General features: G+C 39.1%; 1 protein-coding gene across 1 annotated transcript; it reads left to right on the forward strand.

The window, feature by feature from the left end:
* The first annotated feature begins 19,933 nt into the window (after window positions 1-19,933).
* On the forward strand, window positions 19,934-27,797 carry LOC149141476 (KH domain-containing protein). Its single transcript, XM_089446415.1, has 7 exons — window positions 19,934-20,574; window positions 22,022-22,158; window positions 22,304-22,489; window positions 22,632-22,727; window positions 22,843-22,914; window positions 23,006-23,123; window positions 26,154-27,797. Exons 1-7 carry the CDS (start codon window positions 20,184-20,186, stop codon window positions 27,431-27,433), a joined length of 2,280 nt encoding a protein of 759 aa, XP_089302541.1. The 5' UTR covers window positions 19,934-20,183; the 3' UTR covers window positions 27,434-27,797.
* The last annotated feature ends 44,292 nt before the right edge of the window (window positions 27,798-72,089 follow it).

Here is a 72,089-nt window from a genome sequence, read left to right on the forward strand (position 1 = left end):
GACCTCTCCTAGCCTCCCCAACCTGTCCCACGCTTTCCTTCCTTCTCCATCCCATCTGCACAACCAAACCCTAGTTAGCACAAGATCACAATCATTCCACACACTTAAAGGAAAAATACAAAAACATATCTTTCATGATGCAAGTAGTTTAGATCCATGCATTTGCACTTATTAGAGGTAACAGCAGCATTGGTAGAAGTTTCATTCACATTTTTTGCATTGTAGAGGTTAGACTAGTTAAATTAGGGTTTCCTAGGTTTACATGCTTTGATTTGCTTTCAGTCCATTTTGTCAAGTAGAGTAGTTTTCCTTTGAGAATAGCTTTCGTCCATCAATTAGCAAGCTTCTTCTGAGAGCCTATAGAAGTTGGCTTGAGCCCTAGCGGACTTGTGCCAGCTGACCAAGTGACAGCTGCGACAAGAGCTAGTACTTGTGCATATAGCACCGTCGCTTCCAAGTTTGTACGAACTACCGGGTTGATAAAATGAGAGACAGGAAGCCCCAGGAGTTGTAGCATTATTGCTACAATACTGGAGCTCACCATCTTTTTGGCGCCGTTGCCGGGGAAGCGTCAGAGTATTAGTAATTGTTGCTTTTCTTCTACTTTCGTACTCTTACTTCTGCTCAGTAGTTTATTTCATTTCCATTCTGCAAAAGTAGCTTAGCATTTCCTGCTTTCCTAGATTAGCATTTCCTGCTTTCCTAGATTAGCATTTCCTGCTTTCATAGATTAGCATTTCCTGCTTTCCTAGATTAACATTTCTTGCTTTCCTAGATTAACTTTCCGATTCCGCAATTTCATTTGAGTAATATAGTTAGTTGTAGATCACTTTGTTCCAGTTTTGCAGGTACCAAAGAAAAAAAAACAAAAGCACTCAAAAAAGAAAAGTCCTTTCCATTTCATGCCTCGTAGGAACCGAGATAGATCAGGCAAATTCCTACCAAACACCCCCACCACATCACTGAGTCACCCTTCTCTCTTCTTTGGTGACAGTGACCCAGAGGAACCTATAGGTGAACATCCTGAGATATACCAAGACCCTATAGAAGAAGAAGAGTTAGAAACCACTCCATCTGAAGCCATGGCTGATAATAGGAGAGAAGATGAGAGAATAGAAGGAGCTTTCCCCATCCGAGAGACCAATGGAGATATGAAAATGAAAAACATTAGCCCCTCCGCCTTGCCTCACTTCCATGGACTGACCACTGAGGATCCTGATACCTTCTTGTTTGAGTTTGCTGTCCTTTGTAGAACCTATGACTATACTGAAGATGAGCAAAAGCTGAAGCTTTTCCCTTCCACTCTTAAGGATGCAGCACTACGCTGGTTCATGGGATTACCTGGGAATAGCATCGCTACTTGGGCTCAGATGCAGCAAGCCTTCAATACCAAGTATAGGGATTATTGTAGGTCCAAGGAAACCAAGGGAGAGATCTTTCGAATGACCATGGGGAATGATGAGTCTTTAGAGGATTATGAGGAGAGGTTCCAACTTAGCTATAAACGGGCCAGGTGCACACTTGACCCTGAATCCCTCAAGTTGGTTCTACTCCGAGGAGTCCCTGAAGATCTCTTAGACACCCTTCACATGTTAGCTGGGGGGGACATTTACCAACTGCCTTATGAGGACATCAAGACTGTGTTTCGAAATCATTCCAGGGCAGCTAGAAAACGAGGTAGAGGAAATCTCCTCTCCACTGGTGTCCCTTTCTCCAAACATGAGTTTACAAACCAATTAGAAGATCTTAAGAGTGAGGTGAGACAGACCATTGCCATGCAGCTGGACACATTCAGGATCCAGCAGAAGAAAGAAGAAGCTGAGAGAGCCTTGGCTGTCTTCTGTCCTAGGTGCACCAGAAGACACCCTAAGAACGAATGTCCATTGCATTCGGTTGAAGTGTGTTTCGTTTGTGAGGAGGACCACCCAACAAATCAGTGTCCAACCTTACCTGGGTTTAAAGCCATGTACCAAGGAACCGAAGCCCCCACTGAACCTCTCTACTTCATCAACCAAAGGAGGCCTCAAGGATCTAGACCTTATCAGCAGGGGATGCAAGGGGCATCTCAAGCCTATTACAACCCCAACCAGTCAACTCCTATGCCTTCCTGGGGTCCCCCTGCTCATCCTTCATGGTCCATGCCTCCTCCATGGTCTTATCCACCTCAGTACCCCACTCAACCTACTTCTCATCCATATCACTCACATACCCAGCCACAGCCTCAATGGAGTGCTCCTCAGTCGGGGTGGAGGCCCCAATACAACACTCCTCCTGCCATTTTGCCTCCACCACCAGTTCAACCTCAGCCTTTACCTCCTGCTCCTCCAAGGCAACCTCAGATGCCTGCTCAACCGAACCCGAACCCCAACAATAGACAGGCTCAGCAGGTATATACTGGGGAGACCTCATGCCCTACCTATGCTGTGGAGATCCAGGAGATCAATCTTAGATCTGGAAAGACTCTTCCAGATCGCCAACCTCCTCCCCCAGAGGATGAGGAAAACCATCAGGAGAGTGAACCAAAGCCTATTCCACCCTTTCCTGAGAGACTAACAGCCACCACACAACCTAACCCAGAAGAAGATGAGCTTTTGGGTGAGCTCAAGCAGTTGTGTGTAAAAATCCCACTTCTCCAAGCCATCAAGGATGTGCCAATATATAACAAGCTGGTTAAGGAGAAGTGTTTCAAACACCCAGGCAGACGGAAGAAAGATGCCTCAACTATCAATGTCATAGGACAGCTGTCTGACCTTATGCTAGGACAAGTCATCTGCCCAAAGTACCTAGATCCTGGAAGTCCTGTAGTAGATGTTCACATCAATGGCACCATTATCCCCCACACCTTGATTGATCTGGGGGCGGCCATCAATGTGATGACCAGGGATACCATGCTTAAACTCAATCTTCAGGGTTCCTTGAGGAAGACCTCGACAGTACTGCAATTAGCAGATCGCTCCACCGTGACTCCCGAAGGGATTGTGGAGGATGTCTTGGTCTCTATCGATTCTTGGGAATACCCTGCAGACTTCCTGGTTCTGCAACCAAAGGCCAAGCTTACTGGATATCCTCTCATCTTGGGAAGGCCTTGGTTAGCTACTGCAGATGCTTACATAAGTTGTCGGGCAGGAAACATGACCATCAAAAATGGTCCCATGTCCAAGCAGCTAGTCCTATACCCTCCTGCCCAACCTTCTTTAGAGCATGATTTACCACTCTGGTTGGAGGAAGGAGAGGAAGACGAGGTGTACTCTGCACCTCTGTGCACCCTAGATACCACTAGAAGAGACCCTCCTACCGAGGATGATTTGATTGAGACCCTGATCCAGAATCCACCTTCCAGTGCACTATCTTTAGAGAAGTTGGTGGAGGATGCCCAAGCTAGCACCTTAGTGGACCTTTGTACAACCAGCCCTGTCACTCCCAGAGTCAAAAGTGTGGAGTTCGGCCCTGAGAGAGCATTAAAGATCAGCTCCTCCCTATCTCCTTCCCAGGAGAAGGAGTTGTGTAGCCTATTGGCCAGCCACTTAGATGCTTTTGCTTGGAGCTATAAGGAGATGAAAGGAGTCCATCCCTCGGTCTGTACCCATCATATATACATCAAAGAGGATTGTAAACCAGTTAGGCAACCCCAGAGGAGAATGAATCCAGCCCTTAAGGACATTGTCAAGGAAGAGTTGCAGAAACTGTTGGATGCTGGATTCATCTACCCCATCTCAGATAGTGAATGGGTGTCCCCTCTGGTCTTGGTTCCCAAGAAAAATGGGAAATGGAGAATCTGTGTAGACTACCGAGAGCTGAACAAAGCTACCAAGAAAGACCATTTCCCTCTGCCTTTCATAGATCAAGTGTTGGATGGACTGGCAGGAAAGAAGTTCTTCTCTTTCCTGGATGGGTTTAGCGGGTACAACCAGATTCAAATCAGCCCGGAAGACCAAGATAAGACCACCTTCACTTGTCCTTGGGGTACCTTTGCCTACCGTGTCCTTCCCTTTGGGCTATGCAATGCTCCTGCTACCTTCCAGAGAGCTGTCTTGAGCATCTTCTCGGAGTTGGTCCATGATGCAGTAGAAATCTATATGGATGACTTTACTCCTTATGGGGCTAACTTCCAGGAAGCATTGTCCAACTTGGGAAAGGTCCTAACCAAGTGCATCGAGATGAACTTGTCCCTTAGCCCTGAAAAATGTGAATTCCTAATGACTGAAGGGACTGTGCTAGGCCATACCATCTCTCGCCAAGGGTTACAGGTGGATCCTAACAAAATCGCTCTAATCAAAAAGGTTCCACCTCCACAAAAGGTAAGGGATGTTAGGAGTTTCTTGGGATTAGCAGGATATTACCGAAGATTCATTAAAGATTTCAGCAAGCTAGCCTCGCCATTGTTCGGTCTGTTGGCAAAAGATGTGGAGTTTAATTGGACTGACGATTGTCAGAAGAGTTTGAATGAATTAAAAGACAAGTTAGTGTCAGCTCCAATCCTGAGAGGTCCAAACTGGGCCCTACCTTTCCACATCCACACTGATGCCTCGAACAAAGCCATAGGTGCAGCCTTAGGACAAGTTGAGCAAAAACTTCCATATGCCATTTACTTCGTTAGCAAAAACTTGTCCAAAGCAGAGCTGAATTACACTGTAACCGAGAAGGAATTCTTAGCTGTGGTCCATGCACTGAACAAGTTCCGACATTATATTACTGGTTACCAGACTTTTGTACATACTGACCATGCTGCTATTAGATATTTGATGAATAAACCAGATGTGAATGCTCGTATTATTAGATGGTTACTTTTATTGCAGCAGTTTGATCTAACCATTGTTGATAAACCAGGGAGAGAAAATGTTGTTGCTGACTTCTTGTCTAGATTGGATTTGTCTGCAGATGAAGATGGGACGGTGGATGACCAGATGCCTGATGAGCATCTGTTTGCTATCTCAGTACTCTCTCCATGGTTTGTTGATATAGCAAACTACCTTGTTTCAGCTCAGTTCCCTCCGCACCTCTCTTCAAAAGAAAAGAGCAAAATCATCAGAAAGAGTGCCTCATTTACATGGATTGGGGGCAATCTGTTCAAGCTTGGCCCCGATCAGATCTTAAGGCGTTGTGTAAGGGAGGAGGAAGTCTTTGACATCCTCCTCACCTGTCATGATGGGCCTTGTGGAGGACATTTTGCAGCAAAGAGAACTGCCTTCAAGATCCTGCAGGCAGGCTACTATTGGCCCACACTTCATCAAGATGTCAGAAGATATGTCAGCCAGTGTGACAAATGCCAAAGAATGGGGAAACCGACCCAAAGGGATGAGATGCCTCTCCAACCTCAAGTGGCTCTTGAACCATTTGAGAAGTGGGGCATGGACTTTGTGGGTCCAATCAATCCCTCTTCGAGGCAAAGATCCTACATCATTGTGTGCACTGACTACCTGACGAAGTGGGCAGAGACCAAAGCAATCAAAGCAGCAACAGAAGAAAAAGTGGCCGAGTTCCTAAGAGAGAACATCTTCTATAAGTTTGGCTATCCAAGAGAGCTGGTCACCGATCAAGGGAGCCAGTTCACCTCCCACCTGGTTGAAGATCTCCTAGCTCATCACAAGATCAAGCATAGAACTTCCACTCCCTATCATCCTCAAGCAAATGGGCAGGTGGAAGTCACCAATAGAGCATTAGAAGGGATCTTGACTAAAGTGGTGAGCAGCAGCAGAAAGGACTGGGCAGATCGCCTGGTTGAAGCCACATGGGCTTACAACACCACTTGGAAGACCACCACCGGCTTCACACCTTATGAGCTGGTCTATGGGAAGAAAGCTTTGCTGTCCATTGAGTTTGAGTATAACACTTTGAGGATGGCAGCTCAGCTGGATCTAGATCTCAGCCATGCACAACAAGAAAGGCTATTGCAGCTGAATGGACTGGATGAGCACCGCATGCAGGCCCTCCTTCACTCAGAAGTGGTTCAACTTCAGAGGAAGGTGTGGCATGACCAGCATCTCCATGACAAGCAATTTCAGCCGGGAGATTGGGCTTTGTTGTATGATTCCAGATACAAAGATTTCAAGGGGAAGCTGAGAACCAGATGGCTAGGGCCATATTCAGTGGAAAAATGTCATGACAATGGATCTGTTCTTATCCGGACCATTGATGAGGAAGCCATCCCCATGCTTGTCAACGGGCATCGATTGAAGATCTACAGGAGGCCTCCCTCCAGACAAGAGTTCATCAAAACTATGGAGAAAGCAGTATTGGTCATAGAGAAGGGTCCTGCCCCTGCTTTGGGCACACCCTGAAGAATCTAAAAAAAAAAAAAAAAAAAAAAAAAAAAAGAGAAAAAAATAATAAAGATCCTTGGGTGAAAACCTTCCTGAGGCGCCCAAGGCAGGTGGTAGGGGTGAAAACCTCATCTGAGGCGCCCCTGCTATCTTTCAAAAAAAAAAGAGAGAAAAAGAAATAAAGATCCTTGAGTGAAAACCTCTCTGAGGCGCTTAAGGCAGGTGGTAAGGGTGAAAACCTCATTGAGGCGCCCCTGCTATCTTTCAAAAAAATAAAAAAAAAAAAAAAAAAATCAATAAGCTATTATGTGAAATTTGCATGCAGATTGCAGGTGTTCTATGGAGGAGAGGAAGCCTCTCAAGTCAAAGTCAAAGGTCCTTCTCATGCAGCCAGGACACCTCACAAGCTCCTCCTCCAAGAATGCTTATGTTTTTCAAGGTATGTGCAATTTTATCATGGTTTGAATCTTCTACAGGAAACTGCTGTCTTTCTACAGGAAGGCACAGTTTTTTCTACAGGAAGGCGCAGATTCTCTACAGGAAAGTGCAGACTCTCTACAGGAAGGCCGAACTTTCTACAGGAAGCTCTGTGTCTACAGGAAACTTCCTGTAGGAGTTTTGGGCGGCCAGAATTCGTCGTAAAAGGAGATTTCGCGACCATGGCTTGGTTTGGATGCATGCAAGCCTCTGTTAAGCATCCTTGCACGTTGCTGTCACCATGCTCCACCACCTGTGTCGACATGCGGCCAAGTCCCTGCACAAACAAAGGAAATCGATGAGTTCTCGTGAGAAAGCCATTTCCAAATAGAAAAATGATGGGATCTCATACCACAGGCATCAAGAGCTCCGGGATCGTGATCAGAACCGCCATCGTGCAGCATGCACCCAAGGAGAAAGGACTGTTACGAGACCCCTCGCGGGGATCCTGTAACAGTTCAACCTGCTCAAGTGGATGCCATTCACAGCACCGTCATCTGAGATGAAACGCGGGCGCATGCAAGCAAATCCGTCCACTCCAGCGTTGGCATCCGGTTACCACGAGCTTCCGGGTCTGTGTACGCCGCATGCAGCAGGTAGATCCGCTCCCCGTCGTCCAAAAACCGAAAAATCGTGTGCAGCCGCACGCAGGTAAGTGTCTTCCCCTTCATTCCATCAAATCGCATGAATCTAACTTTGAATTTGTTTGCAAAGCGTAAAATTGAATGGTTGAGCGGCCGTATGGCCAGTCGACTGGCCACGTCGGCTAGTTAAAGTGTAATTGGGTGATTGGGTGGCGGACATGACAAAGAGAATGAACGGCATGCACGTGGGAGCACTCTCGTCAGAAGCATGAGTTTAACAGGAAAGGCGGCGGCAAATCTGAGGAAATGAATGCAGCAGTGAGTGAGAACGCAGGCGGAGGATGGATGACGTCGCCCAACGGTCCACGGGGACAGCTCATCCCCCGCGCCATGGATTGCGCCAGTTCAAAATCCAATCGGCTAAATCAACCGCACGCATTTATCATCCAACACTTCAACTCGGCTAAGCCATTCTGATTTCTTCTGCATTTTGATACGCCGAGTTGTTGGCTACCAGAACGCTGGTCAAGCACACAGTGAGCGCGGCCAACTACAGTCCTCCCCGAGAATTGCGTGTGGCTTCTACAGGAACGCAGTCCTACAGGAAGCAGTCTCTACAGGAACGCGGTTCTACAGGAAGAGGAATTCCTCACGTAAGAAAAGGTGGCAGAAAAAAGGTAACCCTGAAACTCCTTCCGCAATTGGCTTTCAAAGGTGGCAAGATCATTATTCACAGTCTGGTCATAAAAATATCGGATTGTTGTGCCTATACTATCGCTTCTACAGGATAGCAGTATCATTAGACTGTGTTTTGTGAATTGTATGCATGCTCTGCCTGGAATAGACCGAATCTCCTTTGCATTTGTCACCTTTAGTCAAAACCCCCGTGTCCATCATGCCGGGTGGGTTTATAAGACGAGAGCCCACTGATTCAAATACATTAAGGAGAAACCCGGCAGTGGTTGAGCTCTTCACCAGAGCACAATGGATGCCTTTTTGTGATAAGCTACAGGGCTACGATGATGAAGTAGCTGAGGAATTCTTGCAGGCTCTGCAGCCTAAGTCCCAGACACTGGCCACAGTAACCTTCAGAGGTCTAAGCCTCAAACTCACCCCAGAACACATCAGTCGGATCACAGAACTTCCTATGGGCCTGCCGTGGGACAAAGACGAGAGAAAGCTGAGTCAGCAAGCCAAGAAGGAGTTCTTCCCACCTAAGGAAGAATTCTCTGAGGATAAAAACGGGGTGAGGAGGACCAGCCTGTCACCACCATGGAACGAAGTCAGTTTGCACATTATGAAATATATTACTTGTGAAGGCCGTTACAACATCATATATGCATATCACTTCCGGCTGCTCAGTGAGCTAAGACATCGGCTTGATCTTCCCGCAGAGCAGAGACTGAGCATTCCTTACTTTTTACTGCAGTCCCTAATGGAGTGTGCTACAAAGCTAAGACAGGGCATCCCTGATCAGATAGCCCATCATGGGTTAATAAAACTGCTTGTGGAGGACGCATTGCACTCATATAAGGTACCCCTCTCATGGGAATCCTTTCGCAATCTGACCAAAGACGGGGATATTAAAATGCTGGTCGAAGAAACGGGTTCCTCTAGCAGTGAGGAACACGAAGCAGTGGCCGAAGAACAAAGGAAGGAGCATGAGGAAAAGAAAGGCCAAGAAAAAGGTGGCACACCTACCCCGTCAGCAAGGGAAAAGAGGATGAAGAGCAGAATGGACAAAGCAGAGGTGGCCCACGTCAGCCCAAGCACCTCAACAGCACCTACACCCAAAGCAAAAAGCAAAGTTCAAGCAGGCAAGCAAGCGGAAGTGAAGACCCCTGTGTCTACAGGGAAGCAAAAATAGGCTTCTACAGGAAGCCCGACAACACAAACTCAGGCTTCTACAGGAAGCCCAAAAATCATTGAAAAGCAGGCTTCTACAGGAAGCCCAAAAGCAAAGACCAAGGCTTCTACAGGAAGCCCGAAAATCGTTGGAGAACAGGCTTCTACAGGAAGCCCGAAAATCGTTGGAGAAAAGGCTTCTACAGGAAGCCCGAAAGTGCAACCACAGGCTTCCACAGGAAGCCCGAAATCTGAAAAGGAGGGACCCTCTACAAGGAGCTCTGAGAGAGCAAAACGCAAAAAAGAGAGGGCTGGCATTCTCGAAAAGAAGGCTGCAGCGGCGCTGGCTGCCCTCAGTACACCTCCGAAACCGAAGGAGAAAAGAGAGAGGGAGACCCCTCTACAATTTGAAGCCAGGAGAAGCAAGAGGATGACCACGGGCAAGCCACAGCCTCCACCCAGCAGCCAAACCACTTCAGGGGACATCCCTACTTCACCCAGTGCAAGAACCCCTTCTAAAACATCAGCCACCCCCGAAAAGGGGAGCCCAAAAATAACTTCCTGGACACGAAGGATAGGCCAGTCGCCTTCCGAAGCCAGGCTCAAGGAAATAGGAAAGGGGAAGGAAGCATCACCTTCGTCACCACCAGGGGCAGCAAAGGCAGGGCCGCCAAAAACGAGAAACGAAGAAGCGCCACCCTCGGCAGAGAAGGCAACACCACCAAAATCAGGGAAGGAAAAGCATGCTCCGGGCTCTAGTTCTCGGCCAAAGACGAGGAGCCAGGGCAAGGTTGCTCAAGGATGAGCAAATGGTTCAGCTGGGGGGTGATGATGAGCCCCAATTTTGGTACAATTCGGGCTCATTTTGGCCTATTCTATTTGCTCAAACCATTCACTTTTTACTGCTTATGCATGCATTTCTTAGTTTATTCGTGTTGTTTGTAGGAATAAGGGTAGACACTTTATCTACGTGACTAATGCATTATGATTTCAGGTTTTTTGCATTAAAAGGGAGAAAAGACCACGTGAAAAGGAGACAAGGAGGCAATGAGGTGGCACTGCTGGTTTTTAGGAGAGGATGTCCACGGTCTTGGGGACATTCCTCGTGATTCCCACCAAGAACTCCGAGCTCCAATCCATCTTCCCTCCGAGCTTAGAAGCAGCCAGCTGTTCTACAGGAACAGCAGTTATAAACTGCTCTACAGGAACAACAGTTATGACCGTCCTACAGGATCTGCAGTTGAACTCTAGTTGGACAGCCGAGCTCCTAAAATCAAGGACACCTGTTGGATAGTCGTTTTTGCATAAATACTGAGGCCGTAGCCTTGTAGAGAAGCTTTTTGAACCTTGGCATTACTCTTGTAATTGGAAAGTACGAGCTAGAGCTCAGTTTTTGTTCCTTTTTGTAAGCCAATTTGGCATAACATCAGATTATGAATAAAGAAGGCAGATTTTGATCTAGCTCTGAGTTTTCTTAAGGAGACTATAGCTCTCAGGTTAGGGCCCAACCTGAGAGCCATAGATCCCCTCTGCTGTAGTGTTGTTTCCATTTCGTTTCAGCACTTTGAGTTTTCCTTTTCACATGCAATTCGAATTACAGGTTGCTAATTTAGTTGTTTTCATGAGTTTAGATAGGATTTGCTTATGGTGAATTGGTTTACAGTTGCTTAGGTTAGAAGAGGATAGATACAATCTATTGGAGCTCCAACAAAAAGGTTGTTAAGGCTCACTGCCATCTCATCTGGGATTGGAGTGCAGTCCATGACTAACCACCAAAAATACGCATTTCTTTATTCCATGATTGCTGCAAACACAGTCACGTTATGTTAGATGCTTCCACATGATTCACACCTGCACCACACTCCTTTACCACAGCTTCATGCACATTCTCCTTAGCGTTTAGATTGCTGTTCATTGAATTTATAAGCACAGGTAGTCTAAGTTAATGCATTTTCGGTTTGGTGATAGTCACAAGCATTTGTTCCATTTACACTGCTTTCTCTCGTTCCATTACTTCGTCCTCCATCTTGATCACGCATGCAAGCACATCTTTGACCTCTGCTCCGCTCTGTTATCTCCCAAAGTCTTTCACTCCTCACGTACTTCCATTCTCTAGCCCTTTCGTTGACCTAGCCCTCTATCTTCCAACCTACTCCCTACATTCACTCCCTATCCTATTCCTCCACTTCTACAGCCATCACCAGCCTCATTCCTACCTTACACATCTCCCCCTACCATTTCATCACCCCTCCATCACGCCAAACACTCACGGTAGGTCATCCTGTAGCTGTTGGTAGACATCCTGTAGAAACCAGAGTATCCTGTAGGATCCCCTGCAGACTTCCTGTAGGAGACCACTCACTCGGTTGCCGAGCTTCTGAATGTGAGGAACCTCTGTGGATGGATGCTAAGGATCCCTAGGGACCTCTCCTAGCCTCCCCAACCTGTCCCACGCTTTCCTTCCTTCTCCATCCCATCTGCACAACCAAACCCTAGTTAGCACAAGATCACAATCATTCCACACACTTAAAGGAAAAATACAAAAACATATATTTCATGATGCAAGTAGTTTAGATCCATGCATTTGCACTTATTAGAGGTAACAGCAGCATTGGTAGAAGTTTCATTCACATTTTTTGCATTGTAGAGGTTAGACTAGTTAAATTAGGGTTTCCTAGGTTTACATGCTTTGATTTGCTTTCAGTCCATTTTGTCAAGTAGAGTAGTTTTCCTTTGAGAATAGCTTTCGTCCATCAATTAGCAAGCTTCTTCTGAGAGCCTATAGAAGTTGGCTTGAGCCCTAGCGGACTTGTGCCAGCTGACCAAGTGACAGCTGCGACAAGAGCTAGTACTTGTGCATATAGCACTGTCGCTTCCAAGTTTGTACGAACTACCGGGTTGATAAAATGAGAGACAGGAAGCCCCAGGAGTTGTAGCATTATTGCTACAATACTGGAGCTCACCAGTTTCGACCGAGGAACAGGATGCAAATATTTTGACTAAGGCATTGTCAAAATGCAAGTTCGAGTTCCACAGAGACAGGATTGGGGTGACTGATAATCCCTTTCTTGTTGAGAGGGAGTGTTGAAAATAGCAACAGGAAATGCTAAATATAGAAGTGCTAAAAATAACATTGCTATAAATAGCATTTCGGGATACATTCCAATTTTAGTTAGTCCCTAAACTAAAATTGAGAATTAAAATTCGAATTTGATCTTAGCAGTTGTTTGTAAAATAATTAATTAACTCATCTTGAGTTAATTAGTTGTAGAAATCAAACATGAAGTCTATGTGAAGACATGCAACAATTAAGGAAGTTATCCCTTGATTAAAGGAGATCATGATGAGTTGTACTTTGAGTTGTAATTGTTAGCTCAGTTAACTGAGTTAAGTCCAGTTAGATTAGTTCCAACAGTTTGTAGAACTGATTGTGAGTTCAGTTAGTTAATGCATGCATGCATGTAACCGCTGCACTTCAGATAACTGAATATTCTCTCATAAATAACCCATGCATGTCAGTTCAGTCAGAGACCTAGTTGAGATCAGATGATGGGACAATGTACTATCAGTTGCAGGAATATTCCATTAAGGATATCTCTTGCATGCAGAAGGAATTCATTCCTTGAGGATTGCGCAGCTATTTCTAAGTTTGGAGAGTGTGTGGTGAGGCCAATTCACATAGGTGGCAACATTGGACCCCAGGAGAAATTGCGCAAGGAAATAGGAGGCTTGGAGGATTGGAGGAAGACATATCTTATGTCTATTCAGTCTGTGAGCTGTACTGAGGGATTGTACTTAGAGCTGGATAGCTTGTGAGCTAAAGCTTTGTGTAATTCGGACATATTTCCACTTGTATGATAATACAGAGATAAGGGTTTTTAGCTGAGGCTTTCCCTAGAGTATTCTTCTATGTTCATGTGTGATTGATTTCTCATTCTCTATTATATGTGTTCTATTTGATCTTTCTCATAATCGATTAAGCTTTTGCAAGGTTGTTTGTAGAAGTAGATCAAGTATTTTGCTTTAGTATTGTTAGCTTTGTTACATAATTCAGTTTTTGTTTGGTCGAGGGTAGCTTGGTAGTGTTGTTGGTGGTTGAAGAAATCTTGCGGCAACCTTTTCCTCTTTCTTCTTCATTTGCATTATGCCCTTATAACTCCCCACACCTCCGTTTCCTCCTTCCTCTTAGTCTTTTTTATTCTCCTTCAAACCCCGCTTAAACCCTTTTCTGGTTCCTGGGCGTTTTTGCTTTAACATTATAAAACCCCGACAATTCTTTACATAAACCTTGTTTATATCCTGTCTTTCGGGCCCCAAGCGCAAAAGATTAACCATAAGACTATGGTCATTTAACACCGCGTGCATATAAAAATCATAGCCCGCCGGGCCCTCACCTGTCGCATCAACCAAAGTACATGTTTTAAATCTTCGCCGTCCGATCTTATCTCGCCAGGATCCAACGGTTATCGCAACCCCTACTCTCGTAACTTGCGCGTCCGTTAGGCAGCGGGGAAGGTGGTTTCCCATCGGACCTGCCTGCCACGCGGCGCCATATTACAGGATCGCTCCTCCATGTACGAATACCGCCCATTCCCGTGAGGCGGTGCGGGGAAACCGCCCACCACGAAAAACCGCCTTTCCCGCCGTTCAAACTCTGTGCAACTTTCGCGTGCGATCACTGTCGGATCTGCCTAACGGTGATCCGACGACCCTCATTCACCTCGATCATCCACCTCCCGATGGCCTCCACAGTCTGATCTCCGCCGTCGATTTGTATGATCCGATGGCTGAGATTCATTCCTCCGATTCAAGTCTGATTCCACCATTTTGTTCTCGCCCGTAGCCTGTTTTGTGCTCCCGAAGGATGCAGGGGATGATCTACCTGCTCTCTGCTGCTCGAGGAAGGACGAAGCCATCAGCTACATTGTACCTGCACAGTAATATCTCAGCAACTGCAGTTAAAGACCAGATGGCCGAAGGACAAAAAGGACTACCTCGAGTAGTTAAAACATTTATCAGTTATGGGCTTCATTCATTTTTCACTCCATCTGCCCGAGAAGGATCACAGAACAACAGAGAAGGCTGATCTTGTTCATTAAACAGTCAGATCATGGCAGAGGCCCATTCCAAAGAGTTAATATGGTTGTTGGCCCATTATGATCCTTCCTTGTATAGCGTAGTAGAGCAAATTTTGTAAACAGATTCTATATATACCCAAAAACACAATGTAATGGGTTGATGAGTGTTATTTTGCTGTAAGGTTCAACTTCTGGAGATTGTAACTGCTGTGATACCTGCAGCGTCTGGTCTTCATTTTCAGCTAATGCAAGCTTCTTTTGTTGTTAATTGCTCACTGTCCACTTCTTCTTCTTGTTCCAGGCTGTGCCTGTTTTGCATTTATTCATGTGTTGTTAATGTTTAGCATTAGAGGGGCTGTCATCCCACCTCTGTGTTAGGATTTAGCATGTATCATTGAATTTGTTTGCAGGTTTCTGTTGTTTTAATGCCAAAGAGCTATCATCCTGTCTGTGTATTAGAAAACAGATTTACAGACCTTTTAACTAGTTGCAGCCGGCCATCACAGGGTCCTGTGCATCTGCTGGTGTGGTCAGTCTTCTCCATCATCACATTTTCTTTAAAACTGTGAGTAATTGGTGGTTAAAAGCCTTGTAGTCTGGGGGTGTTCACCCATGTCTGGGGTCAAGCACAGTAGAAGTGGTTATCTGGCTTGAATATGCAGCATTTGTTTCATTCATCCACCAGTTTTCCAACTTTTTATTGAGTTTGTAATGTTCTCGAGCATCTCTGATATACAACCTAGGAGAGTTTCTTGGGGGTGATAACAAGTATATTGCATTATCAGGTGATCTATAGTGGGAATTTCTACATTCCCCTCTTTTCTTGCCTCCTTGACCTTTTGAACTTCTTTCCTAAGTTCAGCTTGGTCTTTTGGAATGAGGTCTTCATTTATAAAGGTTCTCGTTTCTTTTACGCTTGGGGATTTCCTAAGTATATCTAATTTATGGTCATTACAACTACAAATACTTGAAAATGCTTCCTTTTATTTGAAAAGATAAATCTCTTTACCAAACCTTACAATGCTTGGAACAATGACATAATCATCTTTGTTGAAATGCAAGTAGAAAGCATTACCATTTCTCTTTTTCCATATTAATGCTATTTTATGACAATATGCAAGCCAAAAACTATGGTTCACAAATACTTGAAAAATAAATAATAACCCGATGAAAAATACCTATAGAATAATGCAAAATGTATTATCTCTATGTATATTCCAAACAAACAACCAAGATAAGAAGATTAACATCCATTAACATCACACATATAGGAAAGCAACCTACTTTAAAAGGACATAAGCTAAATATTACATTCTATGTATATTCTTCTTTTTCTTTTTTTGGTTTAATGATAATGGAAAATTTGTATCAAGTTAAAATTTACTCCTAGATCACGACAAGTACATCACAAAATACATCAACATAAATCTTAATCTTTCAGAATAGTTTTTTCTATCCAAAATCAAACTTGTAATCTCGAAAAACACATTATTTACACAGACAAAGAGGGGGGTTTTGGAGGCAAATACCTTCCAATAGCGCCCCACAATGAAGAAAAATTTACAATACACAAACAACTTGTTTATAATGTAATATTTCATTTGGATATAGTGGCCCAGATTGATGGGCTCGTTCATGTCTGGGCATTTGTTGTCCACAAGGCCATTGATACTTGCAGTATTAGTTAAATTAGAGGTTAAGTTATTCACCATACCTCTAATTTATTCGACTTGCTATTAGAGGTAGCTCAATTCATTGTCCCGCTTGTAAACCTTAGCAAATTCCCATGAGGATAACCATTAGATTGGAGCAGGTTATGGATTCTACATTATGTTTCAACCGAAGCTGCATAATCTCTACTTGTAGTGTCTAATTTTCCATTAAGGTGGGTAATAACTACAAAGTTTCTTCCAAACACGTTGTGGATAAAATAATTCCCCAAATATATAATCCTCAACTCAAAAAAAATTATGATCAAGCTATTGACCACAAGATGATCACCCACCTCTATGGCCATCACAATTACAAAGATCGCGACTAAGGTTGCGCCAAACTAGGTAACATTAATAGACAAATGCACCATATTAAACAAGGGACAACACTATGAGTGAGAAACAATCTCAGGAGTAGCAATCTTACCATCCTAATCACATTCCTAGTCACATCATTGAGCCAAAATGCTCAAGAAGTAACTCAGACCATAACAGTAAATTTTAGAGCATATAAACCGAATTCCAACAACAACACACCGAGAGAGAAAGATATCCAACTTGATGCCACTGTGAATTAAATTTCCAGTCACAATCGTGCCTCTAACCACAACTATTGATGTTCGATCCATAATTTTGGTGCCCTTTATCTCCACTATGTCCACAGTGAGCCACTTCAAGTTAATTTTCCACCATTGCATGTCCCATTTACACCCAATTATCTCTATGGGATAGCTAGCGGAAGGGAAAGTTCCCTAAGGCCAAATTTGGAAAGACTGCATCACATTTAGGAATGGTATAAAACACTCTCCTGAGTCACATGATGTCGGTAGATGACAAGACCTCCTCCCAACATTTCCAATAATCCCACACACGCAAAACTTAATGTCAATGTCCTACTTCATTACACCAAATGCTCCACACCATATAATACTCGCTCAAAACGTTGAAGGAATACAAAATACAAGGGTTCGACACGTCTGTTCCAAGGTTATAGGCCACGGTGAAGGAGGGATGAAAAATACATGAACTTGTGGAACCAAATACCTCCTCTTTGACCACTGTAGACTTTTGGATCCATTTTTTCTCCCTTTTGGTTTCAAATTTCATCCAATTTTCCAAGAGGGACATCCAACAACTGGGAAATTGCTCCAATGTTGATTTTGGAAGCTTTTAATCACCTTTGGAAGCAGCATAAGGGAATCTCTTGAGTCACATGATGTTGGCAACAGACAATACTTATCCAACACTACTATTAATACCACACATCCAAAACCTTTGGTTGTTGTCCAACTTCATCACACCAACACTCCACACCATGAGATACCCACTCACAAAGTTATGGGGGCACTAGATATGGGACTTTGACATGTTTGCTTCATGATTACAAGTTGTGGTAGAAAGGGGATGGCACATACTTGAACTTAATGTTGCTTGTCTTATCATTGAAATTATAACTAAGGAATGAAAAATGGCTTTAATTGGCCATTCATTATTAATTTACCAATTTTTAAATTACAACCTAGATTAGCACACCCATCCACTTCCTTGTTATTATCTTGTAATATATGCTTATAACTTATGGTAAGGATGTCTTTTGTTGCCTTCTTGATACGTTTTAAAAGATTTGTCAAAAACTTATCCCTGGGAAAGAATCTTTAACCATGTGTTGAATGAGAATAAGAGAGTCTCCTAACACGATGAGAGAGGAAACCTGATTTTCTTTGGCTAGGAGGATGCCGTGTAATAGGCCATAGGCTTATGCTTGATTATTTGTCATCTCTCCCGAACCACATGAATACTCTAAGACTTTTATTTCACCAAGGCCATTGATGACTCCTCCCCATCTCGCCACCCCTCAATCCATGCATACTTATCAAAGTAAAACACTTCATTGCGCTGAGAGGCGCTTTCCAACCCAATATGAAATAGATGTTGTAAGGTTATCTTATGTAAATATTTTGACTCAGTCAAATTAACAAAAATAAGAAATAAGAAATAAAAATAAAAACTAACAAAATAAAATAAAATAAATAATTAAACTAGCCTAGATTCATCTTAACTCTGGATCTATCAAGCTCCAAGAGGGATTAAATCTCTCGAGGTGCAAATCTTTCCTCAAGTTTTGCACTAAAAAAGAGGTTTGCACCTTAAGAGATTTAATACTTGTTGGCGCTTGATAGATATGGAGTTAAGATGGATCTAGGCTCGTAGTATATATGGTGAAAGTTACTTTAATTGAGAATAACAAAGTGGAGGCACTCTTTACTATATAAAAGAAGAGATATTGTAAGTTTATGTTATATAAACATTTTGGCTCGGTCAAATTACATAAAAAATTAAAACTAAAATAAAATCAAATAAAACAATTATAATTATTAATTAAAACATTTTGACTTCATCAAATTACATAAAATAAAATAAAACAAAAAATAAAACAAATTAATAATTAAATTAGCCTAGATCCATCTTAACTCCATATCTATCAAGTGTCGAGAGGGATCAAATCTCTCAAGGTACAAACCTTTCCTCAAGTTTTGCACTAAAAAAAGAGGTTTGCACGTTGAGAGATCTGATCCCTCTTGGCGCTTGATATATCCATAGTTAAGATGGATCTAGGCTAGTATTCAAAGACGTTGTAACAACATTAAAATAGAATAATATTTGTTAATGTGTCTTTATTTTTTAAATATAAAATAATTAATATGTTTATATATATATATATATATATATAAACCATGGTGAATGTGGGTGCCTATTTAGGCTTATTACAATGTGGCTTAGCCATATTACCATGGGGCAACATGTCCCTTTGCACGAATTGAAATAATTGGAGGGGAGAACAATTTACACTCCCAACAACTCAAGCTACTAAATAATAATAATAATCTATTCTGAAGGTCACAACAAAGCTAGACACCAAATGGGACACTTAAAAGGACAAGAGACCCATTTTTCCAAAGGTTTTGAGTGCTAATGTTTACAAAGGTGCATATACTCCACCCCTCTATGGAATCAAACCTGTATCTTTTTAAGAGGAAACACATTCTCCATATTATAATAAACAATCTTAATTTAACACAATTACAACTTGCTCATTTAAAAAGTAGAAAATAATTTCATTTTAAAAAACCACCCATTCAAATTATAAAATAAAATATTTATTTTCATGAAAATTATTATTTTTTGAAAAATTTAATAAAATTGTTAAAAATTATTATTTAAAACAATCTTTTATTTTATAATTAATATTTTGGAAATTAACAAGCTTAGATCCATCTTAACTCTAGATGGGATCAAATCTCTTTTCACTGTAAAAGAGGTTTGCATCTCAAGAAATTTAATCCTCTTGGTACTTGGTAAATCAAGAGTTAAATAGATCTAAGCTTGTTTAATTTACCCTTTAAATAAACTATATTCCACATAAATACCAAAAATTCTCAATACCATAAATCATTTATTATTATTATTATTTTTATTTTGACCAAATTAAAATATTACATTACTTTATTTTATGTTATATGTCTACCTTAACCAACCTTTACACTTTACCAATCTTTAAGATTTCCAATTTTTATTTTCATAAAAAAATATTATTTAAAAAATAGAATAAATTTCTTAATATTAAAAAGCCATACTATTTTATAATTAACATTTTAAAAATGAATAAAAATATCTAAACTTTTCGTACTCTACCATGAATACAAACCCTTAAAATTTTCATTTATCAAACCGTAGTGAACCCAAACTCTTCCCATCTTTATTTGAATGATTTATTTAGTTTAACTTTATAGGCTTGAAGGATTGGATGTGGCATGAGAGGTTATTTGGGTAAATTACAAAATAACTTTTGGTCACATGGTGTGGGTTATAACCGGTCAAGATTTATTACCTAGGGCTTAAAAAAATATTTTTTGTTGGGTTGCACCATCATTATCATCATCGCCTTTTCCTTTGATTCCATTCCACTCATTAGATTACTCCATGTCTTCCTCTTCCTTTGGCCTATAAACCCCCTTACCTCTTTTTCCATCCACATACAGTTTGTCTGGGTTTCTCCTTTTTCAAGGGTTTCAAGGGTTTCTCCAGCGCTCTCGCTATCCATTGCGGCGGCTGGAAGGGTTTGGAGGAAGGAAGCATCTGATCTGCTGCGCGCGAGCGACCTGATCTATTTCCTTTTGGATTTCTCGCTTCTTGTTGTATTTCTGTTTCGAGTAGACTGGAGTAAAGATGTCTGATGATGGTCGCTCCGGCTCCGGCGATATGGACTACCCACCGCCTCCCTCCCGGGTCGATAACAAGCGGAAGTTTGATGAGACAGAGCACGTTCACGTCCCCAGGCGGTCGACGGGTTTCTCCCCTCCAATAATCGTGACTTCAGCAACGGCGGCAGCAGTAGCAGCGGGGGATAATCAGAGTCAAAGTGCTTCTTACAATGCTGTCCCTCCGCCGTTAGACGAGGTCCAGCTCGCCAAGCAGAGGGCTCAGGAGATCGTGGCGAGACTCGTCAACAGTGCCAATAATAATGTCGATGCCAAGCGTCCCAGGGTGGAAGACTCCGCCGAAGATCGTACCGCTGTCAATGGTTCGAATCTCATCGACCACCATCGTGCTCAAACCGGTAGGCATTTAAACCAAATCTTTTCTTTTGTGCTTCTCATTCAGATAGAGCTATTACCTGTCATTTTTAAAGCGAGATTGAATGTTTTACAAGTTCCTTATTGTGGAAAACTGATTTGCCCCCTTTCTTTTAAATTATCTTGCTAGATGTTGGAGTTTCCAAAGGAGTTACTTGCACAACTGACTTTTTTTTAGGTTTTTATTTGTTTATTAGCTTTACTGGATGCAGAGCTTTAAAGTCTCTTATGTGATATTTGAGATATGTACTTTTTCAAAATTTTAAGGGAAATTAAGTTTCTTTTTTCGTTTTTTTGTTTAATAAATCACTGGGCTTACCCCCAGTCTTGGTGTTAACACAACCAATATAGGTATGCTTTGCTATATATGTGTGTGAGAGAGATGAATTCGTTTTCTTTTCCCAGTTGTATGGATATAAGTGTGCGAATATGTTTTGCTTTTTATGAACAAACTGTATTATGTCATCATATTTATATGAAATGAATCTGTATTCTGTTTTCACTGGACTTCTTCGTTCACTATACAACTTTATAAGAGCTATGCAAGTTACTGACAGCCCGATCTGTAGTAGACGAAATGCCGTGTAAGCAGAGGAGTCATATAATATATTTTTGCCTTTATTTTCCACCGACATTGATCTAACTGAAATAAGTTTTCAGACGTTGTTGGTAGAAGCAATAATAACTAGAAATATCTACCAGTGAGCATACTGTAAGGGATTTAAAATTAGCAAGGTCATAGTTGTAATGATTACACTGTCAGCAAGGCAGCAACTGGGAGCTGTTACACTCCCTCTGATAGACCTCGACTCTCCTGGATCTCTACACATGTTAAATACACTAGTTAATGTCAATTGGAACTTAAGCTACACATTTTCTACTGCTACATATTATTAATAAAATAATCCTTTGCCATGACTGCAAGCTCCGTTCTCATACCAATTTAAGTGACACATGTTCCTACTAACAGATGGGCGCACGCAGCCTTATTGGAGGGGCTTGCTGCTTTGTGACTACTCTATCTAAGAAAATATATACAAGTGATAAATACGTGTCGTAGCTTACTGGGTGTGACATTAGGTCATGTCGTTGTTGCCATTATGCATTGATATTAGTTTCATGGTGTCTAGCTAGGAAATGGCTGCTATTTGTATTTTTGGGATATGTCCTTTGTCATCGTGGGGTTCCTCCATCGTGTAGGTTCACAGTAATTAGGTTCACTGTAATAATATACCTGTCTGTTACCTTAGTTTTCCATGCTGACATGTTTATAATTTCTTTAGTTTACCTGTCGTCTATAATACAATTTTTTTGTTAAATATCATTTGGATTGTTGATAATGATGAAATTGTTTGCATTCTATCTGTTATAGTGGATGCAAAGGATAATGATTTTGGTGACTAAAAGGTCTATTGTAATTGAAACCCACAGATAATGTTTTTGCACAAAAGCCTCAGACCCAGTCTATTGGGAATTTGCAACATGGTGATGTTGCTTCGTCAATGCAACCAGGTTCATATTTTGGTTTTCAGACATCTGCTCGAAAAATGGATGTTCCCAATGCCAAAGTAAGCAAATGAAATTTACAGTTGCTGTCCATGTGATTGTTCATGCTATGTATATGACTATGTGTATATAGAATCTAGTGGGTTTTTTTTGAGTTCACTTTTGTAGAATTCTTCGAGAAATGTTCTTGATGTATGTCTGCTACAGGTTGGCCTTATAATTGGGAAAGCTGGAGAAACTATTAAGTATCTTCAACATCAATCAGGTGCAAAAATTCAAGTAACTAGGGATACAGATTCTGATCCAAGTTCTATGACTAGGAAAGTGGAGTTGATGGGCAGCTTGGAGCAAATCAATAGGGCAGAGCAGCTGATCAATGATGTCATTGCAGAGGTATTTCTCATTCTGTAATTTGATGTTCAAACCTGACAATTCAAAATTATACTTGTATGTCTTCCCACTAGAATTTATTGTTCTATTTGATTACTTGCTGACAGTAAGGTAGTCTCTTTGACACTATTTGGATGTCATCCAGGCGGATGCAGGTGGCTCAGCTACACTTGTTGCACGAGGTTTCAGCAGTGTGCAACCTGGAGCAGAACAAGTGCAAATAAAAGTTCCAAACAATAAGGTTGGGTTGTCATGTTTATCATCCTGTCAGTGGATACATAATTTGATGCCTTTTTATTTGCTGAATATTTATAATCATTAATTCTTACATTAATCATCATCTTTATGTATGGCAGGTTGGGTTGATCATTGGTAGAGGAGGTGAGACTATAAAGAATCTGCAAAGCAGGACAGGGGCTCGAATCCAGGTTAGTGGGATTGAATTATTGATATTAGTTTTTTTTTTTTTTTACTTTTCTCAATTATGTCACTGTTTTCTGAGTCATCTCTCTGTTTCAGTTAATACCACTACATCTTCCTGAGGGAGATACATCAACAGAAAGGACAGTGCAGATGACTGGCACCAAGAAGCAAATTGAAGCAGCCCAAGAACTGATCAATGAAGTTGTTAATAATGAGGTGTGGTAATAAAATTGGTTATTTCCTCATGAAAAGTGTAGCATATTGGCTTATTAAGAACACGTGAACAATTTAGATGCTCTTTTGTGTGTATGTAGTCAGAAGATTATTCTATTGATTGATTTGAATGTGAGCTGTATGTTTCAAGTTAGGCATGTTTAAAAACAATTTAACTGTTTTCATGCATATATATTGTAGTTGTGCATAATTTGCAGTACGTCCACTGCTAAGTTACCTGCCATACAGTTTCCAGTTCCCAAGAACTGCAGGATAGACTAATAGGATCTTTGATACATGCAAAATACACTGCGTATGTGTTGTCTTCATTGATGTCTAATCCTTGACAGCCAATAGGTAGGTGATGGTGTCTTGCGCTTTTGGGATTATGGTATGACTCAAACATTGCCTCACCAACTCTACAAATTAAGGTTTATTCTTTATTTTTTTGGGTTTATATCACTCATTGACTCTTTTCAATGCTTCTATAACCACATGAAATGAGTGTCCTTGTATCTGGCAATTCCTTGTTTGATCATCTATTGTTAGATACACTGAAAACATTTCATTTGAATACATACATGGAGATATGTGCTATAGGGATTGCAGTCATCTCCTTGAGATGTTATATATGAATAATTACATGGTTGAACATGTTGTATCACTTACTATCTGGCTGGGGAGGTTTTACACCTTTTATTAGTTGTCATAATGCACTCGTTTTCCGGCCTGCAGGGTAGTCAGACTTATGATCTATTGGTGCTAGCATGCACCAGCAAGGTGTTATTTACCTCGAGTTCTCTTTGGCAACTAATAGTTATGAAGTTGCTTGTAGCCTTCTGGATATGCCTCAGCAGGTTTGCAAAGAACAGTGGTTAAAATGTTCATAAGTCTTAAATCTACGATAGAGCTGTTGTCTTACATCTGTGATTTATGATTTATCATTATTGCCTCCGAATTATGCTGTCTTGTGGGTCTGATTTTGGGTTCATGTCATGTTCATAGCATTAAACCATATCCCAGACTACAGTCCTCGAGCATAACTGCCATTGGCAACTCTGGAGTATGATCTTTGAATCATTCGATCTTTTGATGGCCTTGATAATTTGCTGATGACTCTTTTTAGGCTTATTTGAACATGTTTATAATTTTAAATGAACTGCACCTTTGAATTGTGTGCAAGAAGTTTACCTGAACACATAGTACTGAGAAAATGCATGTTCTTTGCTCTGCAGCCTCCCACTTGAAGCATCATTAGCTTTCTAGAAGCTTTGTATTGCGTTTGTTTTCCCATCCTGTAGGATCATCAAAATTTTAGTATAAGTTGCTGATTGATATGCCCTATAGCGATGTTCTATCTTCATTGATTGCTAATCATTGACAACTATAATAAGCGAAGGTGTCTTACGTCTTGTGGTTAAATGGTATGTTTTCATTTCTACAAAAATAAGCTTGATTTTTTATGTTTACCTGTTGGATTTAACCCTATATATAGAGAGAGATAGGTATATATCTGTTGTATCCTAAAGATGTTTCTGATGAATAAAAGTAAAATTGTTTCAACCAAATTACAGATGGCCAGGGGAGAACTTGTTATGTAGCATGTTATTAACTTGATGTTATACATCCGTAATTGATTTATTATCTGATAATTCATACTGTGAATATAAGCAGCCTCTTGAGATTGGACAACTGTAGAAGCAATCAAATCATCTAGTATTCGGAGATATGTTCTTATAGCATGCCCTTGATAGGTTATGTGCCTTTTATTACTTGTTACTCTGCAACCAACTTGGCCAACATGCAGGATAATCATCTTATGGTGTTTGCAATGCAATGGCCATGTTATTCATTCATTCCTATCATCTACAGCTAAAAGCTAAAAGTAGGCGCAGGTGTCTTGTGCCTCGTGGAAAAATGGTATGCTCCGAAATGCATTGTCAGCATTGCAACATGAGAAGGTGCATAATTTCATATTTTTAAAGTTTATTGAAGTTTTTGGCATATTCGATGGAAGAAAGTTCTGCACCTTGTGGAAATATCTTATGCTCTTGAAGATGCCTCATCAACATTACAATAGAAAGGGGGTGTAATTTCATATCTTAATTGTAAAAGGTTATTCAAGTATGTGGCATATTCTAGGGAAGTGAATGGATATTTGTTAGTTGATTTACAATACACGGTTGCTAATCAGATAGGAGTGGATATTGGGGTTCTATATTATGCAATGTCAAAAATCTATTGGTTTCTTACATCAGATCATTTTGATGAGTAAATTACTACCAACCAAGTCATTATGCTGGAGCTCAGGGCTATGCTATTTTGGATTGTTTACCTATGCTATTATCACACTTGAAACGTTTTTGGGTACATCAGAAGTTTATTTGGTAGGCTCTACTCTTGAGAAATTGTTAGGACCAACCAAGTCATTATGTTGGAGCATAGGGTTATGCTATATGGATTGGTTTTATCTGTTATTATCATACTTGAAACATGTTAGGGACTTCACAAATTTATTTGTTAGATTGTACTCTTGGAAAATTGTTTTCGTGTGGTGAATGTCTGTCCAGTTCTTGAAATTCCCTTCTTGGAATTTTGCTATTCTGTATTGTTTTCCTGTTTCTGAGAGATCATCCTCAAAACAAATCAAATCATATTTGAGGAAGGATGGGGCTTGGTTGATATGTTGGTAAGCCGAACTCTCACAGTTTCGCCAATGAGGTGAGTGTAGCCACAACTTTAATCTTTTGGTTTATCGTGAACTGAATAAACTAAGCATCATATGCAACTTGAACTTGTTTCTGAATGCAGTAGTATTGTTGTGTCTTTTAAGTACATGATAGAGTTGCCTTTAGATTTTAATATCTTCTATGTTGAGCGAATGCTTTGTTAATAACATATACAAAAAGCTGATGACATGATGTTTGCCATAATCCTAAAGTTTCTTACACAAGTGGTTTGAACATTCACTGAAAAGTTTGTCTAATTTGCATGTCTTTATCTCTCTGACTGTTCATCTAATTCCTTTTGCAAACTCATTTTAGAGGTCCACCCATGTCTGGTGGTTATGGCCAACAGGGCTATCGAGCACCTCGACCTCCACCACAGTGGGGCCCTCCTGGTCCACCTCCAATGCAGCAAGCAGGTTATGGGTATCAACAACCTGGACCTTACCCAGCTCCACCTCAGCACTATATGTCACAGCCATATGGTGGATATCCCCAGCAAGCCTCAGGTGGCTATGCTACTGGGTGGGATCAAAGGCCACCTGCACCGGCTCAGCAACCTCAGCAAAGTGGAGGTTATGATTACTATGGACAGCAGGGCCAGGCAGGTGCAGCTCCGAACAGTGGAAACTATGGTTATGGGCAGCCACAGGCTGGAGGATATGGACAAGTAGGATCATATGGACAGCAGGGTTACTCTCAACAAGGTTATGGACAGGAAGGATACGGGCAACCAGTAAATCCACAGCAAGGATATGAACAGCCAGGTTACAGTAACCCGGCTTATGGTGCCCCAGGAGCTCCACAATCTGGACCTCCACAAGCAGGTACTCCTCAACAGGATGCTTCACAGGGCTATGGACCGCCACAGGTTTCTTCACAGCAAGGATCCACACAAGCACAAGTGCCTCCAGCCCCTTCTCAGCAGGTGTATAGCCAGCAGTCACCTGCTGCATCTGGCTATCCTCAACAGGGAACCCCACAGCCTGGCTTTGGGCAGCAGGCAACATCTCATCCCAGTTATGGGCAGCAGGCAACTTCTCAACCTGGTTATGGGCAGCAGCCAACATCTCAACCCGCTTATGGGCAGCAGCCATTGGCTCAACCAGGATATGGGCAACAAGCATCCTCCCAACCTGGATATGGACAACAAGCATCATCCCAGCCTGGATATGCTCAACAGGGTTCAGCCCAGGCAGGTTATGGACAGCCGGGTTCAACCGCACAGGAATATGTTCACCCAGGTTCAACTCAACCAGGCTATGGTCAGCAGGATTCAACACAGTCAAGCTATCCACAACAAGGCCTATCACAGACTGGTGGTTATCCTCAGCAGCAGTCCTCTACTCAACCTGGTTACATTCAACATGCATCCCATCAGCAGGCCTATGGGGGATCTGCACAGCAGGGATATGGTCAGCCGCCGTACAATGATGCCTATAGCTATAGTCAACCACATGATCAATCGGCCAGTCATGGATATACACAAGCACAACATTACACAACTGAAAACGAGGCTCCCACTAATTCAAGTGCACAGAGTGGTGGTCAGGTGGGAACTACTAAAACGACATCCCAGGGATGAAGCTTCTATTTGAAAGGGCTCTGTATTCTATGTGTGTGAGGTGATTGGCGCTGACAGTAACATGCAAGAAGAATATCAAGCATGTGCTTTCTTGACCTTAATGGCTTTTAAAAGAATATTTTGTAGGATTAGAAATATAATTTTTACGAGGAAAAGCCACTGCGATATCTTATTTGAGATAATAGCTTAATACTTGTTACATTAATTTGCATGGGAAATGTTCGTGACGGTGATAATGTGTACTGTTTTGATTCATCTTTCTCTTTTTGGGGCGGGTGGTGAAGGAAAGGTGCCTGTTATGCTAATATTCTGATATGATTGTGAAGTTAGATGATAAAATAATGAGGAAGTTTTGTCTATTGCATATTTGCTTTAGGTTTTGATGTTGTTTTAGTTTATCATTCTGTTTATTCTATTCAAATATAGTCATCTAAATTCCCTCCATTCACTTTCTCACGAAAGATGCAACTTATATTTATTCCGCTCACAACGGAAACTAACCTGATCTGAAGAGTTCCTAATCATAACAACCGTGTATTGGAAAGTTCCTTCTTGAGTTGCAATTCTTGTGATGTCATTTTAAACTGTGAAAATGTCGATGCGTACAAGCGCTAATTATCTGTAGAAAACATTAGAGTTCCTTTATTTGTGGGGCTTAGCTATATCTAAGGGTGATACTCTTGGATTGCGTACACTGTTTGGGACTGGAAATAGCCATTTTTTGTTGGTCTCATCTGTAATGCTTGCATGTGTGGTGATGAATGACTGATGGGAGAAATTGATTGTGGATCAAAAAGATCAGAAAGTTGTAGTTAGGTTAACTGGTGTAGGTTGATTTTTTGAGGGATTATCAGATATTTATTATTATTTAGATAAAAAAATATAGATAAAATATTTTTTAGAAATCAAATGAGTAATTAGTAAAGACGTTATTTTGTATTGAATTCTCTTTCTTCTATCGAGATGTGTTCTTATTAACTAGGTGGAGTGCTGTTTAAGCTCCTTTTTATGCCATTTTAGTACTGGATGTTAAGTCGCCAGCCCTTAATTGGCTTACCCAACTATGCTTTATGTAATATTTTTATACACTGTATGCATATTACATGATTTTTAAACTCCTTTTTATGCCATTTTAGTACTGGATGTTGACTCGCCAGCCCTTAATTGGCTTACCCAACCGTGCTTAATATGTAATATTTTTATATACTGTATGTATATTATATGATTTTTTGTTGTTGTAGTAGTTGTATAATGTTTGATTTATTTTTTCTTTTAGAAAGTGAGATTGACGGACTTTATTATGTTGGTTTGTGTAGAGTAAATTAGAAGTGGATTTGAATCCAATTGAAAACTCCCAAATAACGAGGTTTGGGAGTTGATGATAAATAGCAGAAATAAGATGCTTCAATCAATATTAATATGATGTTTTCATACTTAATACCTCGTAATATAGTTTCACTTATTCCATTTTTATCCTTGACGCACCATTGCCGATTGATTCCATTTTTATTCTTGACGTACCATTGCCAATTAAAAAAGTGTTTCTTGGCCTGCAAAGCTCTCTGCCTTTTTGTTTTAATCCTTAGGACTGACATTGTACTAACACTGCCCTCACCATTATGTATTTCTACTACCCTTGCGGTTGTCACACAAGTTTGTTTTCATATGTTTTGAAAATCCATAGCTTTCTGCCTTTTTGTTTTAATCGTTATTGTTTTAATCTTTAGAAGGACTATCTTTAGAAGGACTTACATTGTCCTAACACTGCCCTTATCATTATGTATTTCTACTCCCCTTGCGGTTGTCACACAAGTTTGTTTTCGTATGTTTTGAAAAATAAGGGCAAAATCCATAGCCACTTCATTATCAACCGCTTGGCTTGTTAAAATGCCCCATCTATTGACGTTTTTGGAACTCATCATTATGTATTTCTACTCCCCTTGCGGTTGTCCCACAAGTTTGGTTGTCTCACAAGTTTGGTTTCATTTGTTTTGAAAAATAAGGGCAAAATCCATAGCCATGTCATTATCAACCGCTTGGCTTGTTAAAATAATGCCCCATTCATTGACATTTTTGGAAAATCTCAACCACATAGGTTTTTGTAAGTTCTTTTTGATTGAATCTTGCCTCCATCTTTAAAATAATGTAGGGTTCTATCCAAAAGTTAAATTAACATTACATAGAAAAACATATGGTTTTTCGAAAATCTCAACCATTGTTAGAGGTTTTTGTAGGTTCTCTTTGATTGAATTTTGTCTCCACATTACATAGAAAAACATATGGTTTTTCGAAAATCTCAACCATTGTTAGAGGTTTTTGTAGGTTCTCTTTGATTGAATTTTGTCTCCATCTTTAAAATAATGTAGGGTTCTATCCAAAAGTTAAATTAACATTACATAGAAAACCATATGGATTTTGTTTGGAATTTTATTTTATTTTATTGTGAAATTGAAGGAAAAAATTTGCAATCATTTTTGGAGAATCTCAACCACTGTAAGAGGGTTTTTGTGGGTTCTCTTTCATTTTTGTGGGTTCTCTTTCATTGAATCTTGTCTCTGTCTTTAAAATAATGTAGGGTTCTATCCAAAAGTTTTACATAGAAAAACATATGGTTTTTGTTTGGAATTTTATTTTATTTTACTGTGAAATTGAAGGAAAAAAATTGCAATCATTTTTGGAATATCTCAGCCACCTTTAGAGGTTTGTTTTTGTGGGTTTTTTTTGATTGAATCTTGTCTCCATCTTTAAAATAATGTAGGGTTCTATTCAAAAGTTAAATTAACATTACATGGAAAAACATATGGTTTTTGTTTGAAATTTTATTTTATTGTGAAATTGAAGGAAAAAAATTGCAATCTTTGGAAAAAAATCTCAACCACGGTTAGAGGTTTTTTGTGGGTTCTCTTTGATTGAAACTTGTCTCAATATTTAAAATAATGCAGGGTTCTATCCAAAAGTTAATTAACATTACATAGAAAAACCTATGGTTTTTGTTTGGAGTTTTATTTTATTTTATTAATTTTTATTTTATTGTGAAATTGAAGGAAAAAAATTGCAATATACCTTGTATGAGCTCATAAATCAATTTTTAAGCTATATATCCATTTATATGATCAGAAAAAATTGCCAAGCATAAGTTTTGTTAATTACATCAAATGTGAAGTAAAAAATTTGGTTCCACCCAACTAGGAAAAAAACAGTTTGTTTAGTTGGAAAAAACACAAAAAACTTATAATTTGGAACTTAGAAATTTTATGCTATTTCTATCCCATATAGATTGTTCCTTTAATACTGGTGAAAGAACTCATAAGCTCGTCCATTTTATTGTTTCATTGCTCCTTGATTAGATTTAATTGGGCAGTTAATTAATTTTCTTGAGTTTAACTTAGGGAAATAAGCTTAATTAATCACTGTTATTTGGGGTAAATTGATTTTTCTCCAGAGACATCTAGAAAAGTCACTTGATGGAAAGGTCATTTTATCCATCAATTGTGATTAGATCATCGTTGTTGATTTGTCAACGAGAGATTATAAGAGGAGATCAAGGGTCGTTTGGAGAACACACCGAGACACAAAGTTTTAGTGAGAGCAATGATGTAGAGGCAATTCAGGGACATCAATAGTTGAGGATTCAATAGAGATTTCTGGAGAGATTCTTCACAACGATTTCTAAGGAGAATTGAAGGTTGATTTTTTCGCAGTGAGAGGTCGATTTTCTTGTAGTGTGAGTTGCTCCAACAGGGTGTGCTAATTACACATTGTTTTGTGGGACGGTGACAGGTGTTTTGGAGGTGAGCACAAAGCATGATGATGCGTGCAGAGGATGTGTGTTGGGGAAGTTTGTGAAGGCATCTTTTGCAAGGAGTGACAATATATCACAAGGTATCTTAGACCTTGTACATTCAGACATATGTGGGCCAATATTTACAAGATCTCTTAGAGGGTACAAATACTTTTGTACTTTTATCGATGATTTCTCCAAGAAGGCTAGTATCTATTTCTTGAAGATCAAGGAAGAGATCTTCAACCGCTTTCAAAAGTTCAAGGCTGTAGTGGAGAATGCGGCAGGGAAAAATATAGACTCTTTGGTCAAACGATGGAGGTGAGTACACTAGCAAGGAGATCCATGAGTTTTGTACCAGGGCAAGAATCAGTGAAGAGTATGCAATTCCTTACAACCTACAACATAATGGGGTTGCTGGAAGAACCAATTGATTTCAGCGGCAACATGAGTGACGCTGTATGACCAGGATTTCCCAAATTATTTATGGTCCGAGGCATGCAATTAATGGTTTATATTTAGGACAGGGTACCACATAGAGTGTTTGGAAAGATAACTCTGTTGAGGATTTCACTAGGAAGAGACCAGAGGTCAGTGATTTTAGGATATTTGGATGCTTAGCGGATTGTCACATTCCAGGGGAGACAGTAAAAGTTAGATAAAAGTATAGAGCCAAGTTGCTTCGTTGGGTACAATGAAACCTCGAAGGCATACAATATCTTCATCCCAAGAGCTGGGAGGATTATAGTCAGGCGGGATGTCAAGTTCATGGAGTAAGAGAAATAAAGAAAAGGTCTTGATTATATTTAATTAACTTTTTAAGTCTAACTTAGAGAAATAAACTTTATTAATTAGTGTTAATTGGGGTAAATCTACTTTTCTCTAGAGGCATCCAAAAAAGTCACTTGATGGAGTCAAGACAATCTTAGCCATTGAATTTGATTAGATCATAGCTGTTGATTTGTTAATGAGAGATTATAAGAGGATATCAAGGGTAATTTGGACAACACATCGAGGCCCAATTTGTAGTGAGAGAAACGATGCAGAGGCAACACAGGGACATCAGTGGTAGGGGTTTTAGTAGTGATTTCCAAAGAGATTCATCACAACAATTTCTAAGGAGAGATGGAGATCGATTTTTCTGTATGGAGAGCTAATTTTCCAACAACGCGAGTTGCTTCAAAAGGGAGTGCAAATCATTGATGAGGCTCATCAAAAGGTAAATTATATGGGCCTTAATGCCACTCTCCAGCATATTAAAATAAACTTTTCTCACATTCTTTTACATATTTTATTATATTTTTCTTAGTGAGAAGGGTAAATGTGAGATGTTATGTCATGTGGCCTAATGTGCATTAATTGCAGGATTTTGAGCAGTTTTTGGCTAATTTAAGTGCATGCACTTGAAGTAGACAAGGAAGAGGGATTTTAAGATATTGGATCTCCCTCTTTAACTCCATAATCACTTGAATATTCCTCCACCAGATCTCATCAGCTCAGAGATGCAAGTAGCCAAGCCCGCCAAGTTCATTGGCAACCAAGCCAGTGATAGTTGAAGACAACTTAATCTTGAGTTTGGGAGCCAAGTCTCCCTAATTTTAAGGACGCTGTTGGTAGCTTTAGTTGTATAAATAATAAGGCCTAAGGCCCCATTAGGATTCAACTTTTTTAGAGCTAAGACATTGTGACTGGTTACTCTTATGTATTTTTGACATTTTGATGAGAACGAGAAGCATTTCCTTGATCCGACATTGAATTGACTCAGAGGGCTGAGGCTATTGGGTTAGGGCCCAACCCTCGCAGTAGAGGTTCTTGTTTTTGTATATGTATGCTTAAATTACATTCATAGTTAGTCGCTGAAGTTATTTATGCTTTGTTTCATTTACAAGTACTTGAATGATTGTTTAGTTTTGCTTCCATTAGTTGAAAAGGTAGATCCATGGTACAATAGTGAAAGTGAATACTTTAGAAAAGCTTGTGATATTGGCCTCTTCCTCATCTTCCTCATGGGATCATGGTTTGAGGGCACCACTCTCACAACCCCCAAAACAAATTTGCCTCTTTAGATCATTGCATGGCTAGTGTTATTGATTGAGTAGATTACTGATAATAATTCTTTATTGTATTTCAAAGATTTCACCATTAGCCATCAATAACTATGTTTTTCCTAAATATAACTCATCTTTTCCATATTTAAATAAGTTATGCATAACTGAATGAAAGAATGTGTGTTTTTGCAGGAGTTTCTGATATGCAAGGAGAACTCATTTCACCAGTGTCATCCAAGTCTTCTTCACCCATATTGCCAAAGTCTACCAAGCCCTAATCCAAATTTCTGTTTGTAGCAAAGTGGGTATCTTCCTTGAGCAAATCCAACCATCTTAAGGAGTTGGGTTGAGCCTTGGGTAATGTACACCTCCTCTATGCCTTATACCACTATCAGAGACCTTTCCCACACTTTATTCCACCTCTGTTACCTTCCTGTAACTTTCAGCGTGTTTCTTGTAGTAAACTAGGACATCCTGTAGTACTACATGAAACCTTATAGCGGTTTGTTTTAAGCTCGAATTGAGCAAAAATGATCATCTGGGCTTGGGTTCCATGCCCTCAATACCATTCTGGACTTGTTTCCCCATGGCTTTCTCCCCTGCAAAAGATCAAATTGGTTCACTTAGCATTTACATTTATAAAATTGAAAATAAAAAAGTCTCTTTTATGCAATTTCTAGTTAGTACATGCACACACCAATGATAGTAGTTCCAGGATAATTTCCATGCTTACTTAGCCTAAATAAATAGATGTTAGAATGCAAGGTTAAATTAGGTCTCTTTTGCAAGTAATATGTGTAAATGCTTAGCTAGATAATTTCATGTCACTTCATAGCACATTCTAATTCAACATTTTCATTTCTAGAGTAGGCAACATTTTCTTTCTGCATTAAAGATAGTTTTCCATTTGCTGTTAGAAGTCAGATTCCTAGTCAATAAAATACTAGTTTGAAAAACCTTAGTGGTCTATTGCCCAAGTTGAAAAGTGACAAGAGTATACCATTGCATCCACTATGTATACAACACTGTCACTTCCAAGTTTGTACGAACCCCAGGTTGATGAAGTAAAGTTGGTAGCCCTAGGAGTTACAACATCCTTGCTGCAACACTGGAGATCATCGATTACAAAGATAGAAAATGCAAATTTCTCAGAGTGGGGAGAATTTTCGAGCAAAGGAATTTGTACAGGAGAGATCGATTTACATAGGAGGATTGATTTTCCAGTTGAGGTTGAGATTTTCTATTGGAGGTTGAGGTAATTTTTCTAGCCAGTGCAAGTTTCCAGGAGGGTCGAGTTTCATGGCTAGGTTGCGAGGTCCCTTCCAAGTCCTCCCCTTCCCAAGCACTTGTGTGTCCCAAAGAATTTTTGCGCACTTTCCATCCCTGTTGATAGAATGGGCAGGGCATGAAAACATGCATTACTGTTTCATCATTTTTCTTGCACAAGGAGCACCATCTCACCCCAATCATAATTGCAAGATATCCAAAGTGGGAACCTTCTTATCCATCAGACACCACATGAGAAGTTTTGATTTTGCAAGGCACATAGATTTCCAAACCCCTTTCCACCACCATTTCAAATTTGCTAAAGCTTCGACAACTATTAGAGATATATATATCCAAACTTGCGGGTGTAGATTCCTGTCGGGGAATTATTCCAAATTAGCTCATCCTCTGTTTTTGTTTATCTTATATGGCCGTCAGTTAGAGAATTCAAGTAGCCGCACCAATATTCTTTATACTCCTCTAATCCCAACTCTTTAGAAGAGAGCCACCCTTACCTCCAAATTGTAGAGTTGGAAGGGCTAATAATGTGAGTGAGTGTGATTCGGATTGGATCATTACATTGTTTTTCATCCATCTCGATGCATTCAGAGTGGAAACTATGGAGGAATCAACTCATGGGACCGTTTTTATCGTTGGACCCAGTTTGGTGAGACATGGTCTAAAACCTTTAGGGAGAGTTTTGAGGCATCAAACAACGATTTTTGGGGGTAAAATTTTGTTGCTTTAACACAACACCTTTTCATGCTATTTTACACACAAAGATCTTACCAACAACGCAAGAAGCGCATCGATCGAACTCTGTATGAAAAAGTTATGCCACTTAAAAGCTAACCTTCCTGTTTTCACACTTATAGTTCAGGAAGATGTCGCATCAACCCCCATTATTCATGGAAAAGGGGCTAGCCATGAGTTTTTGGTGTAAAAGACTTTAGGAGAGTCTATATTGTAACTCTAGTTAAGAGTTTATGTAGTAACCACTAGTAGGCTATCGCGTTGTGTTATAACTAGACCACTAGGTGGAAGATGATTCCATTCTTTCGAGAGCTTTTTGTTCCATAGCTGAGCAAAGATAGCCAGGAGAGAAAGGAGGTAGAGCACACAGAGAGGATCTGTGCACAATAGCATCCCACGAGCCACAAACATTACTTCTTTGTACCTGTAACCATATTTTTAGACAGAGAAAGAGAGCAAAGCGACCTCACCTTCTAGGTGGGTTTTCTCTGGAAATGGTTTCTTAGAGCATATCTTGTGTCTTATGTGTGTGTGTAAACTTATTTTGTTGTTCCCTACTTTTCTGCATAATTTCCATTTGCATGCATGCACTAATTACAGTGAAATTTATAGATATAGAAGTTTAATAAAATTGTAATAGTGTAAAAGTTTAGAATTTTAATATATTGTTATTAGATCTGTTGTGACGAATTGTCCAATGGAATATCCACGAATTTTTATGGATCATTTGGTATCAGAGAAGGTGTCTTTTGGTATTTTGTGGAGATTGGAAGGATCTAGATTGGTGGGCCAAAAATCGTAAAACCCTAATCATGGCTGACGAATATGTAAATGAACCTCGTGATCTTGCAGAGGTAAGGTTTACGTGGTTGGAACAAGAAGTCGCAAATATCAACCACAGTGTAGACTTCCTCATGACGGCCTTGAATAAAAAGCTGGGGATATTTGGAGAAGATGGGGGTTTGAATGCAAAGGACTAATCATAACGAGGATCAGAAGATCAGAGAGAAATGGAGAACTAGTCGAAGAAAGAATCCAGAAAATATCAACCCGGTTTTAGTGTCGTGAATCAGTCCCTGTTTAAAATGGAAGCAAAAGTCGATATCAAGCCATATCACAACGAGATTGATGCTCTGAAGCTGAACCATTGGTTGCAATAAGTAGAAGTTTATTTCAACGTCCATCATATTGAGGAAGGACAAAAAATCTCATTTGCGTAGCTGAAATTGGAGGGCCATGCATGAATTGGTGGGATATCCACATGAAAACCATGAGGTTGGAGGGATATCCACATGAGAACCTTGAGGTTGGAGGGAGAACCTCCAATGACTAAGTGGGAATAGTTCAAAACCCTCATCAAGTCACAATTTTATCCCATTGGGTACGTGGAGGACCAGTGGATACAATGGCATTACTTCAGGAAAAATCCAGGGAAAAGCATGCTAGAGTATACCACAAAATTCAGGAATATGGCTATAATGTTAGGTAACTGATGCAGGAGAATATCCTATTTTTTATTTATTTCATTTGGAAAAGCTTAGAAAAATTCTAGATTTTGTGAGACTTCTAGACTTTTCTCGAGATTAAGTAGTTCAAATAGATTCCTATAATTAAGAGGATTTCTCTCAACTTCCTCCAAATATCTAGGAATGAGTTCTCTCTTTGAGAATTCAAGAGTTTTCCTCGTCCAAAATAAGTAGCCATGTAATTCATTTGTAAAACCAAGTTTTGAGAGAAAATAATTCAATGAATTGTGTGTTTGTTAATTTGTTCATCTCGACTCTGCATCAGTAACTCTCCAAAGAACCTAGATTACTCCTAAAGTATTTGGGGGGTTTGTACCGCCATCTGTGTGAGCAAGTGATGTTGTTCAAGCCCAAATCGGTGGATGAGTCTTGTGTGCAGGCACAGTGCCCGAAGAACATAGGTTTGAAAAGAGCGTAATTAAGTGGATTGAAGCAAAAGGAGCAACATGAAACTTCTAAGGAGGGGAAGAAGAAAAAAGGGGGAAATGATAAAAGACGGTAGCCACAACACACTAGTGCAAAGATCCTAGAAATCACTGAAACCACACTGCAACATTGATGGCCACATGTTATGCATATTTATCCCTCTTGCGAACAAGAGCGATCTCCCTAGACCTCAGAGAAATTTAGTAACAAACAACAAGGAACTACTACCTTTCCGTAGATGGCGATTCACTGAAACAAACACTATGATCGAGGTCACTTACAGTTTAATCAAAATTCCTGATGAATTCCCTTTCAGATCTTTCGACCATCCGCTTCTCCTTGATGCTTAAGAGACCTTCCCATCACTTCCCACAACTTCTCCATGATGTCCTGAAGGAGATCTGCATAAACAGAAACATACACAAGACCAAAACATCTAGTATATAAAATAAGAGATAAATGAACTAATTAACTCAATCATATATCATAAATTGATCAATATGCAATCATAATCTATGTGGGTGATCAAATAATCCCACAAATTATATCAACAAAGACATAATTGAGAAAGAAAAGTTGTTTCTATATTAATAAAATGGAGAATAGACTTACAACCTTGAATGATTTGATTTAGAATATTAGTTTGCAGTGCTAAGATCTTTCTCAAATTATAAACAAAATGCTTCAGTGTGCTTAAGGATTCATCAATTTTTGCAAGTAAAATGAAGAGTTTTTATGTTAATTTTATGAACAATTTAGCATAAATCAGAAACTGAACAACAACATAAACATACAAAACATCATCAAAAACACATTACAACAAGCATATGATAAAGGTGTTCACCCTTCCTAGACTACGTCTCCTTGGTTCAACTTCCAATGGCTTGAGCCTCTCTACTATGCTCAAAAGTGTAAAAATCCGTGTTTACAACACTCAAATGCTTTTGAAACTTGCTCCAATCAGTCCAGAATATTAAAAAATGTCTATCTAGCCTCTTTTTGTAACCAATTTGGTGGAAAAATGAAGAATTTATGACTTTCCCTTGTTTTTCCATTAGTCGCTCCACAAATTGCCCCATTTCCGGTATGATCCTACAAATTAGCCCTAAAAACGCGCTAATTGGGCAAAAATTTCACCGCACGGCGGGCCATAATCCGTCTGCACCGACTGTCCATCGCAAATCACAATCAGCGTAAAAAAACCCGGCGGTCTTATGGTCTTGTGAACATGGCAGGCAATGTGCAATTGCGATGTGGCGGACCCGACGGGAGTATTAACTGGAACCTAAAGTCGCATCGCATTCGGGATCCTTTCGCATTTCGCAATCAGAGGATAACCTAATGCGGGTCTTTATATATGCGGGAATTTGCACCGTTTCGATTTGCGATTACAATATTGCATTGTAACCCAAACCTGCCAGGGCTGATTTTCCGTATTGCCTTCCCTTCGTCGATATGTGATTGCAATCTATCGCATTGTGCTATGAAAGCCTTCCCGTTTGCCTTATCGCATCGCATCCTTCTCTGCTCGGGGGCCGATTTTTAACGCCGACTTGCCTGCGATTGCGATTTGTGACATGCGGGGGCCAATGAAGGCTTGCCGCTTGGCACCTCCTCACTGCTGAAGGACCTTGCCACATCATCCAATCCTGCCATGTGAGCAAGTCAAACCTAAACTTTGACTTGCTATAACTTCTGCATATGAGCTCGGATTTGAGTTCCGTTTACATCGTTGGAATCAGAATGACGAGCTCTTCGATCTGAAGCTAAGTTGATCAAGATTATGAAACTTTGATTTTTGAGCCTAATTTTGAGCACTTGATCACTCCTCCTCATTGGAAGTCTTTTGAACCCCAAAAGATCACTTTCAATTGTCCAGCAAGTGAGGGTATAGTTCCCTCACCTTTCCAATCTCGATCCATTGATCACTAAATTAGAACTTGTGATCTGCACGATTCTTGTCGTGCCTTGCTGTGTACTTGCCTTTGCCCTTTTCAAGCTGTTCTTGCACTCTTTCATGTACCATTTGGAGTCGTTCAATAAACTCTTGGGCTGTGTCCATGTTATTATTAGTAGAAACATCCTTCTTACCAAGATGATACAATACATTATGATGCAAATGGTAAACAAATTCCTCCACTTGGTTCCTTTGACTCAAGCTTGAATATACATCTTGAAAGTATGTATTTTTCTGAACATAACTTTCATGTTAAACAAATGATGCTTGAACACAGTAGCTATACAAAATATAGGCCTAGAAAGTACATCAACAAACTTGTCGCTTATACCTTTCTTATACCTTTCGACCGAGTGGAATAGTAGAAGAAAACCCATCCAATGGAAGTGCCTTTGTTGCTACAATTTAAACATTTTATCATTGAAAATTTCTGAATGAAAAGAGATGGGCTTACCACATTGCAAATAGACTGTGCCCATGGCATAGTCACATACAACAACCTGAAACTTAAATGACTGTCTCAAGTATGGAAAAGAAAGTACTGGAGCTGTACTGATCTTTTGTTTTAAAGCATCCAATGCCTCTCGTTATTTGCCTCCCACTGGAAGACCTTTTTCACAACTGCCAACGAATGCAAATGAACTACAATAGAAGAAAAATTAACAAAATTTCTCCTCCAACATTGGGCTGCTCCCAAAAAACCTCTTATCCAAATGACTATCTTGAGCTTGCCTGCGTAAATTACGAGCAGAGCAAAGGCATCTGCGGCTTCATTGGGATGTATGATTCTTTCACCTCTGTCTGCAGGAATGGAGTCAATATCACCATAGACTATTACAACATTAAACTTGGAGAGGTCTAGCTTCAACTCACCTTCTCCATGTCCCACACAGACTGCCAAAAAGCCCTTAGGAACTTGAACGCGCTTGGAAGAACCAATTTTACGATTCAAGTACATCAAAGAAGTTTTATCCAACATATAATTTGACATCTTCAGAAAAAAATGTTCTTGACATACGACATCAAGTATTTTTTTCTCACACATGACATGTTCATAACGAAATTTTCTGAAAATGAAAATGTCATCCGAGTAGACTATCATGTCTAGAAATGGCTTCAACACATCTTTCTTCATATGTGTAAAAGTAGCAGGAGCATGGAAAATATTGAAAATCATAACAATCCATTCAAACAAACCTTGCTTGATTTTAAATGTCGTCTTCCCAATATCTCCTTCAACAACTCTACTTTGATGAAAACCACTTCTTGAATCCAATTCAAAGAAATTTTTGCCATTCTTCTCAGGCGCCAAAACAAGAGGTGCACCACACGGTAAAGGAGTAGGCCGAATGATCCTTTTATTTCTGCGCTTTCCATCACTGACATCTTGTACATGCCAATGTTAGGAAGAAGACACTTTTGCTGCAACTGTAACTTAGGTTGGATTCCCCTCTTGGGAAGTAATCCCTTTGATTCCTGAAACATTTCATCAGATTGGTTAACAACGTCAACCAAATCAGTTTTCAAATTCGAATTACAACCATCAAATGCTTCATAATCAATATCATTCTCAGGTTTGATCATGAGAAGCACAAAATTCTTGCTCGAATTCACTAGTCTTTTCATCTGCCCTGCATTAACAAGTGAAAGATTTGTTTTTTTGCTGTGAGCTCTCACAATATATTCTACTCCATTTTTGAATATGTGATATTTGTTTTCATGTCGATGGAAAATAGCTTTTCTGTCATAAAGGTATGGGCTGCCCAAAACAATGCCACAGATATCTAACGACACAACGTCAAGCTCCACTTCATCTATGAATTTTGCAGTGATTGTGAATTTCAATTTACACTTTCTCGTAACCTGCAATTGCACATTGTCACATACCCATCCAAGTGGATACGGTTTATGATGTGGAACAATTTCTAGATTTAAACTCTTGACAATGTTTTCAGAGATAAGATTGGCTTGAGAGCCGCTATCGAACAACGTATCAATCTTGTTATGTTTCGATATCACCCTTATGTGAAACAATTCTATTCTCCTCTTTTCATTTGGAGTTTCATTATGTGAGTTTGAAGAACTAGTGCTGGAAATGGATTCCTTTCCTTGAAACCCCATGGCTGTGATTTTTGTTTCATCGCTTGATTCAGATCCCAAATCCTCTTCTTGAGTGATTGAAACAGTGTTTTCTTTTCCTTTGTTGTTTAATTTCTTTGGTTTCATTTTGGCATGAAGCTTCCAACAATGAGCTTCATGGTGACCCTCTCTGGAACAATGTTTACATATTGTTTTCTCTCTTTCCTTTTTAATGGATGCATTTTTCTTTCCCTTGAAAGCATTTTCTTTTCGCTTACTCTCAAATGGATTTTTACTATCTTTTTCTGGGGTGCTTTTTCCTCTTTCCTCAAGATGAGTGGCTTGCACACACACATCATCTAGGTTATTGGGATTAAACATTACGATAGTATGCCTAAGGTAACTTTGTAAACCCCCTATGTAATTCAACAATGTGTCCTGTGATTGCAAATCTACACCTAACATCAGATACCTTTTTATGAATTTTTGGGTGTAATCTTGCACATTTTGACCTTTTAGCTGTCTAAGGTTTCGCCAATTCATGATGGATTTCTGCATATAAGCTAGAGGGTAGAATTGTCTTTTAATTGCAACAATGAAATCATTCCAAGAAATTGAGATCTTACCGTGTTTTTTTATTATCTCCTCTTGGGTCTTTGATTCCTACCATACTAGTGCTACACCCTCCATTATCAAAGAAGCTAACTGAATATTTATGTCATCCTATTGAAGGTTTTGAATCCTACAATAGACCTCCAACTGACGAATCCAATTATCAAGCTTCTTTGCATTCACTTCACCATTATTCATGGACAACTCGAATTTAACATCAAGTTTTAAAAATGTGATTTACCAGTTCCTTTTGAAGAATGATGATGAGTATGAGTAAGGTTGTATTAGTGGAAGAGGGTGAAGATGATTGTGATGAAGAAGATGGTGGAGAGGGTGGAAGTTTGTCTCCATTCCCGTTACCTCATTTTCCATTACCTCCTCCTGAAGAGTCTTCTCCTTTGGGAGGTTTGGAACTTTCCTCTTGCAACCTGGTATTCCTCTCTTCATAGAGAACCTTCATCATCTCTGTCATATCAAAGAAAGCATTTCTGAAGGTCTTCTCATTTTTAGTCATGTTTGTAGGTTCTCCTCTATGAGACATGATCTTTGGAGTTTTAACTGCAACTTGAGGCTGACCTGGTGTTGGATATTGTGGCAACCTTTCTCTTCTTGCTCTTAACCCAACTTCAGGGATTCCAACCAACTTTCCTTCACCTCTTTTGAGTTTTAACCTTGTAAGCATGACATAAAATTGCAAACAATTAAATCCTTCTTTCGCAAAGCAAACCTAGTGCTTTGATACCAAATTGATTTGATTTAGAATATTAGTTTTCAGTGCCAAGATCTTCCTTAGATTATAAACAAAATGATTTCATTGTGCTTAAGGATTGATAAATTTTTGCAAGTAAAATGAAGAGTTTTTATGTTTTTTTTTTTTTTGACATTAACGGTTATGATTTTAATTTAAGGCGGCAAACAGCCTGCCGCTGGCGATTACATTTCAGAGGGAGAGTTCATAGCTTCATTTAAATGTTCCTGTCTGAAGGAGAGGGATCCTCTCTGTTCTATCAATCTCACACCCAGAACAATGATTTGCACCACCGCGGATCAGAACAGTAGCATTGGTTGCATTGATTATAGAGGCTTCCGCTAGAATGAATGAGTTACCCAGCTTTGACCGCTGAAACTATTGAGGTCAGCTGATAGACCTTCTCTGTTCCAGTATACAACGGAAATCGAGCCTTCCTCAGATTCTTTGGAGGGTATACAGGTGGTTTGAGCATTTTTAAAGCACAGAGCCGCGTTATTTGAAGGCGGAGAAGGCTTACTGGGCTTCTTCCTTGTGTAACCGGAATCCACCACAGCAAGCGCTTTTTGGGGAAGATCTTTCAACTGTTTCGTCTCTTATATGAGAACCTTCTCAGCAAATCCGATACTAAGGAGCTTCATGGGTTGCTATTCCTTGTCTGTAAGCCCCGGCAAAGGGTCCACTGCCCAGATCCTTATTCCATGATTGTCAAAGCACAGAAAGGCACCATTGTTACTGAAATGCAGGCAGAGAAGGAGCACTCTTGCCTGACTCTCCTTTTGCTCTTAGGGTGAATGAAATGGACCCAGGTTATTTTTCTCATTGCCAATTACAAACATAGCGAACACTACTTCTAATGCAAGGTGAGAGTGATATCTGAACTGGAAACAAGGCTTCTTACAGCTTTGAGGCTAACCAGTGGGAAGGACCAGGGATGCAGGGGAAGGACAGAGCTTTGAAAACCAAAGGATCCAATACAGCAGAACGGACTGCTAAACCTTAAGGAATAGGACTGTAGGATTCCCTTAAGTTAACCACCAGAACTCTTCGATTGCATCTTGAGCCAAGATTGGCCTCCAAGTCTGCTTGAGAGTTGAGCCCTCTTAGAATGTGAAAGAAGGAGATTTTCTTGAACTTTGGCAACAGGAGATGAATTTTTTTGATAACAGTGGCTAGATGGATCTGATGAGGAGAATTATGATCGAACATTGCCTGGATGATGAGCCTAGAGTCTCCAAATACACAGAGGGAGCGGATGTTTTGATTGATTGCCAGGTTCAGCCCTTGCCACAGTGCTAGGGCCTCTGCTCTATTATTGGTTTCGATGCCCAGGCCCCAATGGAATCTCAATTCGGTTACTCCTCCAGGGTTCAAGAGAACCCCTCCACTGCCTGCCTCCCCAGGGTTTCCCTTAGAAGCCCCATCAAAGAACAAACAATAATCGTCTAAGGTTGATCTCCATTTTATAAACTCCTGTTCCTCCAATCTGATCTCCCAGTTGGTATGGATAGGAGCAGATAGGTCGGATCTATCATTCAGGTTCGGAACCAGTTCTTGGATCCATTGCTCCTCTTCTTTGTCCAGCTTTAATTCATTTCTAGGGATAGTATTGGCTTCCAAAGCCTCGCCAAGTAGAGCTTTGATTTTAGAAATTACCCGAGTAGGATTGCAGCTTTCATCTCTAAATGTCCTGTTATTCCTTTCCAGCCACAGCTTCCAGCATATAAACTTAGGGATCCACATCCAGCTTATTTTGAGAAAATTTTTTCTTTTAAGGCTAAAGGGAGATTGATTGACCCAGGTTCGGAATAGATTGGATATACTTTCTTGAAGAACGAAGTTTACATGGTTTAACCTCAGAATTCCCCTCCATACTACCTGAGCAAAAGGGCAGAGCAGCAGCAAATGATTGACATTTTCTTCAGAAGTCAAACAAAGGGGACATCTGGAGGGACCTTCCATCCCTCTTCTTCTCAAATTGTCTCTGGTGAGGATGCTGTTGTGCGCAACAGTCCAACAGAAAAAAACAATTTTGGGGAGAGAGGGGAAATCCCAAATAAATTTCCAAATAGTTGGAAATCCCAAATAAATTTCCTCGGTTACATCTCCTTGGTCCAGCTACCAATGGCTTGATCCTCTCTATTATACTCAAAAGTGTAAAAATATGTGTTTACAATGCTCAAATGCTTCTGAAACCTACTCCAATATGTCCAGAATACTAAAAAATGGTTATCTAGCATATTTTTGCAACCAATTTGGTGGAAAACCGAAGAAGTTATGACTTTCCCTTGTTTTTCTATTATTTGCTCCACAAATTGCCCCATTTTTGGTATGATCCTACAAATTAGCCCCCAAAACGTGCTAATTGGGTGAAAATTTTGCTGCGCAGCGGGCCATAATCCGTTGGCATCGACTGTCCATCACAAATCGCAATTGGCATTAAAAAGCCTGACGGTCTTATGGTCTTGTGAACACGATGGGCAATGTGCGATTGTGATGTGGCAGACCCGACGAGAGTATTAACCGGAACATAAAGTCGCATCACATCTAGGATCCTTTCACATATTGCAATTGACGAATAACCTAATGTGGGTCTTTATATATGCGGGAATTTGCACCGTTGCGATTTGCGATTGTGATATTGCATTGGAACCCAAACCTTTCGGGGCTGATTTTTCGTAATGCCTTCCCTTCGCCGATGTGCGATTGCGATCTATCGCATCGTGTCTTTAGCCGATTCTTGAAAGCCTTTCCACCTGCCTTATCACATCACATCCTTTCCTACTCAGGGGCCGGTTTTTAATGCCGACCTGTTTGCGATTATGATTTACGACATGTGGGGGCCAATGGAGGCTTTCCACTTGGTGCCTCCTCATTCGCTGAAAGACCTTGCCACATCAACCAATCATGCCATGTGTGCAAGTCAAACCTGAAATTTGACTTGCTATAACTTCTGCATATGAGCTCAAATTCGAGTGCTGTTCGCATCGTTGGAATCAAAATGACGAGATATTTGTATGAGTGGTTAGTTATGATATTTGGCCTATGTAATGCACCGACTACATTTATGAGATTAATTAATGATATACTGCGCCCTTTTATAGATTCATTTGTTATTGTCTATTTGGGTGATATACTGGTATATAGTGCCACCTGGGAGGAGCATATTTAACATTTGACGCAGGTGTTGGAAATATTGAAGAAGCACCAACTTCTAGCAAATATTAAGAAGTGTGAGTTTGCACATCAGTACTTAGTTTATTTGGGGTATGTGATCGATGGAGGAGAACTGAAGATAGATCCTTCCAATCATGAAATGGTCGGTTCCTACTAATGTTTTTAAGGTCACGAGTTTCATTGGGGAAACATAGTACTTGAGGAAATTCATAGGCTCATTTTCAGTAGTAGCAGCACCGCTCCACGCCATAAAACAAGTGGTAAGAGTTTCCAGTGGGGAAAAGGCCAGCAAAAGGCTTTCGAGGAGCTAAAGAAGAAAATCAATCAAGCACCAATTCCGGCATTACCAAACTTGCATCGAACCTTTGAAGTGGAGACATATGTGAGTGGGTATGCTATGGGAGCTATCTTGATGGAGGGAGAAAGGCCTATATGCTACCATTCTAAAGTATTTCACGGGCAATTATTAACTACCCTACTTACAATAAGGAGCTCTATGCCATGGTGCAAGCTGTGAAGAAGTGGAAGCACTATTATATGGGAAAGGAGACAATAATCCACACAAATCACTAGCCGTTACAATACTTGCAGAGCTGGAGTAAGCTGCAACAGACCAAGCATTACAAGTGGATGGGGTTTTTATAACAATTTCATTTGATGATCAAGTATAAGAAGGGAAACAAAAACAAGTTGGATGACATGCTTTCAAGGCCACCCACATCAAAGATTACAACTTTGGGGACTCTTATACACATGGAGCCATTCACCCATGATTCATAAAAGGAGGCATATTCAGAGGATGAGGACTTCAAGGAGGTGTATTGACAGTTGCAAAGTCTGAGTCGTGCATGATGGCAACAACACTATTTACTACCATCTCCAAGATGGGTTACTCTACAAGATGGATAAGTTATGTGTTCCTAAAGGTGAGCGATTGCAGCTAATTAGAGAGGCTCACACCTCCAAGGTTGCAAGGCACTTTGGTGTAGGGAATACTGTGGTTAACTTGTAGAGGTATGTTTCTCGTCCTTGGGAAAGAATTTCCATGGAATCTGTGGGACATTTATCGAAAACCAAGAAGGGAAATGACTACTTGTTCATGGTAGTCGATAGGTTCAATAAGATGTGTGTTCTGATGCCTTGTAAAGAGACCATCAACGGACAAGTAGCAACAAATTTGTTCTTTAGATAAGTCTGATTTCACTTTGGGATACCAAGGAACATCATTTTAGACAAGGACACAAGATTTCTCAGTGCATTTTGGACTACATTATGGGAGAATATGGACACAAAGTTGAGGATATCTACAAAATTCCATCCATAGTTAGATGGGTAGACAAAAGTAATCTAGAGGATCTTGGTGCAATTTCTAAGGGGATACAACCAGAAGCATCCAAAGATATGGGATGGAAATCTGGTATATATACAAAATACTTACAATAGACTAGTGCACACTTTTGTAGGAAAGTCCCCATTTGAATTTTTTTTATAGATATTTTCCACCTTCACCTTTGGATATTGCATATGGGAAACAAGGAGTGAGAGAAGATCTTATAGGAGATGCTTTGAGGGCTGAAAAATTTATAGATAAGATCAGGAAGATCCATCTATAGGTATAAGGAACACGGTAGAATTCATAGAAGTATAAGGCCATCCATGATCAACACATAAAAAAGAAAACAAAGTATGGTTATAAATGAACAAGGAGAGGTTGCAGGGGCCTAGGAAGAAAATCAAGGATCTGAGGTATGACCTCTTTGAGATACTGGAAAAGGTGGGTGATAATTCCCATCGACTTAATTTACCACCATATATGCCTGTTTACTTAGTTGTGAATGTAGAGAATTTGAAACTCTATGAGCCTTCTATGCTAGATCAAGAAGAGGAACATATCCTACCTTCTATGGAGAATTTGGCACTTGATGCTTAGGTAGAGCTGAAATAAGATACAATTTTGGAGAAGAGGTCTAGAACTACAAGACATGGGCAGCATGACCTTGAGCAGATTGGGTTGAAGGGACAACTTCCAGGCAAAGCTAAATTTTACACCACAGAGAAGGTGGAGGAAAATTTTCCTCACCCCATTTCAATAAAATCTTTTGGGGACCAAAATCCTCCCAAAATGGGGAGTTGTCATATGTATTGGATCATTATGTTGTTTTTCATCCATCTCTATGCATTAAAAGTGGAAAATGCGGAGGAATCAACTCATGGGATCGCTTTTACCAGAGAGATCCTGTTTGGTGAAACGAGGTCTGAAATCTTCCGGGAGCATTTAGACGCATGAAACAACATTTTTTGGGGGTAAAAATTTGCCAATTTTTTTGCAACATCTTTTCATGATATTATACACATAAATTTATTTCCAACGATGCAAGAAGCACATCAATCAGAGTCTATATGCAAAAGTTATGCCACTCAAAAGTTGACCTTCCTATTTTCATACCTATATTTCGGGAGGATACTGCATCAACCCCCATTATTCATGGAAAAGGGGGTAGCCACATGTTTTTGATGTAAAAGACTCTAGAAAAGTCTATATTTTAACTTTAATTAAGAGTTGATGTATTCAAACTTAACCACTAGTAGGCTATCAGGATGTGTTATAACCTGACAACTAGGAGGAAGAAGATTCCATTTTTTCGAGAGCATTTTGTTCCATAGATGAGAAAAGATAGCCAGAAGAGACAGGAGGTAGAGCACATAGAGAGGTTTTGTGTATATAGTAACCCATGGGACAAAAACATTACTTCTTTGTACTTATAGCCATATTTCCAGATAGAGAAAGAGAGCAAAGCGACCTCGCCTTCCAGCTGAGTTTTCTCCCGAAAGGGTTTCCCAGATCATATATTATGTCTTATGTGTGTGTGTGATTATTTTGCCATTCTCTACTTTTCTGCATAATTTCCATTCACATGCATGCACTAATTAAAGTTAAATTTACAGATCTAGAAGTTTAATGAAACTGTAATAGTGTAAAAATTTAGAATTTTAATATATTATTATTAGATTTGTTGTGACGAGCTATCCAGTGGAATATCCATGATAATTTACAGATCACTTAGATAATCCTCTATCTCTTGGATGTTCTATAAGTGGGTAGGGTAGTAAATTCCATTGTCCACTTCTAGGCCATGGATTGAGGCCAAGTCTCACTCTGTCACCTCTTCCTACCCTCCATGCAAACACATTGTCAATGAGATCAAAAGAGTTCACTACAACCCTCAAATGACTAAAATGTTGGCCCTTGGTTTGTCCACCCTTCTTATCCATTCTTCCAATGAAATAAAAACGATGTATTTTTGAGTGACAACTGATGTCCATAGGATTTTCGGAGAGAGAAGTCTCCATCCACACTTAGCTGCCAATGCTTTTGAGAATAAGAAAATTTTCTTCAAGCCCCAACCACCCAAGAGATTTTGCATTGCTATTTTATCCCATTTAACCTAGGGGAGCACCTTATGCTCTTACACCCCATCCTAAAGGAAATTTGAGCATACTCTGTAAAAAATGTATGGAACTTATAAAGTGTACAAGTAAATTAATTGGAAGAACTTTCCCATGAAAAAAACCAAAGTATGAAATCATATTGAGCAAAGAAAATCGGTAATCGAAAATATATCCAATTAATTTAAACTCTGTTAATAACAAAGTATTTGGTTTGATTGAGCCACTCTTTCAATCAATATTAATATGATGTTTTGATAATTGTACCTTGTCATATAGTTTCATTTTCTCTCTGATCCTACCCTCACATGAGATGTATTTAAAAATATGGCGATACACTTCATGACATAGTGCACTTAAGCTTTCCCTTTTGATTACATTTTTATCCTTGATGCAGGGTTGATGACAAAATAAGTGTTTCATGGCATGAGTAGATTTTTGACTTGTTGTTTTAATCCTTGGGAAGAGTTACACCATACTAATATCCTCCTTATAAATATGTATTTCTAATCCCCTAGCAGTTGTCACATAATATTGTTTTCCTATATTTTGAAAAATAAGGGAAAAATCCATGGCAACTTCATTATCAAAACCTCTTAGCTTGTTGAAATACTCCATCCATTGATATTTTTGAAATATCTCAACCACCTTTATAGGTTTTTGTGGGTTCTCTTTGATTGAACTATATCTCATCTTTAAAATCATGTAGGGTTCCATTCACTAAATGAAAGTGAAAAATAATTTTTGTAGGGTTTCTTGTAGGTTGAAGTTGGAGATAGGTTTTTAATGGCTCAAACTTAGAGGCAATGGAATAGATTATTGAGTAAAAAATCAAATGATCACCAAAGATAAAAAACTGGATCAATTTGTTTTATTTGTTTTTTTAAATATTTTTGCATTGTCTCCACTTTTATAGCACCATTGATTCCCGTTTTCACTATCTTATAGTTAGTTTTTGTTTTCTTGTAAGTGAAAAAAATTGTTTGATATATTCGATACTAGTTGATGGAAACCTCTTATTGGAACATGAGAGTTTGAGATGTTTGTTGTGTGGAGGAATAAATGCATTTACCATTTTCATGTGAAATGCTTGTTGGTCGCTAATTTTCAAGGTGGCATTTGATTATTGTGGGATATGCGGAAACCCTTCAGGGAGAACCATTTTTTTTTTTTTTTTCTTTGGTAGATTTTAGGTTTATGTGGTGTGTTTTTGCAGACAAAGAACTCATATTTTCCACAATGATGTTTGAAGGCCATTGACGTTTCAAATCCAAAAGGGGATCCATCTTTGGGACAATGGTCGAAAGAAAGAGGAGGCAAGGAGAATGTATAAGTACACAAAGCAGAGGAAAGGGAATGGTTGAATGAACCCTAAACCTAAAAATATGAAAGTGATAACACAAAGATCTTACTATAGTGTTTATAATTTAAATAATTAAATCCTAAGGTATGAAACAAAAGCAAAATTACAATAATTAATATTTATAATCCAAATACAATTTTTTTTCCTCAGAAAATTATCATAACTTTATTTAGAATATGAAACATTACATTTTGCTAATGCACTATGGTGCATTCTGAAAAAATGGCTATATACCCAGTTGATTATCATTAGCAAAACCCATAAACATTTATCTGAGTTATGTGAACAATGAACATAATTAAATAATTACACTATTTCAACTTGTATGAGCTGAAATACAATATCCACCACCATCTAATCATGTACAAAAAAGAAAAAAAGAAAAAACAACAATAACATATGACCTGATTGTTAAGTTTTTTATATGTCATTTTAATTCCCTAAATTTAGAATTGTCAACTGGAGTTCGTAATCTTCGAGTTACAAGGAATTATGGTTTAGATCTAAATTGATTATCCTATGCTCACTTAGTACGAATTTAAGTACCGAATGACCAAATTCTATTCCTAATTTAAAATCATTACACTAAAGTTTCTTGAAGTGAAGAAACCTATTATACTCTTCAATGTCACACATAATTTAAATTGCTAATCTATCTTTGATAACCACACAACTAATTAAAGATTCTTCTTGGAAATAAACTTAACAATCATCATAAAATAAACTCACAATTTGATTTAAACAATATGTTATATTCAAAAATATCCACGCAAAACTAATCCCGAAGGTCAAGCTAGAATTTGAAAAGTAAACTCAACAATTCTATTAAACTCAAAATCATTCACACAACTTTCTAATTCAAGAAATCAATTAAAAAATTAACTAAAAAAATAAAACAAATGACACACAACTTTCTAATTGGATAAATCATATTTGAAATTAACTAAGGAATGAACCAAGAGGCACACTCTTTCTTAATTTAATATTTGAAATTTCTTGAGAAATAAAGCAAATAGCATATTGTTCCTCCTTAACCTCGCAAAAATTCAAGTATGCTAGACATCAAATACAGGGACTCCTTACTAAGATTATAGATCCATAGATAATTGAGTTATTTAATTCAGACCAAAGAATTCATTTCCAAATACTGTAAGAAATGCATTAATTAGAAATACGATCTAGGTTTAAAAAAGCCTACTCTTTATCACTTTTCGAGATCAACAAATAAACTTACGAATTCAAATAATCCCTATAGAAATGATTTGCAAACCCACACAATTGGAAACAAGCATATAACCAGTTATCTCTTAAACATAACTCTTAGATCTATGGAAGATTGCAAATATCACTCAATTACAACCCTGAGTACATAAATTCTAGAAATTGCAAAAGAGAAACATAGATTTTAAGTACAGTTTTACTAAAGCTAAGAAGCACACTTCCTATCTAACTGAAATTGATACAGAACTTGGCTGAGGTCTGTGGTGGGCCCTTTCCATGACCTAAGACAAGCTAATTTACCTCAATAACTCACATATTATAAGCACATGAAGCCATGAATATAGAATCTGAGATCGATTATATTAAATCCTTCAATTAAGCATAAGTCCACGTGTTCCAAATTAAAATAAAAACAAAGTTATATGGTGTTTTACAGTCACAATTTTCTTGCTACAATTTCACTTTGTACATATAAATTCTCACACTAATGCTGGGCCTTCTTAAAGAGTTTAAGACCTGAAGATAGTTACAACGAAATAACTCAAAAAAGTAAATGCATGTGTGATCTAGGCTTAATTGAGCTAATCCAATTCCAAATATCACTCATCCATATCGTATATGCACTATCCAACTCTAGCGCTATCTTTAGGTTTGAAGAAGTTATCACCACAACCATGAACAAAAGAAACCACCATTGAGATGCCCATCGGTTGACTGGTACCAAATCTGGAGTAGAGTACTAAATAGAGTGCGAAACTAAGTACTGAATGACTACTCGATATTTTTTTGAGTTGGATGCCAGGTCACTGATGACTTGTTAATGTATGCATGTTGCCATCCTTATGTTTAAGAACCATATCGATAAATCAGTCAACAATGAGTCAATAAATATAAACTCGTTTAGAATCTACTTAGATTAACCAAATATATGTAAAAAAAATCTTTATTGTTATTCTTATCTCCAATTGTAAAATAACACAGTTTAGGCAGTATAGAGTGGTTTCTAGGTGTCAAAAAGGGTAAAATAGGGTAGGTTATAGTGAAAATAGTAGAATAGGGTGTCAAAAGGATAACAAAAATAGGATCCAAAGCTGATCTTGTGAATTATTGAAGCTGATGTGTGCCTTCGTTAAAAAGGCATGTGGAAATAAGTATGAGTGACATCCCTTATATGATCAGAAATATTCCAAACTCCAAAAATCTATGAAGCACCTTCTTTAGAGAGGATGTCTTCCATTGTGTTCTATTTCTTGTAAATATGGCGACATGAGATGATATCAAAAACATGTTTGATACGGAGGATCCCTTCAACAATGGGAAGAAGCATGTGGTTGTGAAATCTATGAACCTCATTGAACCAATTCATGACAATGATATAGTCCCCAAAGGCATTTAAAGACTTGCATCCTTTTTTCTATGGAAAAAAAGAGAAGGAATTTTGGGTCTAGCAGCTCTGCATAGTTGTTTGATCCTCTTCCTAGACCAATTTGATGTTTAAAGGAGTGGTTGGATTGTAGGAAAAGGAAAACCCTCCCTCTCTAGGATCCATTTTCAAGGGAAGCATCATCAAAATAGGTCCATGGGAGTGCAAGGTTTATATCTTTAGTAGTGATATTCTGGGGAGCATGCCCTGTTTCCAACGAGGGTATAAGAGAATAAATTATAAGAACCTGAGAAACCACCTTTTCGGGGACTGAGAGATAGTCTTGAAATATGGATTTGTTCCTGACAATCCACATGCCTCAAGAAATGAGGGGGGGGGATATTCTTGTGATTTTTTATGCTTAATTGGTCCCACCAGGATTTCCATACTAGCCAGACCTTGCCACATTGTACCAAAACCAAGTTCGTTTATGTAGTGCGCCATACCCTTAGGGAGAAAGGATATGTGATGAGCAAGTGGGTCATCATTTCTTCACTATTGTTGCATAATGAACACCATCCGAGCCCTTCCTTCCAATGATTTTGTATATTGTCCCAAGTTGGTATTTTTTTTTTTCCAAAGGAATCACATAAACAACCTGGCCTTGGATGGGCAGTGAAATTTCCATTTTTTTTTGCACCACCATTCCCGGGCTGCCGACAGATTGGTGCTGATCAAGTGCACATATCATTAGAGGAAATTTTAGCCTAAAAGTGCCCATGAAATTGTTATCAATGTGCGTCTTCTCATAAGTATGCATAATGGGCACTTGTTGTATGTGAAATTTAATTTCACATCCAACAAGTGTCTACATTTGAAATACATAAAAAAAGCAGTTAACTTCTATTCCCTCTAAAATTCATAACTCTTATTTTATTATTTTTCCTTAGGAGATCACTTTTAGGTTGAAATTTCCTCGAATGCCCATCTTAGGAGTATATTCCAGTAGGGGAGAATGAATCCATAGTTGTTTGCCCTTCCGATCTTGCGACCGAACATGTGAAATAGTCAGTGTTGTGGTATAATTTTGCCAGGATTCCTCATAATCATCCAAGAGATTGAATTGGGCAACATCAACCCAATTACCTTGAGCTCATATAGAAGTTCGCAGATTGTCCACCATGTTGGGTCTAAGTTTTGATATCCTTGGCCTCTTTTTTTTTTTGGCCTTTTATCCTCCATTTGAACATTAAAGCCTTATATTTTTACCAATTTAATGAAGGAAATGATGTAAAAGGATAAAACTGAAGGTAAAAGTATTTTGTGGAAATTATATTTTCTTTTTAATTCAAAAATATTGATAAAATGCATTTATTTCATGTACTAATGAGTAAACAAGTCAATTACATGAATTCCTGTAATCACAAGAATTTAACCAATATATAATTCCTATAATTTGTCCAAGTTTTGTGGAGGTCCATGTAAGCTAATACGATTTTGACACATGGATAATGATTAACATGTTCATCTAATGGAAGAATACATATTCTACCTTTTCATAGATACTTGTAACCCATGAGTGAAAGGCTGGTCAACGAGTCATATCTACTTAGCAAGTCCTACAGATCATTTTGGAAAATTGTCTGATTCATCTCCATTAGTTGGAAATTGGCAATTGTACCTGGAAGTTAGCATACGAGTCATGAAGGATTGAGGAGACTATGCAAATATCACTATTTTTCCTCTGTATCATTTTATTGTTCACTTGAAACATTGAAATGACCTTGCTTTTGGGAAATTTAGTTCAAGATTGACATTTCTGTATAAAAGTTGATGTACAAAGAAGATATAGGTTAGAGAGACTTCTATTATAGTTATTTTTTTTCCCGTGCAAAAAGTCATAATTTTATTCATAATGAAAAAATTACATTTTGTAGATGCTTAATAGCATATGCATATGGCCTGTACCTGTTTTCACAGGATACAAGGCAGACAAGAGAACAGTAAAAAGTAAAGAAATAAAAAATATGAGAAGGTTAAACTATGGCTCTTTTTTTCCCTTCTTCTTTTCCACCTTACGCCAACCTCCAGTATTTGGGGTGGCCGTTACGATGGAAAGTTGGTTTTCAGTGAGCGTGTCCTTGTCAGATTCGGATCCCTCTAATTCATGAGTTCGCTTGATGCCTATTATTTCCTTTCTTGTTGGTTGAAGTGTGTTTTGCTATAGCTGTTTGCTGTATTCTTCTTCCTCCTTTGGTGGGCTCTTTTGATTCTTTTGTTCCTCAGTTTCTGCTTGGTGTACTGCTGTTTCTGCGTTTTCGATTTCTTCCTCCAGGGGGCCTATACATTGCCATCCTTTTGGCTGTTTCTGTTGCTTCTTGTTTCCCTTGGGGGTTTGCTTTGCTTTAGGACAGGCACTGTGGAGGTGGCCTATTTGTAGACACCCACGACATCGGAAAGCTGTATTTTCATAATCTAGTGGTTGTATCCACTGTGTGTCATTAAAATTCAGGATGATGCTATCTAGTAGCCCCTCACTTAGATCTACCTCGACACATATTTTGGTGAATGTTAATATCCCCCTTGAGATTCTGTCCTCATAAGTCTTGAGGTATTTCCCCAATGCATTCCCTATAGCTATTAATGCTTTATGATGCCAAAAGTGTAGCGGGAGGTTGTGCAACCTGACCCAGACTGGCATCTTTGATACCACCATTGTATTAGCATCGAACTCCGAAAACCATGGGGACATAAATAGTCCTGCATTGCCCCAGAACCATGGCCCTTTATTGAGAATGTATTCTCTTTCTTGTTCTGTTCTGAATCTGACTATGAAAAAACCTTTTGGACATAAGTAAATCTCACATTTTGGTGACCAGATCTCATAAATCCATTGGTGTAAAGCATCAGATTTTGGCCAAAACCCATTAAATCTACATATGACAGAAGTGGAATAAAGATCTGTGTACAGGTTTTTTACCTCAGGCATGGCAATGGTGAGCGTTGGGTTCTCAGATTTTTGTTCTACTATGTAGAGTCCTGGAAGCTCAATTGATGCTGTAGTTTTGACTTGTTCCTTTCCTTTGACTGCTTCCTTGAAGGAGCCTGTGATTTTAGAGCTGGCCCCAGCGCTTCCCCCCTTCAGTCACAGATTGATTGTTATGGTTACATCCGTGTTGATACCATAGTCCTTGAGTGTAAGGTTGTCCTGTAAGCTGTTCCCGGAGCAGATTAGATTTTGTAGATGTGCAAGAATACCCAACTGGTTCTGGATTCTATGCTTTAGCTCTTGGATTTTCCTCCTGTCCCAGATCCTCCAGCAAACTGACTTGCCTTCCAGGGTTTTTATGAAAATCTTTGTCACGTCCTCTTCTTTTGTGTGTATATCCATTTGCGTTCTAGCGGGATTTGCTGCCCTAACGCCTGATTTTATTAGATCCGTTTGTTCTGTTGTTGTTCTACCGTGCTTCATCTTGTACTAGCCTTCAATGGCACCTTTGATCCGCTTGCCCCTCAGGTTTGTTGGGTTTTTTAGGTCCTCTTTTGTCGGATCTGGTACGTGGGTTATGAGGGTCAGCGTTAATCTTGGGGATTGCCAGGCTCCAGACCACCCTACCCATATTTTATCTTCTTAGCAGCCCCTGCCGTTTTTAGCGTTGCCCTCTTGCGCTACGTCGGCGTACGTGTGATATTTCTCAGGGGCATGTAGGGTAGAAACGATGTTTGATCCAAGCCTGGACTTGATCTCCTGCAGGGTCGAGGAGGTAATAGATCTGAGTCGACAGGAAGGAGAGACATACTGCAATCTGGATCCAATGTCTAGGTGAGCCGTGAGAGGAGAAATGGGCGGCAACTCAGCTTGCAAGTTGGGTGTCAAGTCATTTTGGCCGAGCACTGCAACAGCTGCGGAAGTGGAAACCATTGTCGTCCCGTCAATGTCTGTGGCTAGGGTTCCAGAAGAGCCAATATTCATTTTCTTTTTCATGATGTGTTGGAATTATATGTTTGAGTTTCGAAATTTACATTGTTATAGTTATTATCCATGAACAAAGTAACTTTTTTATTATTATCAAGATTATAATTTTCGTTAATATGAGAAGGATTTCTATGATATGGTGTACAATCTTCTATAGCTTTTGAGTGTTTCATTGGAAACATACACCAAGATGCCCCCCTTGTATGTGTTGCATATATTTTGTTATGTATTTTACTAGTTCTGTTATACTTTGAGTGATTTCTGTCTATCAGTTTTATTATATAATTAAAAAATGTGCATTAGTTTATTTTCCTGTAAGTATCTGAACTTCCTGTAATTTTCCTGTAATCACATATAATTCCTATAATGCTTGGTGTGTTTCCCTGTAGTGATCATGTAATGACACATAATTCCTGTAATGGTTGTGACATTTTCTTGTAGTGATCCTGTAATCGCATAGAATTCCTATAAATGTGTCCTCTGTTTTCCCGTAGTAGTCGAGTTTGATAAATTAATATAGCTAGTGAATGAAGTTTAGTTAGATTGGTTTCTCTGATTAGTATTTACTGCATTTTAAAATTTAAATCATTAGAATTATTTAGATTTAGTATATCTGAAGCAATAATTAGGGATATAATTGAATAAGGTTTCATGTTAGATTAAAAAAAGGAATTTCCATTTTATTTGAGTGATTTTTCTTATAAACTTGGAGCATTGATTCTATTTAGAAGTCATTTCCATTACTTGATTAAATTAGTTTGGACTAGACAATTATTCTTTTGGAAAGAGCATATGGTGAGAAAGTGTGATGCATTTGTTTGAATCTGCAATCTTGTTTCAACAAGGTTAGAAATTGAATTTAGAAGTATGAAAATTATTGTAAGTTGGAATCAACTCTGAGATCTACCTATATTTGGTTTATGCTTGATTTCTGCATAGGAAAGTAGTTAAGTAACCAGTTTACACATATTGTGTTTCACCTCACAGTTTACCTACTTGGGTTTGACAAAATAAATGTTAAACCATTTATTCCACTTTATTAATTTAAATTTTGGCACCATTGTAGGGGAGGTGTAAATGAACTGGTGCCTAGTAATTTTTTTTGTTTTGTTAAAAAGAAAAATACAAGTTGTTAGGACCTCACATTGTCCCTTTTTGACCATATATTTTGCTATTATGTCATCCTTTTTCAACCTATATTTAAAGTCCTTGTTATTGCTTTAACCCACTTTTCCAAAGGTATACAATATTTCTTCTCATTACTATACGTTTAATTTATTTTACATACAATTACATTACTTTCATAATTTATTGATTGAAACGGATAGTTGCTGAAACAATTATCATTGCAGTCTACGTTGCTGAAACAGCCTGAAGACTGCAGGGTTATCATTACAGGTCATGTTGCTGTAACAGTTAGAACAAGGAGAAAATCCCGTTGCTGAAGTAGCCGTGATTTGCATTCTAGATTTGACAGCAACAGAAGAAGATCATCGAAGGAGCTGCTACATTGGCTGTAACTACCACATTCCAAAGTCAACATTACCATAACCATTGTAACAACATTTTGTTAATGGGAAAACTGATTTCCCTATTTTGGTATATTAGGTTAAAGATAGGACTTACAATGTAAACAACTGTAATAGATGTCTCCTCTTTAAAAAGGGGAGACATCTACATTAGAAGGGAGGACGGACTGCGGGAAGGTTAAGCTAAAGGAGAAGAATTGGAATCTTTTTGTAACATGACATATTGATGGATGAATAAAATACTATTCTGAACATTTCTTTCTAGTTCTCGTTTCCTGGGGAATCTTGTGAGAAGGACAGGGCCCACCTTCATCACAAGATTCACCCATTATATTTTTGCAGTGTGTTAAGTGTGTTTCCTATCCATACCTTGTTAAAAGTTCTGTTTACTGGATGTTGCTTATGCATTATTGCTGAACTCTGTTTTTTCCAATTGATTGCTGCATTACCTAGTTCATCTACAATTAATTCATGAGTGTTCCATTGGCAATTGAGTTTACAGAGTGAGTTGGCAAGCATGGTAATTAGAAACAGGTGCTGAAGATTCTTGCTTTGGGAATAGGGTCCTGTTCTCTGTTACAACATAGCTAGTGCTTTCCTTTGCAGATTGATTCCTTTTCATTAGATTACTCTTTTAATGAAATTAAGCATTCTTTGGTAATTGTCTGCAATAGACTGTTTTTGCTATAACTCAGAGTGGAAATTCAGTTTGCTTAGAGCAAGGTGTGACTAGTTTATTTATTACTACAACTTTTATTGCTTTTGAGATTGAGCACATATAGTGCGTAGTTGCCTTTGAAATAAACAGACTTCCTTGGGTTGACAATTTATGTAGCACTTAGTTGTTTGGATTAATAAGTAATTAAAGTGACCAACATTTTTGTGTCGTTGCCAGGGAAGGCAATTGTAGATTTCAAAAAGCATTAACGTTTTTCTTTTAGATATGCAGAGTGCATGAGAGGACGCAAGAAAAATAACCATACAGGTGGTAAGGGTAAAGGAGGAGGAAGAAAGACCTTTATTGATGATATTATATCAAAGGTTGAAACTTCTCAGAGGCTGAGCTCTCGGAAGCCCCAACCTCAACTCTCCCTCCAAACAAACTACGAAACAGAGGAAGTTGTGGGTCCTGAAAAAGTTGAGGAAACAGTAGAAGAAATTGAAAAATCAGCAGAATATTTCAAGGAACAAGTTGAAGACATTGAGGACATTGAGGAACCAATTAAGGACGTTGAGGAGCTAACATAATACATTGAAGACAGAGCAAGTGCAGCGGGAGAACAACCAATGGAAGAGAATAATGAAGGATTCTATAATGGAAGACAGGAAGGAAGAGGGGAAAATTCTCTCTCTACCTTGGGATTTCCTATTGGGGATCTTCCTAGGGGGCAACTCCCATGAAGAATATCCCACTCTCAGCCTTACCTAACTTCCATGGTTTATCTTCTGAGGATCTTGATGAGTTTCTTTTTGAGTTTGATATATTGTGTAGAAGTTATGATTATGTTACTAATGCTCAGAAATTGAAGCTATTTCCAGCAACACTAAAAGGAAATGCATTAAGATGGTTTATGAGTCTGGGAGGTCATGTAATCACGACATGGGAACAAATGAAGGAGAAATTCTTGACCAAATATCAAGACTACTGCCGGACAAGAGAAAAAAGGGAGGAACTATTTAAGATGGTCCAGAAGGAGGACGAAAATCTGGAGGACTTTGTGGAAAGACTACAATACAATCTACAGAGATCCAATCATCCCGATGTAAGTAAAGATATTCTTAAGACAATATTATTGAAAGGGGTAAGGGATGATTGTTTAGACATGCTAAATATGCTTGGTAAAGGGGACATATCTAAAGAATCGTATGATGAAATTGTCAACCTCTGCAAGAGATGTTCAAGAGGAGCTGCAAATAGATCAAAAAGCAGGGATAATACATATTCAAGAGTCCAAAAATCAGCTAGTGGAGGAGCAACAAGAGCTGAAATAGGTAATCTACTTGAGGAATTCAAAACTGAAATGTTAAGTTCTTTTGCTTCACAGATTGATACCTTGCAGGTTAAGAAGAAACAAGCAGAGGCAGAAGTTGCTTTGGCCATCTTCTGTCCTAAATGTAGAGAAAAACATCCACTAAGGGAATGCCCATTGGACAAGGTACCAATTTGCACCATTTGTGAGAAGGACCATGAAACTCAACAATGCCCTTCTTTACCAGGAATAAAAGCAGCGTTGCAACCAACCGAGGAGGAAGCTGAAGCAGTTTATTTGCTGACACAGAGGAGGCAATGGCAACCACGAGGACAAGGTATGAACTCTAATATGCCATTTAATCGTTGGAATAATTATCCTTCTTTTAATCAAGCAAACTACCGCCCTTCAACCAAATGCAATACCCACCCTTTAATCAAATGAATTTCCCACCCATGCAACAAACAAACCCTCCCTTTGTAGACCCTGCAATGTTGACTCCTTGGCCTCCACAACCATATTATTTTAATCAATGGAACCCAAACTGGAGAGCTAAAAAAATCCCGTTCCCAAACCAATTTCCCAAGTTTCAACAACCACTCTCTCTACCATCAGGTGCTCCACCAAATAATCAGACAATAAGACCCCAGCTGCCTGTACAACCAAACCCTAACCCTAATAATAAAGCTGTGCAAGTCATTGATATTCAGAACCAGCCTATATCTCCTGTTCTCCCTTCGCAGTGTAATGATATTCATTTACGATCTGGGAGAATAGTTGAGCCTATTATTGATGATATTACCTCTTCTGACTCTGACAAAGAAGAGATAGAAAAGAATAATTTACCTAATAAGGGTGCTGAAACAGTCAAGCCACCCTCTAATAAAGGTGCTGAAACAACAAAGCCACCATTCCCTAAGCGTCTAGCTCTCACTAAGACACCTAAGCCGCCTGCTTTTAATCTTTTAGGGGAATTGCAGAATATTTATGTTAAAATCCCACTTTTACAAGCACTCAGAGATGTACCAATTTATGCTAGAACTGTCAGAGATATTTGTATTAAGAAACCTGGTAGGAAAGCTAAAGATCCCCTTACAGTTCATGTGATGGGTGATCTAGCTGCTTTAATGTCTGGAAAAACTCCTCTTGTTAAATATGGTGATCCCGGCCATCCTACGGTTACAGTACAGATTGGAAAAACTATTGTTTCACGAGTTTTGGTAGACTTAGGTGCTGCTATAAATATTATGACCCTTGAAACCTCACAACTATTACAGCTAAAGAATGTAATCAGAGAGACACCAACCATCCTAGAGTTAGTTGACCGTTCCACAATCAAACCAGAAGGAGTTATTGAAGACCTGATCATTTCAGTTGAATCTTGGAATTACCCAGCTGACTTTGTTGTATTACAGACTAAAACAAAGTTGGGGGGACATCCTCTAATCTTGGGGAGACCCTGGTTGGCTACAACAGATGCTTTTATCAGCTGTAGATCAGGTTCAATGACAATTTCTAATGGATGTGAAACTAAGCAGCTTATTGTTTATCCTCATGCCACACCTATGATTAATAATGATGAATTTGTATGGTTGGATTATGATGATAATGCTACTCAACCCATTTTGACTATCGGACAAGCCTTCACCCTTAAAGATACCACGAAGGATGAAGTAATTAGTAATTTTATTTTCGAACCCTCCTCGGTCACTTCTGAAACATATAACCAGTTGACTGCAATTTTGGAACCTGAAACCCAGGAAAAGCTTAAATATGAAAATCTACCTCAAACATCAACTATTATCTCCTCTAAAAGCATAACCGTAGAAATTGAACCTGGCAAAACATTGAACATAAACCCCAACTTATCAGATGGTGAAACACAACTAATGAAGTTACTTCGTGAAAATAAGGAAGCATTCGCATGGGACTATACATATATGAAGGGGATCTCTCCTGAATTATGTACTCATCGTATCTATATTAAGGAAGGGTGTCGACCAGTCTGTCAACCCCAGTGGCGAATGAATCCCAATTTGAGGGAAATTGTTAAAGAAGAACTTCAAAAATTGCTTAATGCAGGGTTTATATACCCCATATCTGACAATGAATGGGTTTCTCCATTGGTCATAGTACCTGTTATCTCAAAATCAGGCCCTGGAAGGCTGCTGACCAGGAAGACTTCAAGTAACTGTTTCAAACCAATCTTTTGACTAAGGCTTAGCCTCCTTAGCCTGAGAGGGCTCTCTCATAGGGTTATTGATTTTGATTAAGAATAAGATGGCTAACTCTTGTGAAATAACAGTGATAAAAATGAATGCTGGAAATACATTAAACAAGTTTCCATTGGGCCTATGGAGTCAATAACACCTCAGTAAACAATGATACTGCCTTTACATAGAAGTCAGGGCATTTAGCATTTGGATGTTCAGAACACAACTCATATAAAACCACAGTTCATAAATGCATACAGGAAATCAGAGCACAATCAGTGAATTCTGAGTGATTACACATCTATGCAACTGTAAAAGACATTAAGGAAAGAATAAAATCACACATTCTGAACATGGAAATCCTTCATGAATCCTGAGAAGAAAAGCAGCCAAATTATATTACTGAAATTCTGTCTTTACATAAGCCAAAACAATACTCTGTTATAAAATTTCCAACCCTTTGTACATCAGCTCTTCTCCTATATATAGAGCTCTTTACATGCTTGGATTCCTTCCTCCATCATGAGGGGAATTCGAATTTGCCATCCTTGACACCTATTCTAACCATAAAACAAAACTTTAAATGCATTTGACAACTAACTAGTAGTCCTAGAGACCTAATACAACTAGGAGTGTAACTCCTTATTATGACTAAAACAACCTTATCTAAACATTTAAAGCATTCTTTGACACCTAACACTCCATGAAGTCGAATTTGATGGTGCTCATATCCTTCCATCTGGCCCTTGATGACTCATCCCTTTGCTGTTCCTAGAAACTAGGAGGCTGTCCCTTGCTCTGTTCTGGCTGAAAAATAGGTCTTGGGACAGAGCTCATAACTTCTCATAAAAAATGTATTTCGAAAAACTGAAGGAGGCGTTTGTGAAACAATCCATGCTGAACAAAAACCTCTTTTGGTTTTTTGAAACACTACTACAGCTGCCTAAAAGCTGTCTTTGAAAAAGAGGTGTAAAACAGAAGATGAAAAACTGCACCTACAGCAGTTTCGTAGCGCAACTTTGGTCATTAATTTCTCTCAGCTCGTAACGGATTTGAGGAAACTGAAGGAGGTTTTTCTAGTTCAGTCTGTTAGGAATAAAAACCTCTTTCCATTTCCCAAAATAGGCTTTCAGTTGCTTTAGAGACCTCCTGGAAGTTGACTACCTTTTCAAACAGAGAAATATGCCTGTGGAAAACTTGCACCTACAGCAGTTTCGTAGCGCAAGTTTGATCATTCATTTCTCTCAAATAATAATGGATTTGAAGAAAGTGGAAGAGGTTTTTGTACTTTAGTATCTTAATAATGAAAACCTCTTTTACTTTTCAGAGATTAGTTTTCCATTGCTTGGTAATCCCCTTGGAAGTTGGCTACTGTTTTCATAACATGAAACTTTGGAGTTCATAAGAGTCTTTCCTTTTTCTTGAAATGGCTTTCTCCACATGTCATGAAGCTTGTTCAAAACTAAATATAATAAACACCATTCTTCAAGGAAAACTTTCAAAATGTAATCTATATCAAAATTTAGGATTACCTTACATGCCTTGCTTGAGCCTTGAAAGAACTCTGATGTATGCTGACCCTGAGTTTGCCAAGTGCTTCATATGCATGAAAGGAGCATGAGAATAACCAAGACCAATTTTCCCTTACCTTACCCTTTTCCTTTGAAATCTTTTCAGTGATAACAGTACCTAAGAAAAACGGGAAATGGAGAGTGTGTGTAGATTATAAAGCCTTAAACAAAGCCACTCAAAAAGATCATTTCCCCTTGCCATTCATTGATCAGGTTCTAGATAGTTTGTCAGGGAAGAGATTATTTTCCTTTTTAGATGGTTTTAGGGGATATAATCAAATCAAAATTGCACCCCAAGACCAAGACAAGACCACTTTTACTAGTCCTTGGGGAACCTTTGCTTATAGAGTTCTCCCATTTTGGACTATGTAATTCTCCAACAACGTTTCAAAGAGCAGTGATAGGAATATTTTCTGATATGCTTAATGACTCTATGGAGATATTTATGGATGACTTTACTCCTTATGGTGTGACTTTTGAAGATGCATTACAAAACCTTGAAAAAGTACTTAAATGTTGTATACAAGCTCAACTTTCCTTAAGTATCGAAAAATGTCATATGATGATGAACGAAGGAATTATACTTGGGCACTTCATTTCATTCCTAGGGATTCAGGTAGATCCATCCAAAGTACAGGTAATTCAGACCCTTCCTATCCCTAAAACACAGACTAATGTAAGAATTTTTTTAGGACATGCTGGATATTACAGAAGATTTATCAATTTTTTTTCTAAAATAGCTTCTCCTTTGTTTGTGTTACTTATGAAAAATGCTGAATTTAAGTGGACTGATCTTTGCCAGAAAGCATTTGATGAACTTAAGCATCAGTTGTCTACAACTCCTATTCTAAGAGGACCTGATTGGGCACTTCCCTTTCATATATCCTCTGATGCTTCGGATACTGCAATTGGAGCTGTCTTGGGACAAGAGGAAAACCATCTTCCTTATGCTATCTATTTCATTAGTAAGAATATGACCCCTGTTGAGCTTAATTACACAGTTACTGAAAAAGAATTTTTAGCAGTCATTTATGCTATTAATAAATTTTGACATTACATTATTGGTTACCCTACTTTTGTTCATACTGACCATTCGGTTATTAAGTATTTAATGAAAAAATCTGTCACAAATGCTCGAGTTACTAGGTGGTTTTTATTATTACAAGAATTTGATATTACAATTGTAGATCGACCAGGTCAAGAAAATGTAGTTGCTGATTTCCTTTCTCGGATAAATACTGATGATAATACTCCAATAGATGATTCCTTTCCTAATGAGTATTTATTTGCAATATCTGCTCACTGACCTTGGTATGCAGACATTGCCAATTATCTGGTTGCAGGGAAGCTACCATCACACCTATCACATCGGGAGAAAAGAAAGATCATTCAACAAAGTGCTCGGTATAGTTGGATAAGTGGGTGTCTTTTCCATACAGGACTTGATCATGAAATCCGAAGATGCATTAGAGAAGATGAGGTTTATGATATACTGAAGGCTTGTCATGATGGCCCTTGTGGAGGGCATTTTGCTGATAAGAGAACAACACATAAAATTCTTAGAATGGGTTATTATTGGCCCTCACTTTTCAAGGATGCGAAGAAATATGTTAGGGCCTATGATAGCTGTCAGAGAATGGGTCAACCTAATCATAGAGATGAAATGCCATTGAATCCCCAGGTAATACTTGAACCCTTTGAAAGATGGGCTCTAGACTTTATAGGACCCATCAATCCTCCATCCAGTCAAAGAGTTTACATATTTGTTTGTACATATTATATGACTAAATGGGTGGAAGCTAAGGCACTTATTAGAGCTAATGAAGAATCTATTTTAACCTTTCTATTTGAAGAAATCTTTGTTAGATTTGGAGTGCCTAGAGAACTAGTTACAGATGGAGGACCTCCTTTCAATTCTCATGGTTTTAAAGCCACACTTCAAAAATATCATATTCATCATAAAATGACTACACCTTACCACCCCCAAGCCAATGGTTAGGTGGAAAGTACAAACAAAGTCATAGAAGCCATTTTAACAAAAACAGTGAAGGAAAATAGGAAGGATTGGTCTCAAAGGCTGCCTGAGGCATTATGGGCTTACAGAACTACCTGGAGGAACACTACAGGATTTTCTCCCTATGAATTGGTTTATGGTAAAAGTGTTGTTTTTCCTGTGGAATTTGAGATTAAAACCTTAAGAACTGCTTTAGATGTTAACCTTGATTTGACTAATGCACAGACAGCCAGGTTGCAGCAGCTTCAGGAATTGGATGAAAAGAGGTTAGATGCCATCCACCGAACAACTATGATTCAACATCAAAGAACTGGGTGGCATGATAAAAATATTAAGCATAAGCAGTTCCAAAAAGGTAATTAGGCCTTATTGAATGACTCTCGTTTTGAAAATTTTCAAAGGAAATTACGAACAAGATGGCTGGGACCTTACGAAATAGATACTGTTTTCCCCACTCGAACAGTAAGGCTCCTAACAATTGATGATTCTAGAACATCATTATTAGTAAATGGGTATCGGCTTCGTCTCTACCAGTGGCCCATTTCTAAAGAGGATTTTAAGGCCACCTGCATGGCAGATTCACATTATATCTTTTTGGAGGAGCCTGCTACTCCTCATTGCATTTAATTTATGCATTGTATTATTTTTAGTATTAGATTAGATTTCTTAACTAATAATCCTTATCAAGGGTTGGCATGTTACAATTGATTATTTTGCAGATCTCAGACGTAGGGAGGCTGGTTGAAAAGAACAATCTTACTGCAAGCAGATTTAAGCTTCATCTTGTGAAGCATTGTCATCTCACTCCAATTCACAATTCATTCCCCCATTTTGATCATTTTTCCTTTTTCTCCTCCCTATGTCCCCCATTACTTTTCAGCAACATCTTTCCCATTCTTATCATAAGTATTTTTCAGCAACATTTTCCCTATTTCTCCCATTTACAACAACATTCTTCTTTATTGTCCCCGTTGCTGAAACACCAATTTCCATCCATTTTCCCGTTGCTGAAACACCAACCTTCCCCCACTTTTCCCGTTGCTGAAACACCAACTTTTACCATTTTCCCCGTTGTTGAAACACCATTTCTTCTCAAGGAATGATTATACATTACTTTCAGTTGTGAGAATCATCTATTGCATTGTTCTTTCACTGCCTTCTCCTATCATTATATAGGCCTTTCATACAATTACCCTCATATTTCAAAACCCCTTTTCCATAACCATTGATGATCTATTAGCAATGTATACTATATATTTTCCAAATATCAATCAAAGGTAAACATGAGGTATGTATTTGTATGTGTAAATATTATTAAACTATAGTCAAATGAGAAGATTATGACATTATTACCACGATCTCCGTACATTTAAAACTCATTATTCCAGCCGTAGTTGGGGGGAATATCAAAATCATCACGCCATCATTTCACAACACGCCAATCACCGTCATTTTTTTACCCACGATTACGTCTCATCACCCCGTCTCTGTCTTATTATTCCATGAACTCATTTGCAAAATTTACTCTGTCTCAGGTGCGGTAACTCGGTTTGTCACTGTGCATTTTACTGAAGCTGGTAACTATGGGAGGACCTGCTATTCGATATGAGCCTGGCTCGATAGCTTTATTAGAATTACACCCAGAGGTATATCATATTTTTCAGCACGCCGGTTGGGTAGATTATTTTCAGAGGCTCCAGGGATTTGATCCACAACAAGTCCTTGAATTTGCACGTAATTTACGGGATGGCTACTCTACCATTCAAGGAGTTTGAATTCCAATTTCAGAGGATGATATAGCACAGGTTTCAGGCCTACCAGCCACTGGCACTCGATGGTTTAGTCGTAAACACATCATTCTTAATGCACAACAGGACTTTCTTCTGCCAGGAGAGTGGGTCGAGCCTAAAGGCAGGGGTGTCACACTTCATTCATTACCACTTCCATGGCTGACGGTTGCTGAATTTGTCAAGCACTATCTCACCTGCGAAGGTCGCTACCAGGTAGTCTATCAGCATGATTTTGTCTTGTTAAATCATTTGAGACATGGTCGACTGTTAAATATGCCATATTATCTACTTGGGTGTCTAAAGAATATGTCACATTACTGTATGCATGCAAAATACCCACTCCTTTCCCTCACCCATCATCGTCTCATCCAGTTATTAATTCAAAGAGGTTTGGCTCAGCAGAATCCTCCCCCGCTTAACAACCCACCCCTAGAACCCCAAGAAGCCGCTAAAATTCCTCAAACAGCAGCTGAAATTCCCCAAGAAGCCACTGAAATTCCTCAAACAGCAGCTGAAATTCCCCAAGAAGCCGCTAAAATTCCTCAAACAACAGCTGAAATTCCCCAAGAAGCCGCTGAAACTCCCGAAGTTTCTCAGCCCGCCCCTAAAATTCCTCAACAAACTCCTGGAATCCCTCAACAAGTTGAAAATCCTTCCGAACAACAACTAGGGAGCATTTCTGACCCCCCAGAAATTCCACCACCTGCATCAGCTAATCCAATCGACCCTCCAACCACATCAACTCCATCCCATAATTTAGCAGAATCATCCAGTTCCACTGTCCACATTCCTAGTGATGATTATGATGATAACCTTCCCATTGCTAGGCTAAAAACAAAAAGGTAAGAAAAGGCTGCTTCCCTACCAAAAAGACAAACAAGGGCCTCAACCAAAGAAGCTACCATCCCTGATGACCCTCCTCCTCTAAAGAAAACCACTCACAAAAGAAAAACCATTGCTCTCCCTGCATTTTACCTTGAAGACGAATGAGGACGTCTACTGAAGCAGCAATTGTTACCACCATTCCAAATTCCCCAACTATCAGCCTAAAACCCCATACCCCACCATAGTCCCAAGGTCCTGAATCTTTACCTGTCTCACCCTCGGGTACGTAAATGCAAGATGCCCAGGATTTTGTGACATCATTTCTTTCAGAAAACGTAGCTGCCACACAAGAACCAACGACTGATTCAGCAGTTGCCACACAAGAACCAGCTGCTGATCCATCAAATTTAGATACCCAAGATGAAGTACAGCATGTAGCTGCCCCACAAGAACCAACTACTATTTCAACAGTTTCCACACAAGAACCACCTACTGATGAACAGAAAACAGATGACCTAGATGTAGCTGTCCCACAAAAACCAGCTACTGATTCAACAGTTGCCACACAAGAACCACCTGCTGATGAACATAAAATAGATGACCAAGACGTAGCTACCCCACAAGAACCAGCTACTGATTCAGCAATTGCTACACAAGAACCACCTGCTGATGAACAAAACATAGATAACCAGGATATTGCACAAACCATAGCTGTTACACAAGAACCAGCTACTCAGTCAGCAACTACCACACAAGAACCATCTGCTGATATGCAAAATTTGGATGCTCAGGATGATGTAGCTATTACAGAACCAGCTGATGATTCAGCAGTTGCCACACAAGAACCACCTGCTGAGGTTGCAAATGATGAAGCTGCTACAGAACAACAGGCCTTTCATCCATTGGAATCAGCTACTGAGACTGCGACTGCTACACAAAGCCCAGTCACCTTGGCTTCCCTTCTACAGGAAAACGAGTTTCTAAAATTAGAACTCGAAGCTTACAAGCAAGAATTAATAATGGTAAGGGAAGCCTATGACAAAGAGCTTAATTTGTATACTTTAGCTCATGCAGCATCCGCAGCTGAGAAGAGTACAGAGAAAGATCGGTATAATGAATATATGTGCAGCCAATGTGGTAATATTTATCATCAAGCTGATTATAAAATAATTGAAGTTCCACTGCCTGGAGCCACCCCTGCATCTACTTCTGTTGCAATTAAAGAGGAACGCCCTACTGTCACACAAGAACCAGCAGGGCCTTCAAAGATTTTTGAAAAAGAGGTTAAACCACAAATACCTCGGCCTACTGTGATTGTTAAAACTGAAAGTCCTGTACCTTGGCCTACAAAGACTGTGTTTACTCAGACTGAACCCCGGCCTACAAAAGCCGTCTTCACTCAGACTAGCAGCGCTCAAGCACAAATGGATAAATGGAAGAAATAATATGTTATGTCACAAGAGAAGATCTTGCAGGAGCACAAATTATCATGGAAAAATCATATATATGCAAATTGGGAAGTTTTGGAATAGTGTCGTGCACAAAACAAGGAAAATAAACAGTTAAAAACTAGATTGCTCCTCATGTTTAATTTGGTTCAAAGATTACTGGACACTAAGAAACCATCCTCCAATTACTCTCTTTTTCTTGCAGAACGCTTAGCGTTCTTCCAAATAAAGGCAATTAGAGATGGCAGACCTCATGAGGTATCTGCACCTGAACAGTTTGTGAAAACCTTCACAGAAGCATCTCCCAGTGAACAAAATTTACTCTGTGAACTGTACCTCCATAATGAAGCCATCCCCGAGGATAGGAAGCTCAAATTGAACCCTCTGGTTGGTGACATTTAGATTAGAGCCTTTGTCTCTTTCCTTGCCAATCAGCTTACGTGGCAGAAAGCCTTTCTTTCAGTAAGACACAATGAAGATAATCACCTTCTATGGATTCGATCCGAGCCACAGAATTCTGCCATTTTCATTGCTGAATATCGTCAGTTTTTGAAGGAACCAGGAATGACCGAGCATATCAGACAGTTACAGGTAGCAATCTTAAAATACTGCCAACATTATGTCAAAGCCAAGGGAGCTCTTGCCTTACAGGAAAACAACCTATTTTGGGAACAATCCTCTAAGGAGAGGAAGGAATATCATCCCTTTAACCCTCTTAATCTTGAAACAACAATTTCACGGCTACCTAACTATGTCAAATGCATTCAACAGTGTGCCAAAAAATGGTTAGGATATCATTTTCATTTCCCTATTCTATGGCTGCCAGCACAAGAATATAAGGCTTACTTCAAGTTGTCCAAAAAGGAGGAGCTAGCATCATGGCAGAGATTACAGAATGTTCATGGTTTCAGAGACTTGGCTGATAGCACCTTCTATACTTACTGCCTATGTAATTTTCACTGCAAGTCCCAATACTCGGACTCAGATTCAGAGTAAAATTTGCATGAGGACATGCAACCTTTTTGGTTGGGGGGGATGTTAGGACCTCACATTGTCCCTTTTTTACCATAGATTTTGCTATTATGTCATCCTTTTTCAACCTATATTTAAAGTCCTTGTTATTTCTTTAACCCACTTTTCCAAAGGTATACAATATTTCTTCTCATTACTATACGTTTAATTTATTTTACATACAATTACATTACTTTCATAATTTATTGATTGAAATGAATAGTTGCTGAAACAGTTATCATTGCAGTCTACGTTGCTGAAACAGCCTGAAGACTGCAGGGTTATCATTACAGGTCATGTTGCTGTAATAGTTAGAACAAGGAGCAAATCCCATTGCTGAAATAGCCGTGATTTGCATTCTAGATTCGACAGCAACAGAAGAAGATCATTGAAGGAGCTGCTACATTGGCTGTAACTACCACATTCCAAAGTCAACATTACCATAACCATTGTAACAAAATTTTGTTAATGGGAAAACTGATTTCCCTTTTTTTTTCCACTGGAAAAATCCGTAATTTTCATTATTAAGGAAAATTACATAT

The sequence above is a fragment of the Pinus tabuliformis genome, chromosome X (assembly GCF_031772625.1).
Source record: "Pinus tabuliformis cultivar Carrire ecotype Pingquan chromosome X, CPIR1, whole genome shotgun sequence".
Lineage (NCBI taxonomy): Eukaryota > Viridiplantae > Streptophyta > Pinopsida > Pinales > Pinaceae > Pinus > Pinus tabuliformis.

Excerpts from the sequence above, each read along its gene's own strand:
- LOC149141476 (XM_089446415.1), top strand. The coding sequence starts at position 20,184 with ATGTCTGATGATGGTCGCTCCGGCTCCGGCGATATGGACTACCCACCG. Across the intron at positions 20,575-22,021 it reads CCACCATCGTGCTCAAACCG|ATAATGTTTTTGCACAAAAG; the intron begins GTAGGCATTTAA and ends TGAAACCCACAG. Across the intron at positions 22,915-23,005 it reads GGACAGGGGCTCGAATCCAG|TTAATACCACTACATCTTCC; the intron begins GTTAGTGGGATT and ends TCTCTGTTTCAG.